This window comes from Helianthus annuus, chromosome 13 (genome assembly GCF_002127325.2).
Source record: "Helianthus annuus cultivar XRQ/B chromosome 13, HanXRQr2.0-SUNRISE, whole genome shotgun sequence".
Lineage (NCBI taxonomy): Eukaryota > Viridiplantae > Streptophyta > Magnoliopsida > Asterales > Asteraceae > Helianthus > Helianthus annuus.
In genome coordinates this window covers 49,289,368-49,361,456 of record NC_035445.2, presented here as the reverse complement: position 1 = coordinate 49,361,456, position 72,089 = coordinate 49,289,368, and the positions used below count along the sequence as shown (strand labels likewise).

The following is a 72,089-nucleotide window of genomic DNA, read 5'->3' as shown; positions in this document are numbered from 1 at the left end:
TTGTGGTACTGGGAGCCGGATAAACAAGGGTTGTTCTCTGTTTCTGTAGTAAAGAAGTGGATGAATTCGAGCAGAAGTAGACAAGCTGGTATGGCTCTGAAATGGGAAACTTGGGTCCCTATTAAAGTTAACGTTTTTATTTGGAGAATGGAGATTGATCGCCTTCCGACCCGTGAAGCTTTGATTAAGAGAAACGTTTTTATTTTGAATCGAGCGTGCCCGTTGTGTGATGTAGGGATCGAGACGGAACAACACTTATTCATTGATTGTGGTGTTTCATTCGGTGTTTGGTGCAGCGTTCGGAAGTGGTGCAAGCTTCCTGGGTTTTCGGTGAGCTCGATCAAGGATGTGCTTGAGATGGACGGGGCTGTTGTGGATTCCAAGTGGAAGAGGAAGACCTTAAGAGGTATTTTGATGATTGCTTGTTGGGTTATCTGGAAGGAGCGCAACAAGAAAGTTTTTCAAAGTTTGCAGCCTCGGGTCCTGGATATGGTGGCTTCGGTGAAGGTTACTTCTTTCTTTTGGTTTAAATATCGTACTAGGTTCAAAGATGTGGTTTGAAATGATTGGGTAAAAGACCCGTTGTATTGTTTGTAAGTCTTTGTGGGCGTCCTTGTTTTGAGAACGCGCCCTTGTGTTAATGAAAGTTTATGTTCAAAAAAAAAAAACCTCCAAAAGGAGCATGCTTGATATGTAGTTGAACCTCCCATTACCACTATGTTCAAATATTCACTCATTTCTTTATTTGAGTAATCATTCCGCAAGCACTTAAGTCACCTCATGCACCTATTTCATATTTCTAAGTCATAATTGATATTGTGTTTTAAACAAATTTCTTATATAAATCAGATTTTTTTATTGAAAATATTGTTCGTGTTATGAATTTACATCGAGATAGATAGTAAACGGGCAACAAGTTGCGTCGCTACTCATTTATGAATTTACATCGAGATATATTGAGTTCAAATTTAACACATTTCTTATATTGAGTTCAAGATCAATGAGAGCAAGAGAAGAAGTGAGTGTAGGCATGATTGTAATATTTTGACATCCATTACTAATCGGTGATATCAATAGTATTAGAGTAAAGCTAGTGATGATCTTAACCGCATCAAACAAAATTTGGTGTTGATCGCTACAAAAATTAGACAAAAGTTAGTGATGATCTATATTAGTTTAGAGAGAATACTAAACAATGTAAAAATTAAAGAAAAAATAACGAAGACAACTCTTAGTTAAACAAAAGAATGAATTAAGCTTAATTTATTAGAAATATGGTTGCAAATGAGTCGAGCGGCTCGCGAGCTACTCTAGATCAAATCGATAAACGTTTGTATGTGTAGCTCGTTTAGGCTCGTCAATCCTTATCGAACTTAGTATACTTTTAGGGTTCAAACTATATTTTACATTTCGAATGGTATGTTTTTCTTATTTGAGTTCACAAACTGTCGAGCCGAGTTCGAGTCGAGCCTTGGCTTATTAACAGCCAAAAACTAGTTCGAGCCGAGCTCGAGTTTTAAATTTTACTAGCGAGTCGAGCTCGAGCTTCAAAAAGTCTTAATGAGCCGAGCTCGATTAAGGTAAGACTCATGCTCGACTCGTTTGCACCCCTATTTAGAACATTCTAATCAACTATATATGTTATGGTATCATTTCTTCCCTTCCATTTAAATTTGGATCACCATCGTTGTTTAATTACTTTCCTTCGTAAAATTGGTTATATTTGTTTAAAATCACGTATTCATCTCTTCTATATTCCTACATTTGAATGGCTAACTCATACATTTTATAAACATATTTTTAAATCTACATGAATATCCATTATAGGACTTGAACCGTCAACTAAAAAATAAAATATTTCTGATTTCTGAATTCTAACAATTGGGCAAACCAGTTTGCTCCCACTTTTTTAAACTTTGTTTTACAGAACTTTTTAAAATCATTATAAAAAAGCGACTTTGGATCTATAGATATAAAGAAGGGTACTTTAAAGTTTAAACCGGAAAATTCTTGTTGGAAACTCAAAGGTCAAAACAAATGTGCAATAACAAAATGTTGACTTGTGGAATATCAGCATGGATGGTGACATTATTCCACAAAGGAACAGTGGAAGTGAACAAAATAAAAAGTTTCACTTCTCTAAATCGTTTAAAATTAAAGAAAAGGGGTGTTAAAAAAATTGAATTTATTAACTGAAAATGAAAAAAAGTTAAATTCAGTATTTGAAACATAGAATTTAATTTATTTATTTTTCTTTTTAGATTCAATTTACAATATATTTTATTTTCTCTGTAATACTATCCAACACTTAAAAAAATCAAATACAAAGCTTTTTTTATTTTTAATTTTATTTTTTTCTACATTCTGAATGAGTTTTACTAAAAGCTGAGTTGTATTGAATTGAAATTAAAGTATATTTTGATATTACAAGAGAGAGAAAAACACTTTATCTGAAATACGACTTACTTTAAAATAAAATTTAGGGAAAATTGCATATTTTCTTTAAAAAACTTTTTAATTGTGTATTTACTTAACTTAAAATTAAAATTGCATATATCCTCTTACAATCTTACTTAACTAATAAAATTGCAAATTTACCCATTTTGATTTCTTTTATTCAAGACAAATTATATAATGACTATTTTAGCCTTATTTTTACTAAAACTTTTAAAACTTAGGTATTTATCCATTTTTACTAGTTTTTGTACCTTTTCCACAATTTTTTTTTTTACATTACGCTAGTCAGATTTTTTTTTTTCCAGTTTTTTTTTTTACAATTTTACTAAGTTATTTATTTTACTTTTTCTTTTAATCATTAAATGTATTTTAATGTGTGTATATATATATATATACATTAACCGAAAATCACAAATACCCCTAGATCTATACCTTAAGCTACTTTTAATGATTAAAAGAAAAACGTAATTGTCGTTTTTTTAAGAAAATCACAAACACCCTCTTGTATAGGTTTTTAAGAAAAAACCCTTTTAAGAAAACCACAAATGTAAAAAATGAAATGGATGAACATATACATTTTTAAAGTTTTAGTAAAAATAAAAAGAATTCTGAAAGAAAAAAAAAGTATCGTTTAAAAACGAAATAAAAAACATTAACACTCATCAAGTAAATCCACAAGTGATGATAAAAACTTAAAACTTATATAAACATTTTAATGTACTTGAAGAGAAATTTAAAAAACAAGGAAAATCCCAAAGCCTTCATAGGTGCATGGAGCGATAGTGGTAGACAAAAAAATGAAGAGTTAAATAGAAGAAACATGTCTCATAGTGTTTGATGACTTAACTTCCAATAAGATAACTAGATAAGTTAGTGTTCCAAGTTGGTTAAAGAGAATGATATTTTGATATAAAGCGTTAAAAACGAGCAAGTGAAAACAATAAAGGCGGATGTGAGGTTAGCTCACTTGGTATATGTTCTTGTCTTTTAGTGGGAGATCTAAGGTTCAATCTTATGCAATGAGTAGATTAAGATTTATTTAATGTAATTCATGTAAATATTCCCATTAAAATAAATTATAAAAAACAACAAAGAGTAGTAAATGCATTGTTCGACCATAATTTAATAGTGTGCTCATAGTCCTACACAAATTTTGAAAAATGCCGATTCAGCATAGAAAATATACTAGGTTATTGCCCGTGTAACACACGATAGACGTTAAAGCTACAAGTAATTGACACTATATATTAATATAAACAACCAAGATATATAAAAGTTATTAGAATTTACAAAAATATAAAAATAATTCATAAATTTGTAAACTTCTCCTTAGTAATTTAACAGTTGCTCTTCTTTTTATCTTTGATAATGCGACGTACAATTGGTCATGAGTGAAAACTGGATATTTCAAATACAAACCAACATTACGAAACATACAAATAATAGAAATTGTCTTTGTTAAAACTTGAACGGAATCTTCTTGGAATAAAAGTTATACGTAGATATGATACGGAAAGTGGATTCCTCGTATTTATGTATTTATGTGCTATTAGGGTGAAGGGAGTGGTTACCTATTTGAGATAGGTAAACTCCCCATTCACCCAATCAGACAGTGTCATGTCAATTCACCTAAATTGTTTACCTAATGCTAAAAAACGTTGGTGGTGGTTTACCTAATGGGGTTTAGTGAACTATTTAAAAGAAAAGGGAAAATGTGTGATTGGTTGAGAAGTAATGGATCCCACCCCACACCTTTCTCTCTCCCCCTTCCCTCATCGGTAAACCTTCACCGATCAAACAATGAAGCCGATCGGTAAACATCATTGGCGGCGGTGTTACCGCTCGGTAAGCACGTTTACCGCGTGAGTTTACCGCCCACTCCGTTCACCCTTTTGGCTGATTTATCTTTTCTAATATCTTCACAAACTTTTTACTACCAACAGTCGAACTCAAATAACTACAAAATCAAAAAAGCAAAATGCTTAAATAATATCCCAAACAAAAGGGATAAAGTGTAAACATAAAAAGAAACGGGTTAAGTTATTCTACAAAGGTTCTCAATTGTAAAAAGTGTAATTAAGATTTATAGAGTGACAAGTGTCCAATAACCTAAAATTAAACTCACTACATCACCACCCAAAACCTAAACACCCACCCCCACCCCACCTCACCTCACCCCACCACCACCCAAACACCTAACCCCCCCCCCCAACCCACCACCACCCAACCCCTTTTTTTCGTTTCACCCCCGTCCAAAAACCTAAACCCCCACACCCACCCCCTCGGCAAAAAAAAAAAAAAAAATTTTTTTTTTTTGGGTGGTGGTGGATGTTAATTTTTTTTTATAGTGGGTTTTTTTAGGAGCTTTTGTACCCTTCTTACAATTAGGATTCTTTGTATTTATCCTAATCCATTCAGAAACTTCTAGCTTGAATTACAAAAGACACAATGGTTGTATTCTAGATTAAACCGAAGTGTGTCACTATGTGTCATTTACCTTGCAACATTTTATAACAATAAGTAATAATTATAACATGAATGTTATGATGAAGAATTATAATGAGTGTTGTGGGTGAACGCCATAAGAATATGAAATAAAATAAATAAATTAACTAAATAAAGGTATACCTTTTTGGTAGCACTGCTTCTAAAGCATTTAATAATTCCTCTTTCTCATAAGATCTCTGATGGCTTTGCTTTGAGTGTATCAACCTTATCTTCAAGTTTGCCTAATCTTTTCAAAATGAAGTTGATAATTTCTACTAGGCATCTCTGATGGCTTTGGTTTGAATGTATCAACCTTCTCTTCAAGTTCGCCTAATCTTTTCAAAATGAAGTTGATAACTTGTGCCTCTTTAAACAAACGAATTGGTGATGGAGGTCAGAATTCCTCCTTAGTTGTTGATGCATTAAAAGAAAAAATTTGTGTTTTGGTAAAGGTGTGAACCATGGAAGTTTTGGTTTTCCAAACTTTTTCCACCACCTCACTTGATGTTTTACTATGTTATTCCAAAGAGTTTTCTAGACCTAAAGTAACACAACCCCGCCGCATCTCCAACATTTTCCATGATGGGTATGAAATACCCGGGTTGATCTTACTTGGCTACTTGATGAACTAGATAGTTAGTTGTACTTTATTTTCATTCATGACCAACTGGGTTATCAATTAAGTTGATAACCTTGTGCTTTGGTGAATCATATAATGAGGTATACATACCTCCATGCTTGACTTCTATTATACTCATGATGGACTTATTACATATATATATATACACACACACACACACACTTAGCCGAATTCTTGATACTAACCGGTTTATGGTTAAATGTTATGAACTTAGGTCATACTATCTTCGTTCTAAAATTCATCGTTTATGATTCTAATGGGCAAATTAAGACCCATAAAATCTTAATGTCAAAACGAGTGTTTAAGACAAGATATATTTTACGTATACATATTTTTTATATCCAAATCCTTCACCAAATCCGAATACTCATACACCTTTGTTTCCCCCATGTAGGGTAACTTCGGTGTTCCCATCCCAACAACTCATCAATTCTCAGTTTAACCAGAAAGCTTCACAAAACCGTGAATATACATGACCCTCTTTTCATTTTAACACTTTTGGGTGCAATATATATATATATATATATATATATATATATATATATATACATTATACAAAAACTCTCACAAACACTTATACGCAAACACTTTATTCATGCAATCGAATCCAACATACATGTTTTATATGTTTATACTTAGAAATACATACATGCTAGAAGCTTTACTTGCACAATACTTAGTCATTAACTTTGTACAAGCCTCCCTTAACATGTATAGCACTACAGGAGTAACGCACCGCCTGTATTCTTGAGGTCATGTTAAGTTAAACAAAACGGTCTTGTCATTGCTACGACAAGATTATGCTAGCGAGAATCTTTGGGTTGACAAGTATGTGATGCATGCTTGTTTATGTTATGTTATGCCTTAGTATACGTTATTGCCATGTGGATTTCGTTAAACTCTTTTATACTTATGCTAGTACACACAAACTTATATACTCGCCAATACTTTATGTGTTGACATGTTATTTTACTATATATTGCAGGATAGTGATCATGACGCATTGAAAAGAATCTAGTAGGAAGGACTAGAAACGCACCAAACTTTAATTTATGTTTATTAGATTAGTCATATGTTACTTGTTGTATTTTTGTTTCCAAATCATGTACTTCAACCGTTAGCAATGAAATGAAAATCTACTTTTTAAATACTTGTCACGTTTAGTCGTTATGAAGTCTCTTGCAATCTCGTTCTCGTCTCACTCTAATGTTTCCGCCATCGGTTGGGGTATGGCAGATACCTTGAGGAGTACGAGATCGCCCACGTTGAATTCCAAAGGCCTGCGTCGTTTGTCAACGTAGATCTTTTGTCGGCTTCTTGCTTTGAGTAGATTGTGACATATTTGTAAGATCTTATCCGTCGTCTCTTGTATGAGCTCAGGACCGGTGATTTGTACGTCACCGATCTCATGCTAACAAATAGGTGAACGACATTTTCGACCATACAATGCTTCGAACAGAGCCATTTGAATACTAGCGTGATAACTGTTATTGTATGAGAATTCTGCCAAAGGCAAATGTGTATCCCAATTGCCACCAAAATCGATTACGCAATATCGAAGCATATCTTCGAGAGTTTAGAGAGTACGTTCGGTTTGACCATCCGATTGAGGATGGAAAGTCGTACTAAGATTTAGTTGAGTACCCATTGCGCTTTTGGAATGTTTACCAAAGGCGAGAAGTGAAATGACCATCGTGGTCCGAAATGATGTCGATTGGAATACCGTGTCGGCAGATGATTTCTTCGGTATAGATACGAGCCAATTTCTCGACTCAATAATCTTCCCGAATGGGGAGAAAGTGTGCGGATTTGGTTAAACGATCGATGATCACCCAAACGCTATCATGACCGGAAGAGGTTCGAGGGAGTTTGGTTATGAAGTCCATAGCTATACTCTCTCATTTCCACATGGGAATTTCAGGTTGTTTGAGTAGACCAGAAGGACATTGATGTTCGGCTTTTACCTTAGAACATGTGAGACATTTGGATATGAAAGTGGCGATGTCTTTCTTCATGCTCGGCCACCAATAGGATACACGAAGGTCTTGGTACATTTTGTCGGAACCAGGGTGAATGAAGTATCGGGATTTGTGGGCCTCCTTCATCAGGAGGTCACGGATGTTGTCACGATTCGGTACCCAAATGCGATAGAGGTAATAGATAATTCTGTTGGATTTGGACACGAGTTGGTTTTCGGCACCACACCTCATCTCGTCGTACAAGTTGTCTTCGTTGATGGATGAGTATTATGCCTCACGAATACAAGATTGGATGTCAGTTTGGATTTGGAAGCAACGGATACTCTTCACATGAGTTTTTCGACTAAGGGCATCGGTCACAACTTTCGCTTTACCGGGGTGGTAGCTAATCTTGAAATCGTAGTCGTTGAGCAACTCTACCCATCATCTTTGACGCATGTTGAGTTCCTTTTAGTTAAATATGTGTTGGAGGCTCTTGTGGTTGGTGAAGACCACGCACTTAGTACCATAAAAGTAGTGTCGCCAAATCTTTAATGCAAAAAACAACCCCACCAAGTTCAACGTCGTGGGTAGTGTAGTTCTTCTCATGTATTTTGAGTTGTCTCATCACGTAGGCAATAACCTTGTCTCGTTGCATAAGAACACAACTGGGACCTTGGTTAGAGGCATCACAATAGACAACGAAATCGTTGTTTTATCAGGAAGAGTGAGAATAGGAGTGTTGCAAAGCAAGTCCTTGAGAATTTGAAAAGACTCCTCTTGTTTGAAACCCCAAACAAAAGGTTTATCTTTTTTGGTTAACGAGGTAAGCGGGACGAATATTTTCGAGAAGTTGGGTATGAACTGATGGTAGTAACATGCCAATCTAATGAAGGAATGAATCTCTGAAGGTGATTTTGGTGCGATCCAGTTCTTGACGGATTTGATTTTTGCAGGGTCGACGTGAATACCTTTCTCATTCAAGACGTGACCGAGAAATTGAACTTCTTTTAGCCAAATTCACACTTGGAAAATTTGGCATATAGTTGTTTGGTACGAAGGAGTTCTAGGATTAGACGCAAGAGTCATTCGTGTTCAGTTTGGGTCTTGGAATAGATGAGGATGTCGTCTATGAACACGATCACAAAGCGGTCCAAGTATAGTTTACACACACTATTCATCAAATCCATGAAGACCGCGGGTGCCTTGGTCAAACCAAAAGGCATGACCACGAACTCGTAGTAACCATATCTAGTATGAAACGCGGTTTTTGGAATGTCCTCTTCAAGGAGTCGAAGTTGATGATAACCGGAATGAAGATCGATTTTGGAGAAACACGTTGCGTCCTAGAGTTGATCAAAAAGGTCGTCGATGCGAGGAAGGGGATAACGGTTTTTTACAGTGAGTTTGTTAAGTTTACGGTAATCGATACACATTCGAAAGGAACCATCCTTCTTTTTGACAAAAAGGACCGGAGCACCCACGGAGAAGTGCTAGGTCGTATGAAGTCTTTATTAAGTAGTTCTTGAAGTTGGCTTGATAGCTCTTGCATCTTTGAAGGTGCGAGACAGTATGGAGATTTTGCAACGGGTGTAGCGCTAGGTATGAGGTCAATATGAAAATCAACGGAATGAGGAGGAGGAGGACCAGGTAAGTCTTCGGGTAAATCACAAACGACCGGAACATCACTCACACTTTTTCCTTTGTCCTTCTTTTCCACGATGTGAGCCAGAAAGGCAAAGTACTTTTTGCATAAGTACTTGTTCGCTTGTGTGCACGACATAAGCTTGAGACCCTTTGAGGGTTTCTCACCGTAGACGTGCAAGCTGTCACCGGACGGTAGTGGAAACCGAATGAACTTTTCAGAGCAAACAACTTCGGCACGGAATTTTCGAAGCCAATCCATGCCTACTGTGATATCAAAGCTACCCAGTTGCATGGGTATGAGATCGATCGGGAATTTATGTTCGCTGAGGTTAAGAATGCAATCATGAAGAATAAAATCAACGGTTACAGATTTTCTGTTAGTGACTTCGATAGCGAATGATTTTGGTAACTTGGAGCATCTACACTTCAGTAATTGTTCGAATTCCACGTATACAAAACTCTTATTCGCACCAGTATCAAATAACAAAGAAGCATATCCATCTTTTACGAGAAACATACCGTTGATGACATCGTTGTTATTTTGCGCTTGAGCGGTCGTGATGACGAAAGCACATACACGAGGAGCTTGTGCTTGAGCTTGGTTGTTGCATTGTGGACATTGGTTGCTAAGATGGTTTGGGTCGCCACATTTGAAGCATGTGCGTCCATTATTTGCCGGTGCTTGGTTTTGGTTTTGGTTTTGGTTTTGGTTTTGGTTTTGGGCTTGGGTTTGGGCTTGGTTGCCTTGTGGCTTTGGGCAACTTCGACATTGGGTATTGAAATGCCCAAACCTATTGCACGTAGTGCAAAGGCGGCAAGGCACGTTGGTCGGGTGGTGGTAGGTACAAGTGTTACACTTGGGAAAAGTCCCAGTGTAGGCTCGCTTGGCCGGTTAGGGTTTTTAGGTGAGGGTGAGTTGTTGTTGTTGAGGAGGTGGGTTTTGTGGAGTTACCACGGCGAAGTTACGGTTCGAAGACTTACGCTTCTTACCGCTTGAGTTAGTTTTAGGTTTGAAGGGAGTGGGTTCAGCGACAGGCTCAGTGGGGGCTTGGTTGGCGGTTTTGATGTAGCCTTCGGGTTTGAAGTCTCCATCTTCCACATGGTCATGGTTAAACTTGGCGGCTAGACGATAAGTTTTCTCAAGAGTTTCGGGCTCGGCGGTGCCCACGGCATCGCGGACGGCCGATGGGAGACCACGAATGTACTTCTCGATGGCCTTTTGCTTGTGGGGACTTGGCTAGGACATAACACACTAGTTGTTTGAACCTAGTGGTGTCGACTACGTTGTCACCCTCGATTTGTTTGAGGTGCCAAAACTCTTCCTCGGGTTTTCAAAGCTCATGAGGGGGCAAAACTCGTCGATTATGAGTTGCTTCAACTCAACCCAAGGTAGGGCGTAGGAGACATCGTCTCCATGGGAGTTACGCTCGGTGGTCCACCAATCGAGTGCCCTTGATTGGAAAATGTTGGTGGCGTTGGTGGTTCTAAGATGCTCAGGGAACCAGATCTGACGGAAGGGGGCTTCAATGGAGTCAAACCATTGGAGCATCTTAGTACCCCCATCACTACCCGTGAAGGTCTCCGGACTACATGAGTTAAACTGTTTAAAGGTGAAGGTGGACTTAAGAGGGTCAACCTTGGAGTCAACCGAGGTATTAGGGCTAGACGTAGCTTGGATCTAATTCACTATCTTAGGTATGACCTTAGCCATTTTCTTGGCCATGAATTCCATCATTTTCTTGTTCGAGTCTTGCTTGGAACTCTTCCTAGAGTGAGAGAATCTGTTAGAAGACATCTACAAGATTGAGTAAGGATAGAGGATGAGACTTGATCATAAAGTGTTAGAAAAATAAAATTTTCTTTGCATGAATTAGCATGGTAGTAGCGTATAAGTTTCACATAGTTCACATAAGCATAACACGTATTATCATGTGCATAATCAACAACAATGAAAGATTTGTAAATTTCGTTTGTTCTCGAATATTATTATCGTTTTAGGTTGTAAGTAACATGTGATTCGGATCTTCAACTTTGAAATGAACAAGGTATCAAGTATAAAACACATGAAAATTGATATAACTTAAAAGAGATTCAATGTAAAATCTTGGAGTGTCTCGGAACGAAACTAAGACTATTCCAAAGTGGTTGAAAATCCTTTTGAGTTAACAAAACATGGTTTAGCCTAGTAGGTAGAATACTCTCGCCGAAATTTCGGTTAACAATATTCGCACTTCTGGTTACTACATATCCCTAGTCAATCAGAAATTCGAGACTCTGGAGGGATTGAAAATTGAGGAGTAAGACTAGTTGTCAAGGTGCGGGTTTCACCCCTAACTTGACAACATCGTTCCCTAAGTGTGGTTAGTACTTACCGAACAAGATAAGGAACAAATTCCGACTCGTTGGTAAGGGTCCACTAGAGTAAGAATGAGAAATTCTCTATCAAGGTGAGGAAATCACTCCTATCTTGATGGTACAATTTCGTGAAAAATCGATAACGCGGATTGAGGAACTTCACCAAAGTGAGGGTTTTTACGCCTCTTTTGGTGAGATCGTCTCGTTTGTGGTATAAGAGTGTATTCGCATCTTCGTGTGTGTATTATTGCTTGTCTTAGTAAAGACATGTATATTTTTGACAGAAGATAAGATGAGAGGCAAAGTAAGGAGAATTTAAGTATTTAAGCATGATAACAAGAATGGTCAAGCATAGGTTCCTAAACTATAGACTATGTCAAATCATGGCAATTCTTCCTAATTTCCTATAGTTATGGCTCTGATACCAATCTGTCACACCCCAACCGATGGCGGAAACATCAGAGTGAGACGAAAAAGAGATTGCTCGATACTTCATAACCACTAACTTGTGACAATAATTTAAATAACAACTTTCATTTCATTTCAAAAGATTCGAGTACATTGTTTGGAAGCAATAATGACATTTAGAACATAACAACTAAACAACAAAACATAATTTAAAATAAGGTGCATTTCCAGTCCATCATACTAGATTTCGTTTCAACGCATCATCATCATACTCCTACAATATATATTAAAGTAACGGTCAACACATAAAGCATTAGTGAGCAGACAAGTTTGGTTTATTAGCATACGTATAAAGGTTTAACAAAATCCACATGGCAAAATCGTATACTAAGGCATAACTTAACATGAACTAGCATGCATCACATACGTGTCAACCCAAAGACTCCACTAGCGTAATCTCGTCACCGAAGCGATGAGACCGTTTACGATTGAATACTTAACAATGACCCATCACAGGGCGGTGTGCTACTCCTATAGCGCTATACATGTTAAGGTTGGCTCATGAAGTGTAACACCCCAAATTTCGTATGTTATAAAATAATATTATTTTCATGATGTTAAATGACGGAAAACGGTAACCGTAAAACGGTACCGTAAGAAAATGATAGTAAGCTTAAATATAAGTGTGTAACTAAGTTAAACAAAGAAAAGAGACCAAGTTAGTGTGGAAAATTAGTAATATGAGCAAACTTTAAAAGTCAAGGGGCTAAATGTATAAATGTGGAATGGAATCTAATAAAAAAAAAAGAAGACTAGTTTGTGGGTATGTGTGTGTGCGTACGGGACAAAGAGCAGGAAGGGGGAAACCCTTCTCCATCAAGCTTTGCAAGAAATCCAAGAAATTAAGGAGGATTAAGGCTAGGTCTTTGATGCATGAGTTTAGATTCATGATTCCTTAAGTGTTCTTGACATCAAGTAAGTCAAAATTCATGATTTGGTAATGTTTGATTTAGTGGGTTTTGTGAAATTGTGAATCCGTATGGAATCAAACACGAATGCATGACGACATGAACATGTAGAAATTGAAATTATGCTTGAATTTCTCTATGATGATGAGTTAGGATAAAACCCACTTTTGTGTCAAAGATGATCAAAATTTATGAAATTCTACATGCTAAATTAGATTAATGTTGATGATATTTTGATGAATAGATGATTTAGAATAATATGTATATGCTCATGGTGGTGAAATGAGAAGTTGAGAATGCTTATGTGGGTCAATGGATGAACTAGGGAAAAACATGCTTTAATTACTTGTACATTATGCTTAGATGATAGTACGCACACCAAGTGTTTGATGAAATGTCTATGTGACAATAATATAGGAAATTGTATGCAAGTTGTGGGTCAATATGTATAAAGAGTGATAATGATGTGTTTGTAGTAAACTACTATGAAGAAGACGTGTTAGATTGACTCCATGTGGAGATTTTGTTGATTTCATTCCCGGGTAGAAGTGTGCACTAATGGCTTGCACTATGCGTTTAAATGATGCGATGCACACCATGTGGTGGTTTGATCCGCTAGTTGTGAACTTGAAGTATATGTGAAGCATATGAGAGTCCTAAAAAGAATCATTGTTAGAATAGTATAAGGTTAGCTTAATACGTGTTATAGTGTTAGTTGTGGAGTTATAGAAATACTAGTATGAATGGAATGAATTACGTGTATGTGTGTGTACATAGACAAGTAATTATATGGACATATGTTCTTGAGTTGGAAATTTGTATGCTTAATGGTTGACTTTCTGAAAAGTCAACGAATATGCGAATGGTATGGTTCGACTTATGAATGCTATTGTAAGGTTTAGGAATAAATATGTGTCATGAGTTAGGCTAATAACGTGTTAGACGTGCGTGTGTTTAATACGATGACACGACAGATTACATGAGTTTGAAATGACATGAACTTGGTTACATGTATTATGCTTATTAGAAGTGACTATAGACGTCAAGTATGAATTATGTGATCGATATGATCGTTATCATGCACGATTGTGTATGCTAATAAGAATGTGATTTCGATGACATGGAAGTATAGGGATCATGTCGAGACGGAATCAAGCACGGAAGACTACGGGTCAAGAAGTGGCGAGGAAACAAATATGAACACGGATGCATGAGGTAAGTGATTCCGAAATCACTTCTTAGTTGTTATGTGGTGTTATATGCAATCTAATTATATGTGATAATTGAGGTCAAATAGGAATGAGTTGTATGATGTCAATAAAGTATTAAACGAATCTTAGTTTGATCCAAGCTAGGCAGGTGTGATTAAGAAATTGTAGCTAAGTAGTGAGATTGGTTACTCATGCAAGAAATTCCTTTGTTATTAAGGATATAGCATAATTGACTAAAATGCCCTTGATAGGTATATCGGGCAAACGACCTTAGAAGTCGTTTGGAATCAAGATATTCGATTAGTATAACATTTTGGTCAAGCATGAAAATGTGGAGTATGTTTTTGTATGTCATAAACTACTTAATGCATAAATACTCATAACGGGTCAAGGTAAGCTTCTGACCAAAAATATGTTAAAAATAGGTAAGACATCCAAGAATCTAATCTTCTATGATAAATGACGTTGATATTAAAAGGTTCATGAGGAGTTGAGGTTTTGCTAGTCTTAGATCAATTAATGCGCAAATACCCATAACGGGTCAAATAATTAGGAAATGACAATAAGTCAATAGAGCGTAAGATAAGAATTTCCTTAATCCGGAGGTAGGATTTTAAGTTGATATGATAGAATATGAATTTACAAGCATGTAGGAAGAAACGGGAGGTTAAACGGGTAAACGGTTCAAAAGTTATGCGCGTTTTAGTGCGTACGGACGACGAAACGGAACTGCAGAAAACTGCAGTTTCTAGAGGGCGTCGCCGACGGGTATGGGGGCGTCGCCGACGGGCTCCAGAAAGTGAATTTTTGTGCTGACGGGTTAATTTCCTGTCTACGGGTTTTTGGGCTACGGGCAAATGCAAGGCCCGTCGCCGACGGCCCTAGGGGCGTCGGCGACGGCCTCCCCAAGTTCCAAAAGCTGAAATCTTGTTATTTAAGTTAATTTATGTATCGTAGGCTTCGGTTTGTAATCCGTGGTCTACGGCGGACCTTCCAAACATGATTTTGATGGTTCCTTAGATGTTTATGAGCTATAAAGCTAAGTCTAATACCCATGTAAATAATGTATGATTATGTAAGAGGTACGCGTGATCTAGCACGTGTACATAAAGGTATGCATGTATGTAATGACGTAGGAAAGGTATGAACAAATGTAGATGTGTATGTATGTATGTATAAAGATATGTACGAGCGTATGCAGGTATGTAAAGATGTAGGAAACGTACGTACGTATGTAGAAGTATATGTATGTATGTAATAAGACATGTATGAGAGTATACACGTATGTAAAAATTGTAGGGAAGATATGTACGCATGTAGATGTGTATGTATGTATGTAATTACGCATGTATGCATAATTTAGTCACGTTGAGGGTTAATGTTATTAATGGTGCACCTTGAGAATGAAAAGTAATGCAGGTACATTATTGAAGCCTCACCAGGAAATGGATACGCATATGAAATGCTTAAAGTTTGAAAGATGACGAAATGTGAAGTGTACGCGAATGAATCTTGTTTATATAATGTATACTAATGTTATGAATGTATGTGGTGAGTGCAGGTTATACGGATAACGGGCGAATTATCACAAGAATTAGAGATCGAAGACCGAGTCACGAGATAGATTGTACGGGAATAATTAAGTATGTACTATTAGTAAACATGACTTATAATTTATCTTTGTAAAAGATACATTTTAAAACGAACTTTCAAGTAAGTCAAGACGTTTGTAATGAAAGAAATTTTATGGCACGAATTTCCGCTGCGACTTTTGACAAATACGAATTAGGGCGTAACAAGTTGGTATCAGAGCCCTGGTTTGAGAAAATCAAGTAACAGGAGGTAAATACTTGAACTCAAACCGGTGTGCTCTCGTGACCAAGAACCCGTACAATCTAAGACTCGATCGAGGCCTAAATGCAAAAGCGAATGTAAGTATGTATTAGATTATGTATTTGAAGGAAACTAATAGTATGTTATGTGCAAGGTAAGCTTAAGAGTTTGAAGAGGGTGATCCGTGAATGCAGAATAGGATGAACGCCAAGGCGGGCGAAGGAGCAAATAGGCAAATTAACCCCAGGTACACAATACTAATATGTATGAGTACCGACGTCAAAAAAAAAAAAGGGGTCTCCTTGGGAGGGTAATTATTAAACGAAAGACCATGATGTGGTCTTGGGGAAGTTTTAGAAATATGCACGAAACTGAAGCCCATCTCTCGGGCATAAGGCGATGATTACACGAAGGCACGAAACTAGTGTGTGGATTGCGCACCTGGCCAGTACGTAAGAAGCATATGACGTTCGTGAGACCGTGGCAATTATTGCAGGTATGCCCGGTAGATCTGGGTAGCAGGTGGGCGCTATGTTGTAGCGAATGCGAAATAGCAAACCATTGCGGATTTGGTTATGCTAACAAAGGTTATGATAAGCTATGCGAGCCGACCGGTTCTAGCAAACAAGTCGAGCAAGAATAAGCTACCATCCGTTTTGAACGGGTGACTTTGAATACTCTAATGCATGCTAGAAGCTTAATCCGTTATACGGATAGAAAGAAGAATTTATGTTAAAAGCGAAAAACCCAATTACTTGGGTAGTCGAATGTGTATGCTTAACTCTCTTTGAGAGTGTTTATGCCAAACCCAATTACTTGGGTAGTCGAATGTGTATGCTTAACTCTCTTTGAGAGTGTTTATGCCAAACCCAATTACTTGGGTAGTCGAATGTGTATGCTTAACTCTCTTTGAGAGTGTTTATGCCAAACCCAATTACTTGGGTAGTCGAATGTGTATGCTTAACTCTCTTTGAGAGTGTTTATGCCGAACCCAATTATTTGGGTAGTCGAATGTGTAAGAAAGAAGAAAGCTCATATGTGGATGTTAAATAGAAAGTTACATATTGAATAATACTTCTATGCGAACTGGTGATACTGAATTGAGGGATCGTAACTGTAGAAACTCTGATAGAATATAAGAAACGACAAGTATCAATAAGAAATGCTAACCTTGATGCTCGGCTTGTTGGCCATGTTCATTTGAACAAGGCATTGTAGAAAAGATATGCATGACATAGATAACAATAGTAACCACGGAAATAATGCTTAGTCCTCATGTTAAGTACGGATAAGTAGGTGTAAAAAGGGTGATTTTGGTTGTAATAATAAGTCTTCGAATGATTGCAGTAGGCGTATGATAATATATCGACCCTTCCTATGAGCTTAAAGCTGATCAGAGGTAATGAGGGTAATGGAATGTGTAGGATAGCTCATAGCGAACAAAATGAAGGATAGTATATGAGGTATGAGTAGTATGAAATAATCGATTTATTTCGATTAGTAAATAAATGAATGTAATATGCGTAAATAGGAAGTTAGAAACAAGCCATAGACTTGGGTTTGCACGATTAATAATTGTATACAATTGGAATAAATTCGATGAATGAAACGCTAGTGAGGATATGCGTTAAGAGCTAGTAGTATAAAGTAAAAGACACTAATAAGAGCTCTGGAACAGATTCTGAGTTTCATGGGATTATGAAAGTAACTTGCCTAATTTAAGAAGATAAGAAAAATTCGTACGATTATATTTATTCATGGTTAAGATTTTTATGCAAAGACCCCGAATGAGCTATGTTGTAGTGTGCCCATTGAATGAGTACAATAGAAAGGTAAATGTGGGAACGAGAGAGGTTTCGGGGACGAAACCTTCTTTAAGGGGGGTAGACTTGTAACACCCCAAATTTCGTATGTTATAAAATAATATTATTTTCATGATGTTAAATGACGGAAAACGGTAACCGTAAAACGATACCGTAAGAAAATGATAGTAAGCTTAAATATAAGTGTGTAACTAAGTTAAACAAAGAAAAGAGACCAAGTTAGTGTGGAAAATTAGTAATATGAGCAAACTTTAAAAGTCAAGGGGCTAAATGTATAAATGTGGAATGGAATCTAATAAAAAAAAAGAAGACTAGTTTGTGGGTATGTGTGTGTGCGTACGGGACAAAGAGCAGGAAGGGGGAAACCCTTCTCCATCAAGCTTTGCAAGAAATCCAAGAAATTAAGGAGGATTAAGGCTAGGTCTTTGATGCATGAGTTTAGATTCATGATTCCTTAAGTGTTCTTGACATCAAGTAAGTCAAAATTCATGATTTGGTAATGTTTGATTTAGTGGGTTTTGTGAAATTGTGAATCCGTATGGAATCAAACACGAATGCATGACGACATGAACATGTAGAAATTGAAATTATGCTTGAATTTCTCTATGATGATGAGTTAGGATAAAACCCACTTTTGTGTCAAAGATGATCAAAATTTATGAAATTCTACATGCTAAATTAGATTAATGTTGATGATATTTTGATGAATAGATGATTTAGAATAATATGTATATGCTCATGGTGGTGAAATGAGAAGTTGAGAATGCTTATGTGGGTCAATGGATGAACTAGGGAAAAACATGCTTTAATTACTTGTACATTATGCTTAGATGATAGTACGCACACCAAGTGTTTGATGAAATGTCTATGTGACAATAATATAGGAAATTGTATGCAAGTTGTGGGTCAATATGTATAAAGAGTGATAATGATGTGTTTGTAGTAAACTACTATGAAGAAGACGTGTTAGATTGACTCCATGTGGAGATTTTGTTGATTTCATTCCCGGGTAGAAGTGTGCACTAATGGCTTGCACTATGCGTTTAAATGATGCGATGCACACCATGTGGTGGTTTGATCCGCTAGTTGTGAACTTGAAGTATATGTGAAGCATATGAGAGTCCTAAAAAGAATCATTGTTAGAATAGTATAAGGTTAGCTTAATACGTGTTATAGTGTTAGTTGTGGAGTTATAGAAATACTAGTATGAATGGAATGAATTACGTGTATGTGTGTGTACATAGACAAGTAATTATATGGACATATGTTCTTGAGTTGGAAATTTGTATGCTTAATGGTTGACTTTCTGAAAAGTCAACGAATATGCGAATGGTATGGTTCGACTTATGAATGCTATTGTAAGGTTTAGGAATAAATATGTGTCATGAGTTAGGCTAATAACGTGTTAGACGTGCGTGTGTTTAATACGATGACACGACAGATTACATGAGTTTGAAATGACATGAACTTGGTTACATGTATTATGCTTATTAGAAGTGACTATAGACGTCAAGTATGAATTCTGTGATCGATATGATCGTTATCATGCACGATTGTGTATGCTAATAAGAATGTGATTTCGATGACATGGAAGTATAGGGATCATGTCGAGACGGAATCAAGCACGGAAGACTACGGGTCAAGAAGTGGCGAGGAAACAAATATGAACACGGATGCATGAGGTAAGTGATTCCGAAATCACTTCTTAGTTGTTATGTGGTGTTATATGCAATCTAATTATATGTGATAATTGAGGTCAAATAGGAATGAGTTGTATGATGTCAATAAAGTATTAAACGAATCTTAGTTTGATCCAAGCTAGGCAGGTGTGATTAAGAAATTGTAGCTAAGTAGTGAGATTGGTTACTCATGCAAGAAATTCCTTTGTTATTAAGGATATAGCATAATTGACTAAAATGCCCTTGATAGGTATATCGGGCAAACGACCTTAGAAGTCGTTTGGAATCAAGATATTCGATTAGTATAACATTTTGGTCAAGCATGAAAATGTGGAGTATGTTTTTGTATGTCATAAACTACTTAATGCATAAATACTCATAACGGGTCAAGGTAAGCTTCTGACCAAAAATATGTTAAAAATAGGTAAGACATCCAAGAATCTAATCTTCTATGATAAATGACGTTGATATTAAAAGGTTCATGAGGAGTCGAGGTTAAGTAATCAGATTATGTTGATAAATGCACGAACGGGTCAAATAGTTAGAAAAGGGTAATATGTCGAATGCACGTAAGTTAAGAATTTCCTTAATCCGGAGGTAGGATTTTAAGTTGATATGATAGAATATGAATTTACAAGCATGTAGGAAGAAACGGGAGGTTAAACGGGTAAACGGTTCAAAAGTTATGCGCGTTTTAGTGCGTACGGACGACGAAACGGAACTGCAGAAAACTGCAGTTTCTAGAGGGCGTCGCCGACGGGTATGGGGGCGTCGCCGACGGGCTCCAGAAAGTGAATTTTTGTGCTGACGGGTTAATTTCCTGTCTACGGGTTTTTGGGCTACGGGCAAATGCAAGGCCCGTCGCCGACGGCCCTAGGGGCGTCGGCGACGGCCTCCCCAAGTTCCAAAAGCTGAAATCTTGTTATTTAAGTTAATTTATGTATCGTAGGCTTCGGTTTGTCATCCGTGGTCTACGGCGGACCTTCCAAACATGATTTTGATGGTTCCTTAGATGTTTATGAGCTATAAAGCTAAGTCTAATACCCATGTAAATAATGTATGATTATGTAAGAGGTACGCGTGATCTAGCACGTGTACATAAAGGTATGCATGTATGTAATGACGTAGGAAAGGTATGAACAAATGTAGATGTGTATGTATGTATGTATAAAGATATGTACGAGCGTATGCAGGTATGTAAAGATGTAGGAAAGGTACGTACGTATGTAGAAGTATATGTATGTATGTAATAAGACATGTATGAGAGTATACACGTATGTAAAAATTGTAGGGAAGATATGTACGCATGTAGATGTGTATGTATGTATGTAATTACGCATGTATGCATAATTTAGTCACGTTGAGGGTTAATGTTATTAATGGTGCACCTTGAGAATGAAAAGTAATGCAGGTACATTATTGAAGCCTCACCAGGAAATGGATACGCATATGAAATGCTTAAAGTTTGAAAGATGACGAAATGTGAAGTGTACGCGAATGAATCTTGTTTATATAATGTGTACTAATGTTATGAATGTATGTGGTGAGTGCAGGTTATACGGATAACGGGCGAATTATCACAAGAATTAGAGATCGAAGACCGAGTCACGAGATAGATTGTACGGGAATAATTAAGTATGTACTATTAGTAAACATGACTTATAATTTATCTTTGTAAAAGATACATTTTAAAACGAACTTTCAAGTAAGTCAAGACGTTTGTAATGAAAGAAATTTTATGGCACGAATTTCCGCTGCGACTTTTGACAAATACGAATTAGGGCGTAACATGAAGTTAATGACAAGTATTTGTGCAAGAATGGCTTCTAAAATGCAAGTATCCTAGTGTATAACGTATTAAGCATGTATGTACGGATTTGTTTGATTGAATCATGCGAATGTTTACGTATGTTCAAGTTTGATATGTATATATATTGCACCCCAAAAGTGTACTTAAAGTAAAAAGGGGGTCATGTATACTCACGGTTTGCAAAAGCTTCCAAAAACATGAGTGAGAAGTCTTGAGAATTTGGGAACATCGAGGTTATCCTACAAGGATGAACAAGGAGTATGAGTTATGGAGTTCTGTATCGAGTTAGATTGGAGTATAAAGTAACATGAAAGTATCCATATTGCAAGAATATACATCTTGTCTAAAAGCACTCATATGGACACTATTTTAGCCATGTTTTCATGGGTACCGATTCACCCATTAGAATCCATAGTTTAAGGAGCTTTGACTAAGATGGAAATGACCATAATACATAACATTCAACCATGAGTTTGGTTGGTGTTATGATTCGGTTCTAAGGTATACGTATATATATAGAAAAAATTGCAGAAATCAACCTCTATGTTATACCCAAACTGCATTTCGTACCTTTCACAATGAAATCGGCAAAAAACAACCTTTATGTTCATGTTTTGATACAGGTTCAACCTTTACCACTAACCTCGTCCAAAAACTTAGTTAACTTACCTCACATGCTTTGCATGTGAGGGTATTATGGTCTTTTCAACCCAATAATTTCTTTTTTTATTAAAAAAAATAAATAATATACATATGGCCATCATATAAATTCTTCTTGTTCATCTCCCAGCTCTGACTAGAAAACCAGATCTAAGAAGCTTGTTTGTATATTTTTTTTTGTTTTTTTTTTGTCACAAGTAATCAATGAATTATCATATTATAACTAACTACATGAAAATTTTGACCAATCAGATCCTCCAAAACACTTTCCATTGACCAGAAATTCAAGATCAAATTTATCCATTACTCAATTCCGGAGGCAGAGCTACAACAACCACCGGTGGAGGCGGAGTAGCTACAGACACCGGCGACGGTGGAGGTGGAGTTTGATTACCACTACTCAATTCCGAAGGCGGTGCTAGTGACGGAACCGGAGGTGGTGGAGCTAGATTCGAACTTGAACCAGATGACGGCAGCGACGGAGGAGGATAGAGATCGGAAGGATTGGATGCACCAGAATCAGGAGTGGAGGTGATCAGAAAGTCCACCGGCAGCGGCGGATTGAGATCCGATTGAGAGCATGAGTCGCCGGAGCAATTATGTGATTTAGGATGAATTTTAATACCCACTAGGTTGTTGACTATCAACGGCTTGGATTTAGAAATGGACCAAAAATCTGAACATATAATAAATACAACAGCAGAAAAAAAGATGATCTGATAATTTCCAATTAGTTTCTTGTATGGTACCTAAAGTTTGAAGCAATGGCTTCTGATAGATGATATTATTTCAAAGTTGTAACAAAATACATACCGAATCAGAAAATTAATGAATAACTAATGTCAACTAAACTCTTCTTTTTTTCTTTAATCAACTAACCAATAAAAATATCTTTGTAATTTATTAATAAAAAAAGAAAAGATTGGGTTGAAAAGACCATAATACCCTCACATGCAAAGCATGTGAGGTAAGTTAACTGAGTTTTTGGACGAGGTTAGTGGTAAAGGTTGAACCTGTATCAAAACATGAACATAAAGGTTGGTTTTTGCCGATTTCATGGTGAAAGGTACAAAGTGCAGTTTGGGTATAACATAAAAGATTGATTTCTCCAATTTTGTCATATATATACATGTATATATATATATATATATATATATAGGGGACCGCTAGAATGAGAACCACCCCGAGTTGTAAGAACCACGAGAACCGCGACCCGCGGGTGGCCGTTGACCACGAAATTTTTTTTACACCTAGATCCGTATATTTTAAGACCGGGTGTAAATTTTGGGTTCAAACGGCGCGCCCGAGGGGGTAGTTTTTTACGCCCAAAGTTTGGGTTTTTTTAATTTTTTTAATTTTTCTTTTTTTTTAACCAAACTTTGGGCGTAAAAAACTACCCCCTCGGGTGCGCCGTTTGAACCCAAAATTTACACCCGGTCTTAAAATATACGGATCTAGGTGTAAAAAAAATTTCGTGGTCAACGGCCACCCGCGGGTCGCGGTTCCCGTGGTTCTTACAACTCGTGGTGGTTCTCATTCTAGCGGTCCCCTATATATATATATATATATATATATATATATATATATATATATATATATATATATATATATAAGTATCTAGTCCAAGTCATATAATATCATGCATGGAGGTAAGATGAATTCCATCCATTTAATCTCATTGTATGGATTCACCAAAGCACAAAATCATCAACTTAGTTGATGATTTTGGTTGGTTATGAATAAAATAAAGAATGTACAAGTAACTAATCATCTAAATCATCAAGTAACCAAGTGAAACTCAAACTAGACTAGTGTTTTGATGAATTAGGTTAAAGAAAAATGGACTAACTAACTAAGTGAGGTGGTGGAATCATAGTTGGAAAGCCAAGGCTTCCATTGTTCACACCTAACCAAAACACAAGTCTTTCAACATTGAAGGTTGAAAGCTTGGATGGTTCTATCACTTTGTAGGTTGTTTGGAACCTTTAAGGCATCAACTAAGTGAGGTTTTAAACCTGTAATCTTCTGGAAATTCACCATAACACAATCCCCACAACATGAGTTTAGTTGGGACCAAGTCTGGTGCAAGAATTCCATAAGATAAGCATGAACAAAGGCAAGTTTGTAAAAGTTTTATAAAACAAAATTTTAAACTCAGTTTGGAGCCTCATATAAGTCATGTAGCACCTTGTTACACTTTGGTGAACTTGGGTAACATCCTTAGAGGTTGTCCAAGGAGTTTAATGGAAGAAAACATGAAGAAAATGGAGAAGAAGGTGCTAAAAACTCATTGTTCTGAGACTTGATACAATCTGCCCAACTTGGAGATTTTAGAGAATTATAAGGATTTGAGAGTTGTTTAGAGGTGTGTAAAGGGTGGAGGAGTTGTGGAAGGCATATATTTATAGTGGGGGATTAGGGTTTGGGTTGAAAGAAGGTTAGGAGATAATTGAAGAAGAAAGGAGGTGGGTGGGAGGTCCAATCCGCGACTTAGAAACAATTATGCCCGCCCAGAAGGGCTTACGGACCGTAAGCTACTGGTTGCGGTCCATAAGGTCCCCTGAAATTTTATTTTTTTGTTTTTCACCCTTGTTGTTTGGTCACTTGTCCAATTATGCGATTTCTTTGATATGTTAAGAATAAATTAGTGTCTCTAAGGGATGTTTAGGCATGTTATGAATATGGTATATAATTGATTGAATTCCGACATCGAATAAACGTAAATATGTGTCGCTTGTGTATAATCATATGTATCGAACTTGGCTGTATATAAGTATCAAATAACGTCATATAGTGTTGTATATAAAACACGCATTTGCAAATGAGTAAGCATCATGTATGTACGAATTCAAACAAGTAATATATTGAAATGTGTTTCCATTATGATCAAATCTCGAGATTACAAAGATTGAACGAAATACGAATACAAGTTTCTAAAAATAGAATGTGGATACACACTTTCCAACTATAGAAATACGAAAACGCGAGGCGTTACACAATTTGTGGGAATTTTCTGATGTATAAATGATGAATCACTTTGTGTCGACCTGGTGCCAATAAACTTTCCGGCATCATATAAGAATGGAAAACTATAACATTTTCTGCATCGGGGGATGAAGAATCACGAACACTATTGCTCTTATCCAAATATTCTTGTTTTCATCTCAATTTTACGGAGAATTCTTTCTAAAGAAAAGGGATTCTAAATAGAATTCTCATTTTTTTTCTTTTTTTCGAATTTTGAATTCTATTTATTAGTTTATTTAAAATAGGTCGAAATTGAAATCAATTTGTATTATCCTTTCTATTTGATTATCTTTATATAATATATTGAATTTCATTTTTTTCTGAATATGTACATTTGTCTATGAACGACAACACTCGATGGCTGAAGGTAGAATGGATTTTGTTATGGACTTATGTCTGGTGAGTCATGTGTGTGTTAGGTAGTGCCCTGTGAGGGGGTGTGATTTCCTTGTTTTGAAATATTATATTTTACTAGTAGTAAAACCCGTGTGCAAATACGGGTGGCTTTTAGAAAACCATGCATACTATATTTTAATTTTAACAGAAAGTATAGTAGGTGTATAGTTATTGTAATTTTTAGTTTAGTTTTTCTTTTGATTAATTAATATTAAATTAGTCATGAGTTTCTCACAAATCTTGCATGTTGATGTATTTGAACTCTGATTTACAACTAAACAAATAATCAGTCTAAACAAATAATCAAAAGTAGTTAATACATTTCATCATAAAAAGCGAGAACTACTTTTTTACTTTGCCGAATGTTCATATCTGTTGGAAATGTGTTTATCAAACTTCAATACAAAAGTTGTAAAACATCAAACGAATATACTAACAAACTTAAAATCTTTACTTTGAAAAAATCAATAGAATTTGAATACAGCTTAAGTTTCAACAAACATTAACTACTATCACACGATCACCTGCCTCAACAACTTTCACCAAAGCCCAATCAAGAGTCTCTTACCCAGCAACATCTCCTTTGCTACATGTTGTGTCCTGGCTACATATGTTGTTGGAGACAATGTCATAGCTGCTGATCCAACAAATCTCCCTATACAACAGATGATGCCAAAACCCTTTTTTTATTACTGATCTTTATTTATCACCAACATCTCCTTGATTTGTCCTTTGAATTGTAGTTCAAAGTCCAGGGAGAACATGTCTTCTTCATCATCCCTTTCAAGTTGAAGGTCCAACAAATCTTGGAGATCATATGCATTCAGACTATATGCACTGTGCATTTTCACCTTTTCAACACAACCATTTGACCTGATCAAAGTCAATACTTGGGTGTCTGAGGATGACTTCCACTTTACTATTTTTGGATCAGATGGTTTTCTTGGGACAAGACTTATTGAAGATGAGTTTGGTGATTGTGGTCCACTGACTAAATTTGCAACTGCTTCTCTGAGTTGAGCAGCAAGTGAGTCAGCAACAGGGTCAATGTGGTAATCAAACAGATATCTTATTGCCTCTTTTCTATGTTCTTCATACCTCTGCTCATCTTCCTCATCAGTCTGTTTTTGCCTTTTTAATTGTCTTAAGGCATTTGCAGATAAAGCAGATGATGAGAGAAGCTTTTTGGGAGTATGGGTCTATTGAGGCAAAGCAGCAGTTGTAGGATAGACTGGCTTTTGAGGAACATTTAGACCTTTAGCTCTGAGTTCTTCCAGCCTTTTGCAGGTCTCAACTATGTTGAGTTTAGACCATCTGGCAATGGATCTAGCTGAACCATAATCAGCAGCCACAAGCTCTGCTCTCATTCTTTTAAACTGCAATGCCTCATCTAGATCCACTTGTTTGACTTTCTTCCAGTTAGGTGGAGTTGGCTTTACCAGAGGATCATTGCGCATTTTTGTGATTCTTTCAATTTCTTCTCTAAGAGCATCTGATGACCAATCTTTGAATTGAGCTCTGGTTGCTTTATATGGTTTGTGCTTCATAGTGTGTTCAACATAATCATCCCTCAGTTCCTTTTGAAGCTCAGGATTTATTGTCCTCTCAGACATGGATTTACTCAGGTCCTTAGCAAAGTTTTCAAGTTTTCTGACTTTGCTAAGCTCAAATGATAAGAACCTCTGGTATTTCCTGTCATCCATCCCTATGCTATTCTCTCTTGTTATAACCTCAGCCTGTGTTGCTTTTAATTTCAGATACTCATCTAAGTTTTGACGCTGCATATAGCCATAAGAGATGGGAAGGATCTTTTGGATGGATCCTCTATTGTGAATAATGACTTAATTTGACCTTTAACAATGACTAACTCTAGAGGATATTGAGCTTGCAGGGGAATGACTGATGGTAGTGTAGCAATTGGAAGGGATGAAGTGGGTTTTCGGGGTGGAAGTGATGAAGATGGAATGTTTTGAATGGGGGCAGATGATACAGGGATTGGTGATTTAATCTCCTCATCATCTTCTAACACAACATGAGTTTTTTTCTTGCGTGTGGACTTGATTTCTGGTGAAGGAGAACGTTTTGGTGGTGAAGGTGGATGTGTGAGAAATATTTGTGATGTTGGAGGTGGTTGGATTGTTGTTGGTGTAGTGAAAATGATCATGGCAGATGTTTGAAAAACATCTGCTGAAACAACTGGTGTCTCAGTAGCTGTTTGGCTAACATCTGCTGATACTTTTGTTGTATCAGCATCTATTGGGTGAATTGGTGATGATGGTGTTGAAGCTATTTTCTGCTTCTTTTGTGGTGGTTTTTGTAGAGAAGGTTTGGGTTTAGGTTTAGCAAAGGATACAATTTTTGTAGGAGTAGCAGTGGTTTTAGGAAGGGTGGCAATTGGTTATCTGACTATTCTAGCAGACTTTCTTCTGTTTGAAGTACCAATATTTTCGTTTTTCCTCTGCTTTTCCTTTTCTTTCAACCAGTTTGAATCTTTTCTTTCCTTTGTATCTTGCTTCTTCTGCTTTTCCAAAGCTATCTTTTCAGCTTTTTTGTTTAGGGTCTCATCAATCATGTTTTCCTTTCCAGCTTCTGAAGCTTTTGCAGAAGATTTTTGCTCAGTAGACTTTGGTTGTTGTTGCACCTTTGGTTTTGGTTTAGCTTTTGAATTAGGTGACAACTTTCTCGGTGAATCTTTCTCCCCCTTTTTGGCATCATCATCAACATCTTTCTCAAAGATTGGTGTAGGGGTAGAGCCAGTAAGTTTGAGCAGATGTTCCTTAATGCCCCTAATGTCTGCTTATATATCTTTATACCTAGCATCAACCATAATTTTGATAAGTTCCATATGGGAGTTGTGGTTGCTTTCAGCCAAATTCCTCTGAGCTTAAAGGATGGGTTGCACAGAATTCCAAAGCTCATTAGCAATTTGCTGAGTGCTAGGTTGACTTTTAGAAAGCTCCATCATCTGATTCATCATTTCTTTAATTTCAGCAACAGATGTTTCAATGGTAGACATTCTATCCATCAAATCCTTGTATCTTAATTCATCACCTAGTTTAATAGGATCATCTGAATTCCCACCTGTGGTGGTTGTATTTGTTTTGATAATAGGAGAAGAGTCCATATCATCAGAAACAAATGCCCCTTTTTCTTGGTTCTGGGGACTTCCCACTGGAGCAGAGGTTACAGTTGTAGCCTTAACAACAGTTGCCTTCAAGGGAGTGTTAATGATGTAACCATTGTCCAACTAATAACCAATGGGTTCAACAGTTGTAGTGGTTGCTCCATTTGAACTATCACCAATAGTTTCATTAAACTCAAGGGGTGTAACCTCCTCAACTGTTTGTGGGATAGTAGATTGAATTGGTTCAGACACAGTTATTTGTTGGGTTATACTCTTAGTAATGATGGGTGAAAGGGACTGTTTTCACTCTGAATTTCAATTGCTTTAAACAGAGGTAATATTGTTGACGAAATTTGGGAAGAGGGTTGTGGTGTAGAAAGCGACATTGCCCTGGGAGAAGGGCTTTTAAGCATACTTTCATATGAAAGGTCTGCTTCATGGTGTGGTATCCCTGTGCTTACAACATGATCCTTTTGTGAGGATACATGAGGAGTTTGGATGGGTTGAGATCTTTCCAACAGCTGTGAAGAAGTAGCAGCAGTGGTTTCAAGTGACATTTGTGTTGTCACTGGGTTAACATCTGGGATCTCATCTTCCAGATGACCCTTTTTATTTTGTTTGGTTTTGATGGGCCTTTTGGATGTGGCAGGTTTTCTTTTTGGGTTTTGCTGGTGTGCGTTTCACAACACCGGTTGTGGTGTCATGATCACCAGGAGCAGTGGGCTCAACAATAGAGGTTTGAGCAGCAGATGTTGACGCATCTAAAACAGGCTCATCCCTATTTGTTTGTGTTTTTGAAACTTTTGACTCTTTATCCATAAGTCTGGTAAAAGTTTCACTTGTAACACTATTTATTTGAAAAGCTAAACCTTGTTCAAAATCTGTTTGTGACACTTGTTTTCGTAGGTAGTAGCTTAGAAGTCTTGGATACAACAGAAAAGCATTATTAGCACCTTTTTTCACATTTTCACATTAGTAACCAAATCAAAAAACAGTGCTTGGGATAAATTGTAATCATATTTTGTTAAAATAGCATATCACAAATATTGAATTTTTAAAGATATCTCATTAAATGCGGTGGTCTTGGCTGAGAGACAAGTTAAAAGAGTATGGAAAAAATTTTCATTGGCGGAGGGAAGTTTGGTTTGAAAATAGTAACTCCCTTTAATTGCGCATCATACCCACTTTCAATGAACTCCGTATGAAGTTCATGTTTATCAAATTTGGTCTTACCTACCAAGTCGTCCAATGCAAATGTAGCGGAAATTGTAGATGGGGAAATTCGTACCAGACTTTCTCTGAATTTAGATGTGATGCAACCGGCTTATTATCTTCAAGCTCTACTTCAGCATTAGACCAAAATTGTCGGAGTGTTTCTGTATGAACTGGAGCATCAGCAGTAAGGATTGCTTTGTATTTTGATAATGTTAAATCGTCAACTATTGAATGAAAGGTGGTATTTTTGCTGGTTTTCTCGAAGATGGGGAGGTAGTTGTAAGGGTTTTTGATGTTCAGAGCCATAGTCGAAGAATAAGCTGTTAATGGAAACTGCTTTTGAAATTTTTGAATTCGAGACGGTAGTGGTAGAAGCTCGGTTAGGAGATGAAACAGGGTTTATATAGAGTGAAAAAGTGAATGCTGACGTGGCAGCAGTTACAAAGATCTGATGGCTAACATCTGTCCACGTCACAACCTCTATTGTGATAATGGATGACAGTTGTTTGGAAACCTCTATTGGGCAACAACAGAGGTTGGAAACAATGGTAAGTCAACAGTCGTTAGGATAAACAGTGCTTATGAGAACAGATGATACCTTTCAACAGTGGATGAATTTTTAGCAAAGCAGAGGATCACTTCAAGCATCTGATTTTTAGCCAGCAGTGGACGATACCTTTCTTCATCAGCAGAGGATCACTTCAAGCAGATGTTCTCTTTTGGCAGACTTTAGCTTTGACAGACCTTTACAGTAGCAGATGTGTCACACCACGAAATTATCAGAGCTGGCGTGACTGGACTGGTATCTTCATTGCACAGCGGAAGCAGTTAAGCTAAGACTTCTAGAAAAATGAACGCCACTAAGTACTCGACTCCACATGGTTCTCCTATTCCAACCGTGCCTTGTCTTAGAAATATAACCTAAGAAAGAAACATGCGAAAAATCAACATAAAGTTGAGCGAGTTCATAGTTTGTTTGTAAAAGATTTGAAATAAATCTTTTGAATAACCGGTTTGTGAAATAATATTGAGAAAACGAATTTAGAAATCATTTTCTTGCCAAGTTATATGGAAACTTTGTATTCGTAACGCATTATGTTCGTAAAACCATGTATTTGTAAACTCTCGTATTTGTAATGTTCGTATAACCGTCAATGCCCACCCTGACCTTGACCCCATGCCCGCATAATCCTATGCTTTGAATTTGTATAAAACATGGTATGTAATTTGTAAAACCGCGGTATGATTGTAAACAAGGAAAAGATCACCAATGGTTTGCAAGGCCACTGATATGTGTGACGGTGTAGGAAGACTCAAACCTAGCAAAGTTGTACCGGGCTCCCGGCTGGAAGACATAGTCACCACTATGGGCCGCCCTGGCCTCATGGGTGTGGGCTCGCTACACTCAAATAGATCTATCACTCATGCCCCTCGGTCCTGATACGAGGATTAATGGTCCCAAGTATCTGCCTACCCTATCACATGATCTATGGTTCTTTCCTAGGCTAACCATACCAATTGTATTGTAAGTAATCCTTTTGTAACATGTATTTTACCTCAGTCTCTTAGACTGAACCTCCCCAGCCTCTAAGGCTGAACCTCCCCAGCCTCTAAGGCCAACTCCCCAATCTCTATATATTATCACAAGACGATCCATCCCTAGTCTTGAAAATCATTCACATTTCGATAATACGCATTTGTTTTGTAAAAACCGGTATATTTAGTATAATCCATTCGTAATATGATTTAGAAATATGAGTTTTCGTTCGTTCAAAAACTTTGTATGTTCTTGCCAAACGTGCATGTCTTTCCACCCCGAAAACATTTACAAGAATGTAAAATCGTAAAAAATGGGGTTATGAACTCACCTGAATTGTCTTGTGCAAAGCTAGCTAATTACGACTTTGTGATGTCGTTTCCAGGACTTGACTTGCTAGCGTGCATTCTACAATATTCATAACACAGAATATCTAATAAGTTTCTAATATAAACGTAGCTAAACTACGTGTTCGAGCTCTAACGAATCGTTAACCGAACGATTCAACGGTAAATTGATAACTTAACAGTAACGATTAAGTTATACTTGTTAAGTCTCGCTTATCGTCAGTAAAACTAGTAAGTCTTGGTAAGGCCTATTCCTCGAGAGATTTAGAAATAAGTAAATATTTATATAAAAATATAAAAATATATCGTTATCATCGCGTTAGACTTCTCGAGTAGTCGTACGTGTATAAAAATAATCTTTATATGAAAATATCATATAACAAACTCGCACCATATATTACGTCTCGTATGATATTTATCAAAGTATACGTATATGCCGTTTAGGCGTTTGAAGTGAATATAAAAAGTCATATTCATTTTATAAAAGAATCGTCGGGTTGTTCTGGTTGAAAATAAATATGACTATATTTATTTTACAAAAGAACTCGTGTCGTGCAATATTTGAAATAAATATATAAACTATATTTATTTTTATAACACGAATTTGTGTCGTTGATATTCGAAATAACATATAAACTATATTTAAGTTTATAAAAGAACCATCGTGTTTTTGGTATTCAAAACAAATACATAAACCGTATTTATTTTTATAAAATGAACGCGTGTTGTTTGGTATTTGAAATAAATATATAGTTATATTTATTTTCTATAAAACGAGATTGGTTTGTTTGTTATATGAAATCTCATTTGTGTTATCGGCATTTGAAAATAAATATAAAAGTTATATTGATTTTGTAGAAGAGTTGTCGAATTTTGACGTTTCAAATAAATATAATAACTATATTTATTATTGTAAATAATATCCGCCTTCGTAGTTTTCGTATGTTCGTAAAGCGTCGTCAAAAGAAATTGCATATTTGTATGTCTTTCTAAAAGTTTAGTTGAATCCGAGAGTTTAAAACACGTTTTATTTTACGGATTTTCTCGAAAAACGGGCAGAGTTTCCTCTGTTTTTGGACGCCCCCGACAACACAAGTTGTCGTTATTTTATCAAAATTCAACAATGTAAGCAATAACTATATAAATATTTTCATCAAATGCATCGAAATGAAAGCGATAAATTGGTTCGAGCTCGTTTCACACGTAAATAAATAAAACTATAAGAATAACGAAATGTATTGCATCGTAAAATCATTACCATCTTCTCGTGTCGAAAGCTGAGCTGACCGAGTCAACTGAGCAGCGGGTGCCTCGACGGACCACAGACCCGAACCACCGCTACGCCGCCACTGCCGCCGCCGTCCACGGCGGCGTCGTCACCTCCTTCACCGGGTCACCGTCATCTCTCTCTCTCCTCTGTTTCTGTGTAACGCCGCCGTATGCCACCACCACCGGTTCTCTCTCTCATCGCCTCTCTCTCTCTTCGATCTTCCTCTCTCTCGAAATCAGTAGGTCGCAGGTGTTTAGAGTGTTATATGGAAGAAGAAAGGGGTGTCAGAGGTGTGTGTGGTCGATAGTATCATCGGCCGGCAGCCGGTATGGCCTGCTCATCACCAGTTCTTCACGAGAGAGAGATGAAAGGGCCTGTGGGTATGTTTGTGTTTGCTGTATATAGATGTGTATTGAGGGTTTTATGTGTGTGTTTTTTCTTTGCAGAGAAAGGAATTGAGAGGGACAAAACATAAGGTCTGATAAAAAAAAATGAAGGAGGTGAAGGGGTTTTAAGTTGAAAAAAAAAGATTGAATTGTGAAGACTTAAGATTTCCTTGTAGGCTGAAGGACAGGCATTAGTTTTAAAATAATTCAAACTTTTGAGAACAAATCTTTTGTAAAGATTTTGATAGGATTTTGTAGAGATTTTATAAGATTTTATAAGATTTTGATATACAAAAATCTCTATGTGCAGGTTTAGGCTTGTGGGTTTTGGGCTTGGGCCCAGGGCCCACAAGCCCATCTCATGTGTAAGTGGCCCGTAATTCCTATGAGACACGTTTTTAAAACCGAAATCACCGTAGCCTAGTAAAAATATATTTCAGAGTTAAAAACGTGTAAAAATAATGTCGGTATCCATCGTAGTCGCGTTCGTGCGTCGATAACGGTAATAATCGCGAAACATTACATTGTTGCCGTCTTTAATCTGTTTTTCGAGCCGTTTTCAACTACGATTGCTAAAATTTAACTACGAAGCTAGAATATATCGTAAAAATTTAATATTTGTCGGCGTTGTCAGTATTTTGTTCGGTTTCAGTTTATTACCGTTAGATTTCCAGCAGTTTCTTCGCAGATCATCACACGAGCACTGTAAGGTCGACGAGGCATTCCCAGGCACTCCAAAGGCTTAAGTAAGTTAATTTGCATCGTAAACACTATTTATTATCGCTTTAATCACCTGTTAATCACGTAATTAAGAGCCGTAAATCACCGGTTGTCACAAGATGTTCAGTCTTTGTAATTTGGATTTGCAAGGATCGAATTTGATTGACTAAACTCTCATACCAATTGTTAGCATCTGATTTTTATTATTGTGACAGTTAAGATGATAATAATGGAAGAAGATAAAACATAAATGGAAATATGCACAAGAATAATAAACTTTTTCTCATAAGAATGAGAAGAATGCTTTCATCATCATGCTTTTACAAAGACTGCAATTACAATGTTCACCTAGAGATCAACATCTAATAGCCTAACAAACTACAAACATCTGCTATTAGTCTAAGCACTGTTAGTACGAAAAACTCTGTTGAGCAGCATCAACAGGTTATCATCTGTTGTTCTTTAACATCTATTGACCCATAGGAGACCTTTGCTTCTTCAGACTTTCTTCATCAGCAAAGGATCACTTCAAGCAGATGTTTTCTTTTGGCAGACTTTAGCTTTGACAGACCTTTACAGTAGCAGATGTTCAGTCTTTGTAATTTGGAGGAGCAAATTCTTCAAAAAACTGTTATTCGTGATCAGATATTCTAGAATATTTTGACTTTGCAATCATCTATTTAGCCTTAAACCAACCTGATGGATTTAAACCTCTGTTGACTTACCAAATATCTGTTCAGGGATTTAAACCTCTGTTGACTTACCAAACATATAAATCAAACTCAGACACAATTTCACATCTACATCAACCATTGAGTCTGCAACCCTTAGATGATATTCAAAACTATATAATAATATTTATGCTTGCTAAAATAAGTAAAAGTTAAATACAGTGGTAAAAGGATTAATAGGATTAAAATTTATTTATGACATTAAAAGATCAACAACTACATCCAGTACTAAACTAAGAAACTTTCAAATCTAACAATAACACCTGGAAATTTAAGAATCTAACAGCAAGAATTAAGAAAAGTTAGCTTCAACTCCATCAAGTGTTGAACCTCTCGATGTATATCCTTGAGCATCATCATGAATTCCATGTCTCTATCACCGCACTCTATATTACTGATAACACAAAGGTCACGCACGAAAGTCGAAGGCATCGCCATCAGGTTTCTGGAAACCTGGTCTCTCGTGAACAGACCAAGGTGCAGTCCATCAAGATATCACTTCAGCTCTTGAAGAGTAGCCCTATCCGCATATACTTGATCCTCAACTTGCTTGATAAAGCGCTGCTCTAAATCATCAGACTATGCAGAAGTGTATGACGCCATTTTAAGTTTTATATTACTAAACTGATGTGAAAGAAGGATATCTTAGTAGTAAAACGTGATGAAAAACAGGTGAACTGGCAATAATATTATATAGTGAAATATCTTACAGCCCAAAGGTCAGATTTAAACTCACTGTACATTTAATAATCTAGGAAGGAAAAACGTTTACATTTAATATAAACATATAGATTTATATTTCAAAACAGCAGCCTTTTAATGCAAAAACGTTTTAAAACCTCAGCTTTTATTGGAAAACTATAAAATTAAATATGAAGAAACCCAAGGGACAAATTTTAAACCTTCAAAAAAACAGGTTATCATAATTACGATTAACCTCTTCGTTTACCATAAAGACGCATTTTAAACACTATAAAAGACTGATGATTAGTTTGATTCAAAACATCAACAATTGTCCTTTAAAAAACTGTCTGTTAAAAAACAAATCAAAATCAGCAACACCAACAAAAATCTAAATGGCAAAAAGATGCTTCTACCACTGGTCAGACACCAGCGATGTTAAAATGTAACTCTCTATCTGGTCGCTCAAAGAAAAGAGATCAGATGAAAAACTAAACAGGAAAGTCGGCATCATCAGTGATAATAATTACAAGAAAACATGGAACAGCATCGGATTGTTTGATAAAGTCCTCCACTCTCCTCCATCAGACTTCAAGAACAATGCAGAAGAGTTTATGACACAACTGCTAAAACAGGATCAGAAAATCTGCGACATGCTAGCCGATCTGCAAAACAAAAGAGAGAATGAAATCGCATGGAAGAAGGCGAGAGTCTACGAAATTCTAGCAAGTGTTAATTGTAGTGTGTAATATTTTATGCATATTTCAATTTTTAATCTTTCTATGTATTTAATTTAATACTATCAATATACATATTAACATATTCTAAAATGTGACTGTTAATAAAAATTATCAACATTATCAACACTTGTTTTCTTCATAATCAAATTAAATTAGTATAACTACAGTTAAAAAAATAAGCCATAAACCTAACATACAACTCTCCCATCAAAGAAGGTAGCACATGCAACTTGCAACGATGTTGAAACGTTGATGTGTGATGGGAAGCTTCATTGGAACAACGATGTGTAAACAGAATCAACAAATGTTTGAACAAATATCTGTAATCGGAGATTAACAGGCTGAATCATGAAAGCTATGCATTTGAGAGAGAGAGAGAGAGAGAGAGAGAGAGAGAGAGAGAGAGAGAGAGAGAGATATGCCCGCAGATATGAGTAAGAGGGATGAATTGAAATTTGAATGTGAAGCTAGATTCATGTATGTTATATTTATGGTTTGAATTTTGAATTTTGAATCTGAAGCCACAATTTTGAATTTTTAATCTGGGCTAAGATTTTGATGACAAAGGTTTTGTACTTTTATATAGATGAATATAGGCAGAGATTTGATGTCAGATCTTTAAATAGATTTTAAAGTGATTTTATATATTCCGATTTATAATACAATAATGACATAAGAAAGACATTGTTGGACAGTCTCTATGGCTGTCACCTCAGCTTTTCTTATGTCAGGGGTATTTGCCCTTTTATAGAAAGTATAGATACTATAGACTACATACTAATAAGATTAATATTTATGAATACAAAATACATTAAGGTAATACAATGTATAAAAATAATACCAATAACATGTTAGAGACGTGAAAAAAAAACTAAATCATTTTTAAAAATGTGATAACTAGCCTTTCCCTTTTTATATAAATAAATCTATTATATATAATAAATGAAAAAATTTGGGCTGATGTGGCGTAATATTAGAGCATCTTAGATGTGATTTAGGCGGGAAAATGGTGGGTCATTTTTTATGGTAATATGGGTTATGCGGGATCCGGATTTTGACCCGGCTATAAATTGTTTCTAAAATTCTAAACTCTTTATTCTTTTCTCTCTATCTTCTCTCTCAAAACCCTAGCGGCCGCATACGCATTTTATTAAAAAAATCGACAATGGTGATTGCAATGGTGATTGCTGATGTCAAACACCTATTTCACATCTTCAAGTACATTTCTTCTATTAATCAGTATTCTTGGTGAAATTAGTTTGCTCAATGTAAGATTTTTTTTTTGTAGGTGTTATGGGTTTCGACTTTCGATTATTGTACTGTGCGATTAGGTTTCTCGCGATTTGGTTGCTTCAATCAAGATGGAATGCTTTTGATGTATGCTTGATTTGTTTATCACCAATTGAGGTAACTTTTTTTGGGGTTCTCGATTTGTTGTCTAGCCTCTTTAAACTCGCATGATTATGTTTAATGGAAAGTTATATTCATTGGGATTATGTTTAGAAGACTATCAATGATGAACACTTGGTTTGTTTGATGACATAGGTTTTGATTCGAACCCTAACTAACAGCGGATGACATATTGAACATTTTCATTCTTGAATTTTTTTCTTTTGCAGGTTTACTCCTCCCTTGACAGAATGAGTTGGTATATTTGTAGGATGCTTTTAGTTGTCATATTGAACATTTATGTTTTTGGAGGGTTGTGGTTTTTCAATATTTGCTTCTTCTTTTGTTGTTATTCAGATGATAGTTGCAGTCCTTCGGTCGATACAATTCCACCGCTACTGTTCCGAAGACGCTACATAGTGATGGTGTTTGGTAAGATTTTCAAGATGTATTTAATTTATTGAGTTAAAACACTCCCTACAATTATAGATTTATCATCTTAACATGACTCTGTATGTGTTTTCTTATTGACTTTTGTTTTTGTTTTTGTTTTTGTAGTTTCTTTTAATATTTGGTTTTGACGACGCTGAGTTGTGTATATGTGACAAAATGGAAAGGATCGGTGAATGGCTTTCGGTTACGGTATCACGGAATCCAAAACGGTGGTATTTAGCCTTCTAGGATGTTACTACCATGGTTGAACTTGGTTTGCCTAGTCTACGTTACGCAATGTCCCAACTTGGTTGGTCAGTTAGTCTCTTTAATCTTTATTCCTAAACTTTTCAATTATACAATAACAAGACCATTAAATTCAGTGAAATTTCATGAGGCCTGGTGTATCAGTATTAATATTGTCATGGGTCATAGTGTGAATTATCGAATTTATGCATTTGTTGTTGTAAGGATAGAATTATCGAATTAAAAACATTCATTAGCTCAAACAAATTTTAGGGAATTTAGTAATGGGTCGGATGAAAATGCACACCTAACATAGTGCATATATTAAATACTGGTTTGCAACACATGTACAAACCTATTCATACGCATATGTAATAACTTCATTAACGGTAACCAATTAAGTTAACTTAAACTGTCATGAACTACCTAACGCTATTAGGCATAGACTACATACCGTTAATCATAATTAAAAAATAATATTGTTCTTATCTTTAGTTTACTTTGTTTACTACTCTGTGTTAAAGTAAAGATAGTTTATGGGTCAAACATTAATAATTTTGTCACATTGTGTACATGACATGTTATGACAATGCATATAGACTTTTGCTTTTGTTTCTTCAATTCTGTCAGAAGGTCATTTCTGGTGTAATGGGATCTAATAACGGGTGTTGGACTGAAATAAGCATTCATAACATGATAAATAACTTAGACAATGGGGTATGGAATGGATAGTCTCTTTGGAGACCTCCCGCCACGTAGGCGCCACGTCATCACGGGAGGAGGACCATCCCCTTGGGGACTACCCAAGGGTGTGGAGGACTACCCAACCCCACAATAAAAATCAATATAATATATTATATAATAAAGGTGGAGAGAGAGAAGTCAAAGGGGAAAGAGGAGAGGGCCCCACCATTTGCATCGCCTCCGTCTTGCAGACGCCGGGAGGGACGCGACGCAGCCCAGGGGGCCGGTGTGGGACGCCGAGGACGAGCCGGGACGGGGGGAGACGACCCCCATACCGCACGGTCTTATTTTTGAAGTACATGGGGATGTTATGAGCAGAGAAACTTCTGTTATAAAGGTGAAAAACTCAACTTATTGTTTTTTCTCTTGAATTATGTGTTTTACTTTCTCATTATTACATGTTTCTAGAAGATATTTGATTTATTTTCATATATATCTTTTTGGTTTGGATGAATTTACTACAGTCAGGCTTCCTAATGTGTCTAAACTTGAATCATATCATGCTCTATGGAATGAAAATGCAGAGCAAGTTTTCTTCAACAATATTGTTCACTTACAGGCGTAGGCTGATATAGAAATACAATTTTATTTGTTTATTCTTAATAAAAGGAATTCATAGAGTTCTTCCTTTCTTTCTTTTTTTTTTTTTTTTTTTTTTTTTGCATAATCTTCTACATTATGATGATCGAGTAGATTCGGTTTATGCTTTTGTAGAATCTTTAACAACCTTTTTATCTTATTAGATAATAAAGTTGGTTTTCATGTTCCTTTGATTATCTATATGAAATTTATGAATCAAATTGTAGTGAAATTCTGATTCATACCAGGAAATTTATGAAATTTCAACAAATATAAATATTTTTTGAAACCGCCAGACTATGTTGTCTTAATTGGGCCTACGTTGGTTTCAGAGTTTGGCTTGGGCGTTTCCCTGGGAAACCATACCGTCGACTGCCACTTGACAGCCGTTGTGCCACCACAAGAGCCGAACACTCTCTGAGGTAACACACCGTGGGACGGAAACCCAAGCATAAACATTGGTTGTTTTATGTGTGTAGTATGCGAAACCCAGCACGCAAGACAACATTAATTCATTTTAGTTTTATTTTTGTAAGTTCATTATAATTTAATTACACAAGTTATCCTTATGTGTGTTACGAGTCTGAGGTGTAAGCCAAGCCACATGTTGTGACCGTTCGAAGGAAATGAAGACGCTTTGATCTTTTTCAGAGACCCATTTCTTTGTTTTTTTGTCATTTAAATCTTGTGGGTTTCACATAACAAAACCCTTACCGTCAAGTTTATGAATTAACAAAATAATAATAATAATAATATAAGTAACTTTCTCTAGCCCGGGAAGCAATCCCGGGTGATAACCTAGTTATATTATATGACACTACTTTTGAATTTACATCGAGATAGTTGGTAAACGGGCAACAAGCTGCGCCGCTACCCCTTTTTGAATCGCAAAACTAAGCCTTTTAAAAACTACGTCCATAGATCTCGGGGTCATAACATTACCATGCATGACCCTTTGAACTCGACTAACTAGGTCCACAGCCTCTGGCGCCAGAAAACCAAAAGTATCAAAAGCAAATGGGATAAACACGTGTTGGTTGTCAAGGCACGCTTTCTCATGTTTGGTCACTTTACCCGAAGCAGCCTTTAAAGCAGCCTGACCCACCGTGAAAGCACTACCCCCTAAACCCATAAGCGGGGAAACCCCTGTTAGATCCACGCAGGCATGTTTTCCTCCTACCCATCCAAAGACCAGAATGTGGGCTGGTCGAAGGGTAGATCTCCCTTCCAACGGGTCTGTTAAGAAATTAACGGGTGCCTCTTTCTTAGCAGAAATACCAACGCACCTGAATATATCAAAAAAGACATCCCTAACTAAATCATGTCGGTATTAGAACCCTGTGAGCTCTCTACAATAAACTGCATGCTCCCCAAAGGAATCCAAACACGCCTTATGACAAACAGGGCATACCTCATCAACTTGGGAAATGTAAATGTTTACAAAAAGTTTAGGAGTTAGAATGATATTGTGAAGTAATAACATGTGATAACTTAAAAATGTTTATGACAACACATTAAAAAAACTTAAGCTCGAACAAAAAACAGGAAAAAAAAAATCAAGAAATAAACCATTAATAACCCTGCTAGTAATCATGTACAAATGCAATTCTTATATATATTTTTTTTATTTTCTGTATATTACTAGGTTTCAGTTGGTTCCCAAACTTATAGTCTACAATTATGTGTGCACTCATGCTATAAGCCTTTATAAGGTTCATGTATATCGGATTATTGGAAGATATATTTATATGTAATAAAAGGGTTTCAAAATGCTCTCATCTAGTGCGAGCAATCTGGTGTTGATATCATATTGAATACGGGTCACTTGTAAGTTGCTAAGCTTTCTGACCCGTATTCATATATGAGTATACGAGTTCTTTCTTCTACATGTCTATGCCATTAATGCTCTAAGTTAATATGTTCAAATACATTGATATATACACACAAATCCAATAAAGTTGTTTCTTTTTACAAACTAACACGACCTACAAGTCGGGTTGATAGCAGATCATGCCAGTTGTTATCTAATCTGAAAACGAATTGGTGGTAAAAAAAATAGATGAATAAGTACAAGTTTTTAGTGGCAACCACGTCGTCTAACACCACAAGAATATGATTGATATAATCTACGTTTGTGAAAAAAGATGACGCATATCCATAGATGTCAAGAACCAAACAACATTAGGTTCGAGTTAACTCGTATAAATTTAACAGTATTGAAAACAAAAAAAAAACATCATCATAAGACTGAAACTCACTTCAGTTGAATAGCACCAAATATGAACCTCTGTCCAAAATTCTTCATGCAAGTCAAATTTACTTTTCAACAACAGGAGATGGTGCACTTACTTTCTCTTCACCGCAGGTTGTGGTTCTGTAACAGAAAATGATTCTTCATTTGTTACAAAGATCAAAACTTGAAATTGAACACCCAAAATCAAATGCAAATGCTCAAGTCATTTTACACTTTGACTTTCTAGGTCAAACCCATTAATACGTGTTATGCTAAGAGTACGATGCATGTAACTAACGAGATAAAGTAAGAGGGTGTTTGGGGTTGAGTTTTGAAAATAGATTATGCGTTTTGAATAATCAGAATCAGATAATTAACTATAACAAAACGTGATGTTGAAAGATAGTGTTTGGATTTGATTATGTTGCTTGATATCACAATAATCAGATAATCAACTATTTGAGTGTTTGGCAAATATATATTTAAAAAAATAAATAAGTGAAAATCCTTTTCTAAACGCAAATAATCATTTTTTGGAAAACTGCGTTTTGTTGCAGTAGAGGGGGGGGGGGGGGGGGGGAGCTGCTTTTGGAAAACTGCTTTTTGTAACTTTCTAAACGCAAATAATCAATTTTTTAATTTTTTTTTTACCCAAACACTCAAAACTGATTATTTACGATTTCAAAACTCAATAAAAATCTCCTTCAAAACTCAACCCCAAACACCCCTAAATCACAGTTTGCGCCAGGCAGGTGGCTACATTTGTAATATATAATTTATAATCACCTCATGCAGAAAGCGGGTCTATTCTTAGTTTTTTTATATGATTAACACAAAAAGTAGCTAACAATAGTGTGTGCTTCAATCATACTTGAGAAAGTTGAGCAAAACTTAACAAAGGGTTGCATCTTACCAGAAATGAGAGCCTTTGGTCGGGTCTTGAACAAAATCCGGTGACGAATAATACCGGTAACTTCCAATTCCACCCTTGATGAATTAAGGCTATCATCATTCTGATCTATTTCCATATCAGATTTTATAATCTTCTTCTTCAAAACAAGCAATGGTTTCTTCAAGGGGATCTTTGACCCACTCAGCTCATGATAACCAACAGTAAAAGTGTAACTTTCCTGGACCAATTAAGTCAGCAAGTTTAGATGTTATAGATAAAAAGAAAATCAAAACAACCACATCAGTAGAGGGTGTATATGAGCCAAGCCGCTCGTGAGCTACTCGAGACCAGCTCACTAAACGCTCGAATCAAGCCAAGCTTAAACAAGCTCGAGCCTAAAAATAAGTTTGTTTAATAAATGAGCCTGGGCCCAAAGCTTCACTTATAGAGCTCAAGTTGCCTAAATGAGCCTATTATTATTTATATAATATGTAAAAAGAGTAAAATGCCAAAATGGTCCCTGAGTTTAGGCCACTTTTGCCACTTCAGTCCAAAAATGAAACTTTTTGTATCTGGGTCTCTGAGGTTTCATTTTTGTTGCCATTTTTATCCAATTGGCAAACTGGGTTAGAATTTTCTGTTAACTTCCCCCTTTTTATCGGTTTCCTCATTTAAATTAAGGGTATACTCATCATTTTATGCCATAATATATTTTAACTAAACGAGGAAAATGACAAAAAAATAGAGAAGTTAACAAAAAAATTCTAACTCAGTCTGCCAATTGGATGAAAATGGCAACAAACATGAAACCATGGGAATCCTAATACAAAAAGTTTCATTTTTTGACTGAAGTGGCAAAAGTGGCCTAAACTCAGAGACCATTTTGGCATTTTACTCTTTATATAATTTTAGTCATCATATATAAAATTATGATAAAACTAACTAAGAAATATTTATTTTGTTAATTATAATTATATAAATTATACTGAGTAAATTGCTAAAATAGTCCCTGAGGTTTGGGCGTGTTTGCCAGTTACATCCAAAACAACTTTTTTGTACCATATTGCCACTCACTTTTGTTATTTTTTGATATTTTCATCCAAACGTTTAACTTTTCTTTGCCAAAATTGTCCCTGGGATTTGAGATTTTTTGCCATTTTCATCCACAGAAAATATAAAGCAAATTAGACATTTGGATGAAAATGGCAAAAAAATCCCAAAAACGAAGGGCAATATGGTACAAAAAGTTGTTTTTGATGAAAGTGGCAAACATGTCCAAACCTCAGGAAAGATTTTGGCAATTTACTCTATACCGAGTAAATTGCTGAAATAGTTAGTTAGTTATACTTGTGTACAAGTTAGTTAACTAATAATAAACAAGCCGACTCAAGTTTTAGAAATAGAGCAAAACACACGCCGAGCTCGAGCTCTTGTAAACTAAACAAGCTCGATCTCGGCTCAACTCGCTTACATCCCTAAATTACTAAGCCATCAATGACCAATGTTAATAAATACTTTAACCTCTACCAAAAACCCCTAATTGAGACTTTGTTCAAAAAATAGTAATTACAACTTGTTTAACATCTAACAATCTTCACATAATTAACAACCAAATTTGCAGAAACAAAGTTGGACTAAACAATATACATGACGTTTAGTGCTGGTAAATCAACCACTGAAAGTAAAATTAGCAAGCTATAATCGATCAATCATCAAGTAGTAAGTAGTTATACAATTGGAACAAGTGTAGACACAAATACCTGAGAAGAAGGGCGGCAGAGAATACCGATCTGGAGATTTTGCGTGCGATCTTGAAATGCCGGTTGAACTTCAACAACACCTTGCACTTCGATGATTGCCCATTCCAAACAACTCGATTCGCCGCAGCTACACTTCAATTTAATCTCCATATCAATTAGGCCTCGCTGAATTTGAGATCAAAGTTTTCTAGGGTTTCGAATGCCTTCTACCTATCTATTGGGAATAGATTTGGCGGGAAACTGATTTTATATTGAGCCGAGCTGAGCCTAGATTGGGCTCGAGCAAAAACCGGTTTGATTTGGCTTGTTTAATTTATTGAGCTGAAAAGTCAAGCTGAAGTTTGACTGGTAAAAAGCTTGAGCCAACTCAAGCTCGGTTGTGCTGGCTACTACAGTATTTTTATTTTCATATTTTTTACATGTACACAAGTATATTTTACACAAAAACATAAATAAAAATATTAACATAGACGGGTTCAATTAGACCATGTGTAGTGGTTAAACAAAATAATGCCCCTACCATGGGGCATTATTCGACATGTGGCAAAAGTGGCGTAGTGGGAATAATGCCTGATAATGCCCCTTCCAATCATTAAACAACAAAAAGCAAACTATTTTCTCATTGGTGGGTCAAACCCAGTCAACCATTCCACAAACCATGTTAGGCGTTTTATATATAATGCCCCACCAATTTTTTTTCAAAAATAATGCCCTATGTAATGGGGAAGGGGGCGTTTTTTTTTTTTTTTTTTTTTTTTGCCTTATAATGCCCCACTACACATGGTCTTATAATACAAAGTATTTAAAAACAAGAAGAGTAAGAAGTCACCAGAGAGTGACAAGTGTCCTAGGAGGAATTAAATGGAACGGGTAATTTTGTCTACAAGAGGAAAGAGAATATGCACATGCAAGTCACATGTTATCCCCCCCCCCAATTTTTAAACGCTCGTAACTTTTTTGTACATCATTTGTTTTTTAAAAAATTATACCATAAAATCGAGCGTTTTTTATCTTTAATATGAGTACCATATTGTTATATTTTTCAAAAAAAATTCAAAAACCCAGTTGCATATTACACAATGGACATGATGTAAAACACAATGTAAAGTAGATCAAAAACACAATCAATTACAACAGATAAAGACACAGTGGACAACATGCTAAAACACAATGACCATAACGTATAACACAATGGCGATAACATACAACACAATAAGTATCAAACTAAATACAAACACAATTGATGACAACAGATACAAGACACAATTAATGACAACAGATAAAAGACACAATGGAGAGCAGATGAAGACACAATGGAAAACAAACTAAAAACACAATACACAACAAACTAAAACACAATCAACAAAGATAATAAAAAAATTGAACAAATTATTAAAATACAATGGACAACATATTAAAACACAATGACCTGAACTAATAACACAATTTATAGAAAACCCAGGTATAACACCATCTTCATTGTGTCATTTATTGTGCTATATGTTCTTATAAAAACGCAATGGATAGAACCCAAATTAACATGGTGTTATAGGTTTTGATAATAACACAATATATAAAAACTCTACTGACCAAAACCCGGTTAAAAGACACAATGACCTGAACCTTTAACACAATGAAAAAAAAAACCCAGTAAAAATGAATTTTTTTATTTTATTTTTATATGATAATATGGTACTCATATTAAAGATAAAAAACGCTCGTTATTATGGTGAAATTTTTTTAAAAAAATGTCATATGAAAAAGTTATGGACGTTTTAAATCGATGAAGGAATTGGCATGTGTCTTGCATGTGGAGAGAGAAAATCCATAAATGTAGGATTCCCTTTATGCTCTTCTATTATCTTCTTTTCCCTACAACTAATCTCAACCCTCCAAATCTAAGATCAATGGGCTAGAATCCTTCTTACCCTTCTTATTTATTTTATCCTTTGTATTTGATCTTAACCCTAACATAGACTTATCTATTTTGGATGGGTCTTTAATTGTGAATAAAATCATGTCGTGAGTGAAAAGTACTAATGAGGTGCTTATTTTTAAAATTGACTTTAGAAGGATTATGACTCGGTCAATTGAAAATTCTTATTGTGTAACTTGAAGGCGATGAACTTTCCTTTGTTGTAGAAGAAATGGGTTGGGTCGTGCCTAAAGTCGAGTCAGGCCTCTATTTTAGTGAATGCGTCTCCTACTTCGGAATTTCAACCCTCCTGGGGACTCCGGCAAGGGGATCCTTGTAACAACTGTCACTAAAATCCCTAATTAGGATAGTAATTAGCTATTAAGGAAACTCTAATTGAGACACCCAAGTGATTCTACACAAACCCTAAAATTTTCAGAATTTTCAGAATCAGGGTCAGGGCCCCTAAAACTCAGGGGGGGATAAACCCTAGCCAACGATTATCTTCATAACTATTTATAAAAATCGAATTTTAAGAAACTGACAACACAGCAAGCCTACCTGCACGAAGGGCTACCCTATGAAAATAGGGTGGTCACTCGCGTAGCGCGACGGCTAAGGGGGTACCCCTCGCGCTACGCGACGGTGTCAAAATCTCAGTATAAATAGCAGGGGTTGGGACTTGAATTTTGGCACTGAAACGACGAAAAGCGGAGTTACATAGGTCGAGTTATAAGCAAAACAGTCCAACACACACACAATTATCGAATCGCTGCCACAGAACAGGGTAATTACTCGATCGCTATTACGATTCAGTTTCCGGAATCAATACATTCAAAGAATGTCTAAGTGCCGCCCACATTGGGCTATGCTTTATCGTTGTCGATAATTCGATAATGAGCCGAAGCATTGTACTTTGTCGTTGTCGATAATTCGATATACGAGTTGAAGTACTATACTTTATCATTTGTCATTTTGATAAATGAGCCGAAGTATTGCACTTGGACATTCATTGTCAAAATTGATCTCGGGGAATTATCGTAACTGCTGTATTGATCACTAATCCTGTTTTGTGTGCATTATTGTTAGATTAGAAATAATCAAGGCTAATCAGCAGGCTTATACACTGCTCGTTAAATCTGCAATGTGAGTCATTCTTCTTTTTATCAATTGTTTTACAATACTCCAAATTATTTTCAAAAGTGTTATAAATACAGGGACTAAGTCGTGGATATCTTGATTTATTGGTTAGTGGGGTATTGTGCACATTACTATTTCTCTCAGTTAGGTTCATTGACCTACTAGGGAGAAACGTCACTATTAGAGTTCATTAACCTAATAGTGGTATGACCATCGTCACCATTGTGACTTGTCACCATTGTGACAGAAAGCCAGAATAAAATAAGATATGAACCATTGTAATCGCTCTTATGCTGTAATTTATAACTATGAGTCATTTCCTAAAAACTGAATGAACTCACTCAGTATTTCCCCGCTGACAAAACCTTTTTCAAACATGTTTCAGGTAATCTGTTGTGAGCAAAGAAAAGTGCCAGGAAGCACTACCAGCTTAGAAAAGTGGCTCAGTGTAAATAAATAAAGGAACATGTTTTAAAAATAAAGATTTCCATGGAAATCACAGTATTGTAAATTACTGGGTTTTATCCCTAAATTATATAATGAGCAGTTTAATACTAAAGATCCTGTTTTAAAAAGACTTCCGCTGTCGCCTAAATTAAATACCGCGGGATTTCTGTCCCACGGCTCCTGAAACGGGTCAAACCGGGTCGGGGGCCGTGACAGAAATAAGGTGGTATCAGAGCCACTTCTCAAGCCACTGATTTAAGCCAATTAAGTATTTAGAAAATACTTAATTTCCATTAATTACTATTTTGTGATTAATTGTTTATTTATCTGACTAATTGTGTACAGTATGAGCAGATCTTTATATGCTAGTCAATGTAGTAAGTCATGCAAATTCTTAAATAATTTGACTCAAGTATTAGTACCTTTATTATCTACAATCTAGAAGTCTTATCAAGAAAATCATAAAATAAAACCTCGTATGATGTAAATTTCAATAATACCCAGTAGGAACTAATATTTAAAAAGTTTTCTATAAATTTTATGAATTCTGACTATGTCTATTTTTGCTAAACAGCATGAGTAACATGTCTGAGGCCCTTCAGAATTTAAATCTCTATCCAGTAAGAGTAGAAGTTTCCAGAGATTTCAATAGGTATATACCAGATATAGAAGAACCTATAGAGTTCGATGCTTTACCTCTCGAGAAACCCAAGCCCAAGGAAATAGAAATTGAGGAAAGTTCTAGGCAAATTGAAAAGTTACCATCTCAGGAAGAGTTAGATTCTATAATGGCAAGCCATAATACTATTAAGCCTGTTAATGAAAATATTTTTAATTGCTCTCTTGAAACACCACTACCAATGAACTTAGAACCATCTATTCCAAACCCTTCAATCCACTCGCAAATAGACGAATGGTTAATTAATGAAATACAGTTACAAAACTATCCCTATAAGCTTTTTCCTCAAGTTCCATCTAGAACCTTTACCAAATCCACCAATGAGTAACAAGAATAAGACTGAACTTCGCTTTGGTGAAGAACTAATGGATACTGGGAATAGGATCCAAGAGACTGGGGGACAAATCTCCTGGAACTATGATAAGAGGGAACACAGTTACTAGAATATCGTTGACAAAAAGGATAGGGGATTTATGAAACTGTTATTGTGTAAAAATAATAGTAAAATCAGTATGTGTAAGATAAATAATAAAACAGTTGTATATAGAAGCATGAAATTTTAGAAAATTTACAAATTTTGTTCGTATACATGATTATGTGCAATTAAGTGTGATATTGGATTATTTCTTGTATACTAATTATTTATCTATAACTTAGTTGTCAAATGGAAAACGCTAATAATGAACCAGTTAATGAGGTTAATGATTCTGAGCAACAACCGGGGGATCAATATATGACTAGGCAGGATATAGAAAATATCGTTGCTCAAGGGATAGCCAACACTATTCCAACAATGATAGCTCAAGGGATAGCCAACGCTATTCCAGCCATCGTTGCTGCTGTTAAAAATCCAATAGAACCACAACAACCCGTTCCTAGCAAACGTATTTCTGAAGATAACTTCAGTAATAGCGTAAACGGAGGCAATAATCATGTTAATCATGACAATGAACCACAACCAGCGCCGCTCCCTAAGAAAATGAAAGTTGCAACGCCTGGTTGCACTTACAAGGAATTTCTTGCTTGTAAACCATCTGAGTTTTCAGGCAACGAAGGAGCGACTGCGGCACTACGTTGGTTAGAGAAAACTGAGGCAGTAATTGCCATAAGTAAATGTGCTCAGGATGATCAGGTCATGTACGCATCAAACCTTTTCAAAGAAGGAGCGCTAGAATGGTGGAATACGGTGTTACAATCAAAAGGAAGAAGGATGGCGTATGCTATGAACTGGGAAGAATTTAAGAGCTTGGTAGAAAGAAAATTCTGTCCCGAATATGAAAAAGAACAAATGACAAACAAGTTTTTAACCCACCGAATGGTTGATGTAGATTGTCGAAAGTATACTACGACATTCTTCGAATATGCTCGAGTAGTACCAACCCTGGCTTCGCCAGAGCCAGTACTTATTTCTCGATATATTTGGGGATTGATTTCTGAAATCCGTAACATCGTCAAGGCTGCGAAACCTCGCACAATTGATGATGCGGTAGATTTAGCCAATACTCTGACTGACGAACTAGTACGGACAAGAGAAGAAAATAGAAGGAAGGAAGTAGCCCAAAAGATTACCCAGGTAATCCGTTCGGATAACCATAACGATTTTAAGAAAGGAGGGAATGGGCAATCTTCTACTAGTTCATTTTGCAATTTTTGCAAAAGAAAGCATTTTGGAAGATGCAAAGGATACTGCAATTTTTGCAAAATTCCGGGGCATCAGGAAGAAGACTGCAGGAGGAAGAAATTTTCAGTTTGTTACAACTGTGGAGAAACTGGACATCTTAGGCCAAATTGTCCAAAACTGAACAAACCATCTGACACTAAAGCCAAACCTGCAGAAGAAGCAAAAAGGAATGCAAGAGCCTTTCAATTGACTGCTCAGGAAACAGAGCTCATTCCAGATGTAATAGCCGGTACGTCCTAGGTTACAACGTTTACACAAAAAGTATTAACTGACTCTGATACACACTAAAGTTTTATAAATACTTCATTCTGTCAACTTAAGACAAATCTTTACAGTCAAAACATGCAAAAAGGAAAATATAACTCTCAGGTCATATAATTCTTCGCTAACCTAATTCCTATGAAATTAGCCGAGTTTGATGTTGTATTAAAAATAGATTAGTTAGTAGCCAACCCTACTCGAATTCTCTGTGATAAGAACTTTATAGAAAATCCAGGTAACCGCCGGAGAAGTATTTATGATTATAGGAAATAAACCACGTAAGGTCACATGATAAATCATGAAGATATTCACTTAGATTCTGCTAAGATAGCAATGGAAGAGTTCGCAATCTTTAAATGGAAAGTAAGTATTTTGTAAAATTTAGTCGGATACTATAGGCAGTTTATTAAGGATTCTTTTAGATAGATACATCCTTAACTAAGTTAACACAGTTAATTCTAAATAAGAACCTAAACAAAAAGAAGCCTCTAGCTAGCCTTACCAGAAGGAACAGAAGATTTTAAAGTATACGGTAATGCTTCAAAGTTAAAATTTGGATATATGGTAATGCGACACAAAAAGGTAATTGTGTATGCATCAAAGTAATTGCAAAAGCACGAAGAAAGCCTTACCACTTGTAAGCCTAAAAATTAGAAACCACAAGTTATCCTTAAGATTAGGAAATATTATCTAAGCAAGCTTACTATCCATATGGGTCATAAGATTTTAAGATATATATTTGAGCAACAAGAATTAAACATGAGGAAAAAGGGAAATCCTCGATGACTACGACTATGATATTTAGTATCACGAAGGAAAGGCTGAAGACGGTTAGAAGAACTATACAAATAATAAACAAAAGCCGTCGAAGTCCAAGTTGGAGACAAAAATGCTATTGAAAGTATTTCCTTGGAAAGGAATTTATTCGATAAGAGAAGAAGCTAAGTCTCTTATACGTAGGACCATTACCAGTAATCCAACACATAGGACCAGTAGTTTATCATTTACAACTACCAGAAGAATTAGCTGAAGTACATGATGTATTTCATGTATCCAATCTTAAGAAACGTCTATCAGACGAATCCTTGGTAGTACCTCTTCAAGATATAGAGATAAATGATAGAGAAACCCCTACAAATAGAAGATCGGAAGATTAAGTTTCTCAAAAACAAACAACTAGTGTTAGTGAAAGTCCAATGGGAATCCAGAAGAGAACAAGAGTACACTTGGGAACTGGAATCAGAGATGAAGTGAAAATACCCTCATCTATTTCAGTGAATCTCGAGGACGAGATTTTTCTTAAGGTGGGGAGGATGTAACAACTGTCACTAAAATCCCTAATTAGGATAGTAATTAGCTATTAAGGAAACTCTAATTGAGACACCCAAGTGATTCTACACAAACCCTAAAATTTTCAGAATTTTCAGAATCAGGGTCAGGGCCCCTAAAACTCAGGGGGGGATAAACCCTAGCCAACGATTATCTTCATAACTAATTATAAAAATCGAATTTTAAGAAACTGACAACACAGCAAGCCTACCTGCACGAAGGGCTACCCTATGAAAATAGGGTGGTCACTCGCGTAGCGCGACGGCTAAGGGGGTACCCCTCGCGCTACGCGACGGTGTCAAAATCTCAGTATAAATAGCAGGGGTTGGGACTTGAATTTTGGCACTGAAACGACGAAAAGCGGAGTTACATAGGTCGAGTTATAAGCAAAACAGTCCAACACACACACAATTATCGAATCGCTGCCACAGAACAGGGTAATTACTCGATCGCTATTACGATTCAGTTTCCGGAATCAATACATTCAAAGAATGTCTAAGTGCCGCCCACATTGGGCTATGCTTTATCGTTGTCGATAATTCGATAATGAGCCGAAGCATTGTACTTTGTCGTTGTCGATAATTCGATATACGAGTTGAAGTACTATACTTTATCATTTGTCATTTTGATAAATGAGCCGAAGTATTGCACTTGGACATTCATTGTCAAAATTGATCTCGGGGAATTATCGTAACTGCTGTATTGATCACTAATCCTGTTTTGTGTGCATTATTGTTAGATTAGAAATAATCAAGGCTAATCAGCAGGCTTATACACTGCTCGTTAAATCTGCAATGTGAGTCATTCTTCTTTTTATCAATTGTTTTACAATACTCCAAATTATTTTCAAAAGTGTTATAAATACAGGGACTAAGTCGTGGATATCTTGATTTATTGGTTAGTGGGGTATTGTGCACATTACTATTTCTCTCAGTTAGGTTCATTGACCTACTAGGGAGAAACGTCACTATTAGAGTTCATTAACCTAATAGTGGTATGACCATCGTCACCATTGTGACTTGTCACCATTGTGACAGAAAGCCAGAATAAAATAAGATATGAACCATTGTAATCGCTCTTATGCTGTAATTTATAACTATGAGTCATTTCCTAAAAACTGAATGAACTCACTCAGTATTTCCCCGCTGACAAAACCTTTTTCAAACATGTTTCAGGTAATCTGTTGTGAGCAAAGAAAAGTGCCAGGAAGCACTACCAGCTTAGAAAAGTGGCTCAGTGTAAATAAATAAAGGAACATGTTTTAAAAATAAAGATTTCCATGGAAATCACAGTATTGTAAATTACTGGGTTTTATCCCTAAATTATATAATGAGCAGTTTAATACTAAAGATCCTGTTTTAAAAAGACTTCCGCTGTCGCCTAAATTAAATACCGCGGGATTTCTGTCCCACGGCTCCTGAAACGGGTCAAACCGGGTCGGGGGCCGTGACAATCCTTTATCCCCATTCCTCTTTATCCTTGCTTTGGAGGCCTTGACGCGATTATGTAAAGGGCTTTAGATTGAGGCATCTTCACCGGGGTATCTATACTAAATGGGGATCCTACTATATCTCATTTGTGTTATGCGGATGACGTGGTCTTTATGGGGGAGGGGTCCGAAAGAAACATTAAGAACCTTAATCGTATCCTCCGGTGTTTTTTTCTTTCTTCGCAACACGAGGCACTTAATACTAGTTAAAACTATTTAAAAAAAATTATCCATTTGTATTATAAGTAATTTTCTAATGAAAAAAGCTGATGTCGCTATATGGGACAACTATATTGTTTGGTTTTTGCTAAACATGTTGATAAATTCAATATAACAAAATATATATAACTCTTATGGTGGGGTTTTAGAGTGAACACTAGTGTATTTGCGAATTGAGTGAACAAATCCTGGCCATTGATTTACACACGTGTATGGCCAGGATCTCATCATCAAATCGTAAAATACATTAGTGTATTTCAACATCAAATCTTGACCATTGATCTACACACGTGTATGGTCAGGATTAGTTCACTTAGTTCGCAAGCTACACTAGTGTTGATTCTTGTGTTAACGTAACACATACACAATTGGAGCCAATAGAATATTGTAATTTTATTGTAATTTATTTGTATTATATTTACCTAAAATAGATAAGCTAAATTAGTGGATGTTAGTTAGGTATGTGCTAGTATATATCTCTTTCCTTGTACCAGTTCAAATTCATTCGAAAATATTCCCCTTTATTCTAACAAATCACATGGTATCAGAGCTTTGAAGCTCCATACCTTCAATCTCTTCTTTTCTTCGTTCCCTTCGTTTCTTCTTCTTCAGACTACGGTCTGATATACCTTCAATCATTTAACCATGGGTGATAAAACTGCTCCGACAAAACCCGAAACACTTCATCCCGTCTACACCGTGACCAACATCCAAAACAAAGTCAGAATTTTGGATGGCAAGAAGGTAACCTATTCGTCGTGGGTTAAGCTATTTCAGTTGCATGCTCGCGGGTACAAGGTCTTGGACCATATCGATGGTACAAAACCTCCCGGCGAAGAAGACCCAGCGTATGGAAACTGGATGGAAATAGACGCGATCGTCCTCCAGTGGATCTACGGAACACTTGCAGACGACCTCTTGGCTCGCGTTCTATAACCCGAGTCCACAGCCCTTGAAGCTTGGAATCGCATTAAAAATATCTTTCACAGCAACAAAGGATCTCGTACGGCCGCTCTAGAGCACCAACTTGTCAATCTCAAACTTCAATCCATGCCCTCTCTAGATGCTTACTGCCAATGACTCAAGGAATTGTATGATCAGTTGAAAGATGTGGGAAGTCCGATCACCGAAAAGAGGTTAGTCATTCAACTTGTTCGTGGCTTACCATCCGAGTTTGATATTACTGCCGCTCACATCAATCAAACTCTACCTTCTTGGGACGATGCTGTTGAAATGCTCAATCTTGAGGCTGACCGTCATGCCGCGCGTGACAACTCGTCCATTCTAGGGCCGGTGCCTGAAGCTCATGCAGCCATTCATAATACTGGATCCAGTTACAATCGCCAGCTAAATAGAAACGGCCCAAACAGACCAAATAATAACAGGCCCAACAACCGATCCAACCCTCGACCCAATGCAAACCATCGCCTTCAGCCCAATCAATCATCCACCACAGCCCACAACTCGCATTCGGCCCAGTGCACAAGCAGACCCCCACAACCCAATCAGCGCCCTCCATGGGCCGGCCCATATCACCCACCACCGTCACCATACTGGGCCCCATATTAGGCTAGCCCATACCAGCCACCACCATGCCCTTACCCCACAACAGCGGGCTGGGCCGCACCTTAGACACCACCTACAAACAAATCCTACTCACCCAAGCCTAACTCCGAACCACCCCAGACCCACCTAAGCGATGTTAACCCACTGGATCCTTCTGAACTTGAAGCTGCTTTCTCTGCCATGGCTATGGAACCCGTAGAGGACCAATGGTTCATGGACACCGGTGCTACGTCTCATCTCACTAACGAATCAGGTATGATCACTAATCCAACTGTTAATTCTATTAAATCTGTTTTGGTTGGTAATGGCAATCGTGTACCAGTTCTTCGATCAGGTCATACTACCTTAAACCATACCAATACCCCTATCTACCTTAAAGATATCCTCCACACCCCACACATAGTCAAAAACCTAATATCTGTTCGTAAACTTACTGTCGATAATTATGTTTCTATCGAATTTGATCCATATGGTTTTTCTGTGAAGGATTACAAGACTGGGAAGATCCTGAGTCGACACAATAGTACCGGTCCACTCTATCCGCTCACGGCCCCGGCTACATCTACGACAACCACATTTCATGTTTCGTCTTCATTTAACTTTTGGCATAATCGACTAGGACATCCAGGATCTTATATCATGGATTTATTAAGATCGAAAAGTTTAATTCCTTGCAATAAACTTAGTACTTCGTTTGTTTGTCATTCATGTCAACTTTCAAAGAATAAAAGGTTGTCGTTTCATTTGTCAAATTCCAATACTTTAATACCATTCGACATCGTCCACTGTGATTTATGGACCTCACCTTTGCAAAGTAAACATGGTTACAAATATTACATGGTTCTTATCGACGATTTTACCAACTTTACTTGGGTTTATCCATTACGCTTTAAATCTGAAACATTTACTAAATTCACTCAATTCTATAAATTCATTCTCACACTGTAACAACTCTCACTAGAATTAATAATTAGAATGATAATTTTCTATTAAGAAAACCCTAATTGAGACACCCAAGTAATTCTGCATTAACCCTAAAATTTTCAGAACAATCGGAATCAGGATCAGGGCCCCTAAAACTCAGGGGGGTAAACCCTAGTTGGACGATTATCACTTTAAATCGTTGGCAATTTAGAAATTCATAAAACTGTCAACTCAGCATAGCTAGTCCCGAACCTAGGCGCCTATATATAGACTGCTTCCCTTACGGACCGTAAGGGAAGTGGCATACGGTCCGTAAGCAAGTCCCAAAAATCAGTATAAATAGCCGACCTTGGCACTTGAAATCTGTTGTTAGAACGACGTAAATAGCTTCTGTGTACGTCGAGTTATACTCAAAACAGTTCACAACACACACACGATCACGAAGTGCTGCCGCAATCAGGGTAATAACTCGATCGCTATTACGATTCAACGTCCGATCGATTATAACTATCCAACGATTGTCGGAGTGCTGCTCAAATTGAGCTTGTACTTTGATTTTTCGTCGTGATTTCGACTTGAATATTTGAGTGCTGTTCGAATTCGGACTATGCTCTGTTATTCGTTGTGAATCCGATTGAATTATTAAGTATTGCACCGTACTAATTGTTGTGAGGGTTTAATCTCGTGAATTGACGTAACTGCCGTATTAGTTACTAACCCGTTTGTGTGTGCATTGTTGTTAAAATAGGTTAATCCAGGCTAATCAGTAGGCTTATACTTTGCTCGTTAAAACTACAATGTGAGTCATTCTCTTTTTATCAACTGTTTTACAATACTCCAAATTATTTTCAGAGTTATAATTACAGTGATTAAGTTTATGTAATCACCAAATTACAGCCGGTATGTGGGGTATTGTGCACATTACTACTGTTGTTATCACTTTAGGTGGGCGAACCAAAATTTAGTGATATTCGTCATTCATTGGGGCAGCCAATGGTGATATGACCACAGTCACCGTAAAGATTCGAGTGACAAATACTGTGGGTAGTTGGTTTGATATCAGAAACATTGTAATCTCTCTTAATACTGTAGATTATAACAAATGAGTCGTTTTAGTAAACTGAATGATTCACTCAGTATTTCCCCGCTGACAAAATCTTTTTCAAACATGTTTCAGGTGATCTGTTGTGAGCTAAGAAAAGTGCCGTGAAGCACTACCAGCTTGAGAAGTGGCTCAATATAAATAAATAAAGAAATATGTTTTGAAAATAAAGATTTCCCGGTGAAATCGCTTTATTGTAAATTATGGGATTTTATCCCTAAACTTTATATAATTTAATAAACGAGCATTTTCCAGTATTAAAGATTCTGTATTAAAAGACTTCCGCTGTCGCCTAAATTAGATACCGCAGGTTTCCTGTCCCGCGGCTCTTGAACCGGGTCAAACCGGGGCCAAGGGCCGTGACAGGGATAAGGTGGTATCAGAGCCACTGATTTAAGCTTACTATTGATTTTAGTCTATTGATTAATTCTAATTGTTATTTTGTGATTACATGTTTTATTAACTGATTATTTGCTAGTTACAGTATGGGTAAACAAAAGCTTTATGCTATCTATCACAAATTAGATATTACACCCAAAGAGAAAGGAACCTCTTCCTCCACATATCCAGCCAATTTAGAAGAAGGGATTTTTGTCCGTAAAGCAAACTATGAAAATCCTCTTACCACAGAGAAAAGAAATTCAATTCTTAGAAAAGGTCAAGAGAAAAAGAAAACCCAAGCCAAGAAAGTTAGGTTTAACCCAGAAACCCAGGAATTTGACAATAATCCACCTTGGGAAGACCAATTAGACGAAAAATGGGCAAATCTTTATATGCTAGCTACCGTAGCCGAAAACGCAAACCTTTAAATTTCCAAATAAATCGGGTCTAGTAGAAAATCACTATCCAGTAAATAAATAAATCCTAGTGTGTATTTTTCCTGTTATCCTCTGTACAAAGTAGTATGCAATAAAACTTCAGTGTTTGTTTGTTAAACTTTGTTCCAAAGTTTTAACATTGCATTTTGTGCATTTTGCATATACGCTACACAGCATGAATGAGATATCGGAAGCATTTCAGAATCTCAACTTATATCCAGTACCAATCGAAGTCTCCCACGACTTTACTGGTTATATTGCTGACATAGAGGAACCCATGGAATTCCAAGCTCCACCGCTGGAAAAAGCAAAACCTAAAAAGAGAAGAAGATATGTAGGATGGAGGAAAGTACGCCGAAGGAAGCCGGCCACTAGGAGACTTCCTAAAATAGAAAATCCTGTGAGTAAAGGGAAAGAAATAGAAACAGGGGAGGGTTCCAAACAGCCCGAAATAGAAATAAGGCAAGACGTTAGGCAAAAGGGAATGGAAATTGGAGAGAGCTCGAAACAACCTGAGGAAATCACGTTTCAAGACGAAATAGACCGTCTACTGGCAAACTGTGATGTTATAAGCCCTATCCACAATAATCTGTACCCTTATCCGGCCACAGCCCAATTTCCCTTCAACATAGAACCAGCTATTCCAGACCCTCTGATTCACACTCGCCCTTTAGGTGAAATGGACGAGTGGTGGACAAATGACTGGCAATTCCAAAACATGATTAATAGCCCTTATACCTTCCTTCCACAGTTTGATCCAGAACCTATCCCTAATCCTCCAATGAGTAACGAAAACCTAGCCGAACTTCGTCAGTTTGGTGAAGAACTGATAGGTACGGGGAATAGGATTCGGGAGATGGGGGAACAACTATCCTGGAAGTATGACGAAAGGGAGCGTCGTTACTAAAACTGCCAGTTAACAAACCGAATAGTGAATCAGGAAGTATGTTTATAGCAGTAATACTAAAATAGAATTTTGTAAAATGGGCAATAAAACCTTGTAAGATACGGTGTGTACGGATGCCTATAGAATCTATAGAACAAAATAGAAGTCGAGAAATCGACAATTTTGATTATAAATATGTGGTGATAAGATTATGTGATTATGTGCAATTGTTTTGTTAAAATTATTTGACACTAATAAGTTTATATCTATAAAAATCATCAGATGGAGAACGCTAACAATGAACCAGTTAATGAAGAAAATCAAGCTGAGCAAAACCAGGAAAATTAGTATATGACTAGACAAGATATTGAAAATATCATTACTCAAGGGATAGCCAATGCTATTCCAGAAATCATGGCTGCTGCTAGGAAACCTGTTGAATCACAACAAATCATTCCTAGTAAACGTACTCAGGAAGACAATTTTAGTCATAGTGTAAACGGAGGCGGCAATCATGATAATCATGATAACCATCCGCAACAGGCTCCACTTCCTAAGAAAATGAAAGCTGCCACGTCTGGTTGCACTTACAAGGAATTTCTTGCTTGCAAACCCATAGAATTTGCAGGTAACGAAGGAGCAACTGCAGTACTGCGTTGGTTAGAGAAAACCGAAGCAGTAATTGCAATAAGTAAGTGTGCCGAAGAAGATCAGGTCATGTATGCTTCAAACCTGTTCAAAGAAGGAGCGCTAGAATGGTGGAACACGGTATTACAAGCAAAAGGAAGAAGAATAGCTTATGCAATGAGCTGGGAAGAATTTAAGAGTCTTGTAGAAAGAAAATTCTGTCCCGAATATGAAAAGGAACAAATGGCAAATAATTTCCTAAGTCATCGTATGACGGGAGTAGATTGTCGCGGTTATACTTCGACATTCTTTGAATACGCTAGAGTAGTACCAACACTGGCTTCGCCAGAACCGGTACTCATTTCCCGTTATATTTGGGGATTAATTAGTGAGATCCATAACATCGTTAAAGCTGCAAGACCTCGTACTATTGACGATGCTGTGGAATTAGCTAATACCCTAACTGATGAATTGGTACGTACAAAAGAAAAAGATCGAAAGAAGGAATTGGCTCAAAAGATTACCCAAGGATTTCATATGGGTAATAATAATAACAAGTTCAAGAAGAGACGAATGACACAATCTGTTGATCCGCCTTTTTTCAAAAATTGCATAAAGAATCATTTTGGAAGATGTAATATAATTTGCAACTTCTGCAAAATGACAGGACATCGTGAAGCAGATTGCAAAAAGAAAACCATAGTCTGCTATAACTGCGATGAAACAGGACATTACAAGACAGAATGTCCTAAGATAGTGAAACCAACAGACAACAAAGCCAAACCAGCTAACGGAACTACTAAGAAGAATGCACGAGCATTTCAGCTGACCACTCAAGAAGCCGAACTCATCCCAGATGTGATAGCCGGTACGTTCCTAGTTCACGACGTATTTGCAAAAGTATTATTTGACTCTGGTGCAAACTAAAGTTTTATTAATACTTCATTCTGCCAAGCTCTTAAGCTACCCTTAACCACTCTTAGGCAGATTTTTACGGTCGAAACCGCAGAAGGAAATTCTGTTAACATAGATAAAGTTTTGCAAGAAGGAAAAATAGAACTATTAGGCCATAAGTTCTCTGCAAACCTGTTACCTATGAATTTAGCCGGATTCGATGTGGTGTTAGGAATGGATTGGTTAGTAGCCAACCATGCTCGAATCCTATGTGATAAGAATTTCGTAGAAATTCGAACCCCCGCAGGAGAAGTGATTTTGATTTCGGGAGATAGACCTCGAAAGCCACTAAAATTCATCTCAGTAATGAATTTGGCTAGTTATTCGAGAAAACAAGAAACGGTGTATATGATTTCCGTAATCATTAACACTAGAGATAAGGAACTTCAAGACATCCCTATAGTCTCAGAATACCCAGATGTTTTTCCAGAAGAATTACCTGGGTTACCACTCGATAGAAAAGTAGAGTTTAGAATTCATTTAATTCCAGGTACTATACCAATAGCTAAAGCACCCTATCGATTAGCACCCACCGAAATGCTAGAATTGAAAAAGCAGTTAGATGAATTACTAAGCAAAGGATTTATACAACCTAGTTCATCCCCTTGGGGAGCACCAGTGTTGTTTGTGAAAAAGAAAGATGGATCGATGCGAATGTGTATTGATTATAGAGAATTGAATAAAGTTACAATTAAGAATCGATACCCATTACCTAGGATTGATGATCTTTTTGATCAACTTCAAGGAGCTAGATATTTTTCTAAGATAGACTTAAGATCCGGATATCATCAGTTAAAAGTACAAGAAGAAGACATACCTAAAACTGCTTTCAGAACTAGGTATGGTCATTATGAGTTTACAGTCATGCCCTTTGGATTAACGAATGCACCCGCAGCATTCATGGACATGATGAATAGGATTTGTAAACCATACTTGGATAAATTTGTGATCGTTTTCATAGACGATATACTTATTTACTCCAAAAGTCACCAGGAACATTGTGAGCATTTACACGCACTCTTAGCTTTGTTAAGAAAAGAAAAGCTTTATGCTAAATTCTCAAAATGTGAATTTTGGTTGCAAGAAGTGCAATTCTTAGGTCATGTGGTAAATCACAAAGGAATTCAGGTAGATCCTTCTAAGATAGAAGCCATCACGAAATGGAAAGTTCCGCAAACAGCTATGGAAATTAGAAGTTTTCTAGGCTTAGCTGGATACTATAGACGATTTATTAAGGATTTCTCTAAGTTAGCTGTACCTTTAACTAAGCTGACCTGTAAAGCCGTTAAGTTTGAGTGGGGATCTAGACAAGAAGAAGCTTTTAAGATTTTAAAACACCAATTGACAAATGCTCCAATTTTAGCATTACCTGGAGGAACAGAAGATTTTGAAGTATATTGTGATGCTTCAAAATTAGGATTTGGATGTGTGCTAATGCAACGCAAGAAGGTAATTGCGTATGCCTCTAGACAATTGAAAAAGCACGAAGAGAATTATACGACTCATGATTTGGAATTAGGAGCCATAATTTTTGCCCTTAAGATTTGGAGACATTATCTGTATGGAAGTAAGTTTACTGTTTATACAGATCATAAGAGTTTAAGGTCATATTTGGGCAAAAAGAGTTAAATATGAGGCAAAGAAGATGGATGGAAATCCTAAGCGATTACGACTGTGATATTCAATATCACGAAGGAAAAGCGAATGTAGTCGCAGATGCCTTAAGTCGTAAATATCATGAGAAGCAAAAGCGAGTCCGTGCTCTTAGATTAAATCTACAAGTAGATTTAATGGAGCAATTAAAGGAAATCCAAGAAACAACAATCAAGGACGATGCTGAAGGAATGAAAGGTTACATGAAAGAACTAAAACAAGGAAATGATGGAATTTGGAGATTCCACAAGAAACGAATTTGGGTACCTAAGCAGGGAGAATTAAGAAATAAGATTTTAGAAGAAGCCCATAAATCTAGGTATACTATGCACCCAGGAAACAATAAGATGTACCAAGATTTAAGAAATAATTTCTGGTGGATAGGAATGAAAAAGGATATAGCCGAATACGTATCTAAGTGCCTAACTTGTTCACAAGTAAAAGCTGAACACCAGAAACCTTCAGGACTACTACAACAGCTAGAAATGCCTGTATGGAAATGGGAACTCATAACAATGGATTTTGTTACTAAGTTACCCAAAACCCAAAAAGGTAATGATGCGATTTGGGTAATTGTGGATCGATTAACCAAATCAGCTCATTTTCTACCAATGAAAGAAACCTTTAGTATGGAAAGATTGGCCAAGTTGTACGTAGATGAAGTAGTATCTTTACATGGAGTTCCACTCTCCATTGTATCGGATAGAGATAGTCGTTTCATTTCTCATTTCTGGACAAGTTTCCAGAAAGCAATGGGAACCCGACTAAATCTGAGTACTGCATATCATCCTCAAACAGACGGACAAAGCGAAAGGACAATACAAACTCTCGAAGACATGCTTCAAGCATGTGTTATAGATTTTGGTGGTAATTGGGATAGCCATTTACCTTTAATTGAATTCTCCTATAACAATAGTTATCATTCAAGCATTGAAACTGCTCCATTCGAAGCACTGTATGGACGCAAGTGCAGAACTCCAGTTTGGTGGGCAGAGATAGGAGAAAGTCAATTATCAGGTCCAGAAATCGTACAAGAAACTACTGACAAGTACCAAATTACAGTGATTAAATTTATGTAATCACCAAATTACAGCCGGTATGTGGGGTATTGTGCACATTACTACTGTTGTTATCACTTTAGGTGGGCGAACCAAAATTTAGTGATATTCGTCCTTCATTGGGGCAGCCAATGGTGATATGACCACAGTCACCGTAAAGATTCGAGTGACAAATACTGTGGGTAGTTGGTTTGATATCAGAAACATTGTAATCTCTCTTAATACTGTAGATTATAACAAATGAGTCGTTTTAGTAAACTGAATGATTCACTCAGTATTTCCCCGCTGACAAAATCTTTTTCAAACATGTTTCAGGTGATCTGTTGTGAGCTAAGAAAAGTGCCGTGAAGCACTACCAGCTTGAGAAGTGGCTCAATATAAATAAATAAAGAAATATGTTTTGAAAATAAAGATTTCCCAGTGAAATCGCTTTATTGTAAATTATGGGATTTTATCCCTAAACTTTATGTAATTTAATAAACGAGCATTTTCCAGTATTAAAGATTCTGTATTAAAAGACTTCCGCTGTCGCCTAAATTAGATACCGCAGGTTTCCTGTCCCGCGGCTCTTGAACCGGGTCAAACCGGGGCCAAGGGCCGTGACACACACAATTTAATCGACCAATTAAATCGTTTCAATGTGACATGGGGGGAGAGTTTGACAACAACAACTTCAAATCATTTGCAACCAAACACGGCATTCAATTCCGTTTTTCATGCCCACACACATCTCAACAAAATGGCAAAGCCGAACGTATGATACGACGACTCAATGACATCATTCGATCTTTGTTAACCCATGCTTCATTACCTCCCGTTTTCTGGGTTGAAGCGTTGCACACCGCAACCTACCTACACAACATCTTGCCATCTAAAACCATACATTCCAACATTCCCACTACCATGCTCTATCTAAAAACACCTGACTACGACCATTTACGCGTCTTCGGAAGCACATGCTTTCCAAACCAATCTGCAACTCAACCACACAAACTTGCACCTTGGTCCATAGCCTGTGTATTTCTTGGTTACCCACCTAATTATCGGGGTTACCGATGTCTCGACCTTCAAACCGTCACGACATGTTACGTTTGATGAACAATATTTCCCTTATGCATCAACACCAATTCAACAAAATTCATATTCTTTTTTGGACAGTGACCCTTCTCCTACAATATTCACTACCTCACCTTCTCCTATACAACCACCATGTTCCCTACCCCACCATCACCTACTCACTCTACCCCCTCCACAGAAGCCTTAAATTCGTCCCACCACACAAACTCCCAAAATTGTGGCTCACTGTCCCCACACAACGAGATACCTTCCACACCACATTCAATCCCATCCGTCACAAATACTTCCGTCACTAACACTTTGCACCACCACTCCAACACTACAGCTTCCGCCACTCCTACCCGTACCACCCAAACCGCCCCAACTATACATGTACCACCCCCACCACCCTCATCACAGCCTATCCCAAATCATCCGATGGTTATCCGTTCCAAACGTGGCATCGTGAAAACCAAACATCCGATTAACCTGCATGTCGATGCCACCCCTACCACACATACCATCTCTCCTATCCCCAAGTCACACAAAACAGCCATGACCGATCCGAACTGGCATGAGGCTATGCAAACTGAATACAAGGCTTTAATAGAAAATGACACGTGGGATTTAGTGCCTCGACCTACGGATACTAGCATCATTAGATGCATGTGGCTATTTCGGCACAAGTTCCATGCGGACGGTAATCTTGAACGTTACAAAGCTCGTCTAGTCGTAAACGGAAAATCTCAACAAGTAGGCATTGACTTGATGTTAAGAACGCGTTTCTACACGGCGACCTAAACGAAACTGTATATATGTTTCAACCACCAGGTTTCGTTCATTCGGACAAACCCACGCATGTTTGTCGCCTAAAGAAATCTCTTTTCGGACTTAAGCAAGCTCCGCGCGCATGGTACCATCGGTTTGCTTCATACATTAAAACATGTGGTTTTTGAAGCGCGGTCTCCGACAGTTCTCTGTTTATATATCGCAATGGCACACAAATGGCATACCTACTATTATATGTCGATGATATTATCTTGACCGCGTCCAACACCACTCTGTTGCATCACTTTATAAACTTGATGTCTCAAGAATTTGCAATGAAAGATCTTGGCCGTATCCACCAGTTTCTTGGCATTCAAGTTCAATCTACAAAGGATGGCTTGTTCTTATCTCAACAGTCGTATGCAGCCGACATCCTTACACGGGCAAATATGCAACATTGTAAACCAAGTACCACCCCAACAGACACAAACAACAAGCTTAGTGCCGACACCGGTGAATTGTTAACCGACGGTTCTCTTTATCGAAGCCTCGCTGATACACTTCAATATTTAACAATTACCCGACCCGACATTGCATACACGGTGCAACAAGTTTGCTTATTTATGCACGCCCCACACGAGCCACACTTTAACTTTCTTAAACGTATATTGCGGTATCTAAAAGGCACCATTGATTAGGGCCTCTATATCACTCCCTCCAAATCGGTCACACTCACCGCCTACTCTGATGCCGATTGGGGGGGGGGGGTTGTCCAGACACTCGACGATCAACTTCGGGGTATTGTGTCTTTCTCGGCGACAACTTGATCTCTTGGTCCTCAAAACGTCAACCAACTATATCGAGATCTAGTGCCGAGGCAGAATACAAAGGCGTTGCAAACACCGCAGCTGAGCTCACATTGCTTCGTAACCTCCTCTTAGAGCTACATGTCCCAATTCGTCAAGCTTCCATCATCTATTACGACAACGTTACTACCATGTATCTATCTCACAACCCGGTCCAACACCAACGTACCAAACATGTGGAGATCGACATTCATTTCGTCCGGGAAAAAGTTCAGCTAGGTGCCATTCGGGTCCTCCATGTCCCAACGGATTACCAATACGCGGATATTTTTACTAAGGGACTTCCACGACACTTGTTCAATCGGTTTAAGTCCAGCCTTTGCCTTTGCCAAGCTACGGCAACGACTGCAGGGGAATGTTAATCTAACACATGCACAATTGGAGCCAATAGAATATTGTAATTTTATTGTAATTTATTTGTATTATATTTACCTAAAATAGATAAGCTAAATTAGTGGATGTTAGTTAGGTAGGTGCTAGTATATATCTCTTTCCTTGTACCAGTTCAAATTCATTCGAAAATATTCCCCTTTATTCTAACAAATCACATCTTGAACCTAATTCCTAACTCTTAAACCTAAAGATGATTATTTTTTTTTTTGAAACTTTATACTTAAAAAAAACACCCAACCCATAAAATGGGGCGGACAAAACCAACCCAAACCGAACTACATAATCACAAAATTACACCAGTCGGTCCATGAGATGGACCTCGCTTTAAGTCTACTACTAATCCAAAGGTATCCTACTGATTTTACTTCCTTAATAATGTCTTTAATCCGCGCTTGCTTGTTCTCGAACTTGATACCATTCCTAGCCCGCCATAAACTCCAGCATCCAATAATAATGATTCTGTAGAAGTGTGGAACACATCTTTAGCCAGCCCTTTAAGGCCGACGTAATAATGCATCTCCAGAATATCTCTAACCGTCCAGGCGAAGAACGGAGCCACCTTACACCAAATGCTAACATGTTGCCACACTATGGAGGCAACTGAACATGAAGTGAAGATATATTCCACTGTTTCCTCGTTCGAGTTGCAAAAGGGGAAATTAACATTAATATTTCGGTTTCGAAGCGCCACCCCGATAGGAATTTTCCCCATTTCTGCTCTCCAGGCTAGCATATTACATTTCAAATGAACTAGCTTGCTCCATTTCATAACATAATTGCCGTTGTTGTCAACACCTTTTCGAAGTAACCATTTAACGGCACCAACCGAAAAGCATTCCGATTCGCTTCCGATCCAGTCCCACTTGTCACAGTCGCTTGACAGGGAGACCGAATGTAAGTCCCTCAAAAGCCAGTTCTATTATGCAATTTCTATAAATGAAGCAGGCCCTCTAGTCCACTTCCAAATGTACCCTCCATAATTATTATTGGTGCAAAGCCTATTTTCCACCACACGTTTTTTTTTTTCAGCTTCCAATTTAAATAGGTTAGGGTACACTTCCTTGAGGGGTTCATTTGTGAGCCATCGATCAAGCCAAAAAGAAATCCGCTTCCCATCACCAAGAACGCCTTTAAAGAAACATCTTAACGGATTTCCTTCAATAGTAGTTCTTGCTACCGATTTCACAATATTACTACAAACTCCGCTTAAGCTTTTCTTAGCGGGAAGAAAATCCCAATTTCCTCTACTAGAGTGAAGCGCATCGACCACCTTCTTCCATAATTGATTTTCTTCCGTTTTGAACCTCCATCCCCACTTTGAGAGTAAAGCGACATTAATATTTTTAAGTTTATTTAACCCGATACCCTCTTCATCTCTAGGGATAGAAACCCGATCCCACGCAACCCAATGCATTTTGTTAGAGTCGCCCGAACCTCCCCATAAAAAACTTCTAATTATCTTCACCAAGTCATTAATAACTTTCTTCGGCACTTTGTATAAGGAGAAGTAATAATTTGGTAGGCTTTCTAAGACAAATCGTATAAGAGTAATTTGACCGCCAATAGACAGAAAGTTAGCTTTCCAACGAGAAAGTCTCGCTTCAAAGATGTCGTAGACCGGTTTCCAGTTGCTAATGTGGTTCATGTTGGCCCCCACCATCAAACCGAGATACTTGAACGGGTGGATCCCTGCCTTGCACCCAACCACCCTAGCTTTGTCTTCCACTTCCGCAAACCCAACTCCAATTCCATTGTTGATGCATGGAAAGTCTGTTGACTTCGTCTGCATTACGTCTTAGGTCAAGATAGGTCAACATAGGAGCTTAAAAGTCAAAATTATTTTTTATATAAGTAGTTTCGCTTTTATGAACATGTATTGTAGAGGTTCCGCTTTTGTGTCAATATGGTTTCGCTCTTGTGTTTTAGCAGGTAGTTTCGCTTATCCGGCATGTCGTATAAGTGAAAGCACGTGGACTATATATAAGTATTAGGAGCGAAACCTGATCATTGATTCGTGTATGTTGAAGCGGAACTGTTTCATGCTTGTGGTAGCAAAACGTTGTCAAATTGTAATCAGAAAGCATCAATAGAGAGGAAATTGAAAAGGAAAAGCTGTGTAACTTCATGTGCATTGATTCCGCCTTTGTATGTGAAGATGAACATTCTCAACTGACTGCTTAGGGTCGGAACACGGTCCAACAAGTGGTATCAGAGCTCAGGACGAGGAGTTCATACTACTACAGCTTGATTCTACAGAATTCTCTCATTTCTACTCACTTTCTCTCTATTTTTTCGATTTGAACTGGTTCCTACGGTTGAAATGGCCTAAAAATCGAGTATAACGTGTAAAACATACAATTAACAAACCCTAGAAAGTTTCAGGTTAAAGCACGGCTTAAAAATGGTTAAAATCAGTTAAAATTGGAGTTCCGCTTTTACGGACATCGCAGGTTCCGCTCGTAATACATAGCTTTCGCTTGAAAACAATCTGTAGTTTCGCTTATTTGAACATACAGGTTTCGCTTTTACGGTACTTTTGCTCGAAAGAACTTGATAGTTTCGCTCGAACAAACATTTGGGTTTCGCTTGAACCGACATTTGACTCTCGCTCATACGAACTATATGGTTTCGCTCTTACTGACAAGCATAGTCTCGCTCATTCGATCAATTTGTTACTTTCACTTATACAGAAGAGTGTGGTTTCGCTTATCTGTTACAATAGTTGATAGTTTCGCTCATTTGTCACATTTTTCAAAAATTCGAAAATTTTTCTAAGTGTTGGCTGATTTTGCAGGTACACTTAAGATGGATGATATAATCTTGAATCCGTTCAGCGACATGTACGCGTTCACGGGAAATTCCGAAAACGATGATACTTCATCAAGCAAAGAAAATGAGAATCCGCCGAAAGAAAAGAAAAAGGAAGCTTGGGAATCGGAAAGTGCTTTTGGAACCTTCAATAAACCTCCAAAGCTAATGGCTATCGAGGAATACAGTCGATGGTCAAGAAAGTTTGAAGATTGGTTGATGGCATTTGCATTTCCCAGCTGGAAAAGTTTGAAAAACGGTTATGAAAATGGAAACAAAAATGGTGAAACGTTAAGATCTGCTGAAGAAACTGATGCATTTGTAGCTGAGCAAAAATGTGTGGCATTGTTATTTCAATCCGTTCGGGAAAACATAATCTCATTGATCAATTATTCAAATGCAAAAGATCTCTGGAATAAGCTAGAAAAAAAATGTCTAGGAAGTGCTGAAATTGTAAAAAGTAAAAAGAAACTTCTTAAGAAAGAGTTTGATATGTTTGGTTGTCTAAAGAATGAGTCAGTCTGTAAAATGATAGAAAGGTTTGGTCATCTGAAGCTGGAATTAGCAAGACATGATATCAGATTTCCTGATGAAGAGCTTGTCGACAAACTGTTCGATTCATTACCAGACGAGATGGATTGGAGATATTATGCGCTTATGCTGAAAAACACTATCGAGCCTGCAAAGTTGACTGTGGATTTGGTGATTGAGAGACTTGAAAGTCACGAGTTGGAACTGAAGAAGACATACAAAATCAGTCACTCATCTTACCAGCAGAATTTGGATTTGTATTATCCGAAAAGCATGATGCCAAAAGCAACTTCTCCCAAAACTGCTTTTTCTGCTGAGAATGTGTCTACATCAAACAAAGAAAGTCAAAGTGGTCAAACCAGTGGAAATCACAGTGGTTATCATAGTGGATCTTCATCATCTGCAAGTCATTCTGATGCAAAGAATCGTTTTCAATGCAACATTGCAATATACTTGAAGAATGCTCAGAATTTTGATGAGGAGTCGGCTAAACAGGAGATGATCTTCCTAGCATCGGTGTTGGAATCGTATGAAGGGTTAGTAGCTGGGAAGATAGGCAATACCAACTTAACCAAGGAAGATTATGATCAGATAGATCCTGAAGAAATGGAGCTGATCGATATTCGTTGGGCTATGGCAAGTGCTGTTCGTCGAGCACAGCGTTTCATGGAAATTACCGGTAGGAAGACAATTGGTGGTCCATCTACCAAGCTGGGGTTCGATAAATACAAAGTGACATGTTTCAAGTGTAAGCAGAAAGGTCACTTCAAACGAGAATGCAGAAACGCATATGCTGATGAATCGGAAAATCCTTTCAGAGATGATTATTACAAGAAGGCAATTTATCATCAGAATAAATCCGAGCCGCCTATATTGAAGCAGGTTGAAGACAACAAAGAGAAATCTAGAGCTCTTGCGGTGATTTATGATGATGAAGGGTATGATTGGAGTCAAGAGGTTCTACCAGAAGAAGATGCGATTGGTTACGCATTCATGGCGAAAAACGATGAACCTATTCCTTGGAAAGATAACCGAACTGAAGAGCAGAAGTATAGATATAGAAAAATGATTGCTGAGAATAGAATCATTAGAATTTCTGGTATCTATCTGGAAGCGAGGAGAGCGAGAAGATGGGATCCGGACAGGGAGTGTTATGTTTACCCATATGGAAACATTGCGATCGATGACAAAACGCTTGATATCGAAGCCATAATCAAGGAGTTAAAAGAAGAAGATTAGTATTGGCAGAATAAATGGTGGGGAACTGGAGACGAGAAAGAGAAAGAAGAGAAAGAGAGAAAGGAGAAAGAAGAGAAAGAGAGAAAGGAGAAAGAAGAGAAAGAGTGAAAGGAGAAAGAAGAGCAAGAGAAGTCAAAGAAGATTGATACTGGGGTTATTGATACAACGTAGGAGTTGACTGCTGAGAACTTGGGAAAAATGGCTGACAAAGTGCTGGCTGCTAAGGCACTTGAGGTAGACTCTAACTCCGTGTCTAAGTCAAAAAGCCAGGTCAGTTCAAACGTGTCAACAAATGCTTCAGGTAAGAAAATTGATGGAAATGTTGATTGCAAAAATTGCAACAAAGAGTGCAAATTTTGTAATACAGTCACGTATCTCAAAGGAAAGAAAGTTGATGATCTGACAGCAAAGGTCAGAAGCGTTGAGAATCAAATTCTCAATCGTGACAAAACAGTTAAAGCTTCAACTGAACGGATAAGAAAATTAACTAGCCAAATTGAAAATGATAAAATTGATCATGAAAAAGTTAAAAAAGAAAATGAAAAGTTAATTCTTGAAAACCGTTAAATTTCTGAAAAGTTTGAAAAACTCAAAAGCACAGTGAAAGATAGTGATGATCGAAATGGTAAAACTTTTAAAGAAAACGAGCATTTAAAAGCAGTGCTGAGAGTAAAAGAAGAATCAATCAACAAACAACTGGATGAAATCGCTAAATTGAAACTTAAATTTCAAGAGGCTGAAATTGAAAATGAGCAAATCCAGTTGAAGCTTAATAGTTACAGCTCTGCAAGCTTTGTTTTGCAACACATTGTTCCCAAACCCATAGGGAAAAACAAAGCTGGCGAAGATGTTTATTCTGATGGAACCGGGGTGGGTTTTCATAGAGTTCCACCACCTGTTCTTGATAACTATACGAAAAAACAATCTGGGTTGGTTGAAATTGAGGAAGAAAGTGAAGTTAAACTTCCAGAGAACATTGATGTCACGTTCACATCTTCCAATGACGATAGTGTTCAAAATGATATTGTAAAAGGTGTTGTTGAAAATGTGCTAAAAACGGATAGTGACACTACTGAGGAAGATGGGTGTTTCTTGGACAAATACATTCCGAAACAAAAGTCCAAGAACAACTTAAATGAAGAATCAAATCTTGTCATGTACAAGATGTTGGGTTCGGATAAGTTGTTTTCGGATTTAGAGTTTCCGATAGAGAATGTTAACATGAACAAATTGACAAATGTTTTCAAGTTGGTCGAAGTTGAGTTGTCAGCAGTGAACAATCTGAGTCAAAAGAA

At 37.0% G+C, this 72,089-nt stretch overlaps 5 protein-coding genes across 9 annotated transcripts; 3 read left to right on the top strand and 2 right to left on the bottom strand.

Moving 5' to 3' along the window:
• Positions 1-22,232: 22,232 nt before the first annotated feature.
• LOC110873934 (inverted formin-2-like) lies at positions 22,233-25,991 on the bottom strand. The gene is made up of 2 exons (XM_035982190.1): positions 25,928-25,991; positions 22,233-22,612 (listed from the first exon to the last, which is right to left on the bottom strand). The coding sequence occupies exons 1-2, from the start codon at positions 25,989-25,991 to the stop codon at positions 22,233-22,235; spliced, it is 444 nt and encodes a 147-aa protein (XP_035838083.1).
• Positions 25,992-37,188: 11,197 nt separating this feature from the next.
• Positions 37,189-39,019, top strand: LOC118485433. Of its 5 annotated transcripts, none has more exons than XR_004876095.1 (5): positions 37,189-37,328; positions 37,399-37,517; positions 37,730-37,758; positions 37,857-37,931; positions 38,058-39,019. XR_004876095.1 is itself a non-coding variant. In XM_035981538.1 (5 exons), the coding sequence occupies exons 1-5, from the start codon at positions 37,301-37,303 to the stop codon at positions 38,078-38,080; spliced, it is 282 nt and encodes a 93-aa protein (XP_035837431.1). In that variant the 5' UTR covers positions 37,189-37,300; the 3' UTR covers positions 38,081-39,019. The 5 variants fall into 5 exon arrangements, 3 of the variants coding, with proteins under 3 accessions (XP_035837431.1, XP_035837429.1, XP_035837430.1); XM_035981538.1 differs by having other exon boundaries at positions 37,730-37,766; XR_004876096.1 differs by lacking the exon at positions 37,730-37,758.
• A 2,555-nt stretch (positions 39,020-41,574) lies between these two features.
• On the bottom strand, positions 41,575-44,632 carry LOC110871733 (putative uncharacterized protein DDB_G0287975). Its single transcript, XM_022120457.2, has 3 exons — positions 44,386-44,632; positions 42,647-42,863; positions 41,575-41,874 (listed from the first exon to the last, which is right to left on the bottom strand). The coding sequence occupies exons 1-3, from the start codon at positions 44,533-44,535 to the stop codon at positions 41,846-41,848; spliced, it is 396 nt and encodes a 131-aa protein (XP_021976149.1). The 5' UTR covers positions 44,536-44,632; the 3' UTR covers positions 41,575-41,845.
• Positions 44,633-54,190: 9,558 nt separating this feature from the next.
• LOC110873933 lies at positions 54,191-55,114 on the top strand. Its single transcript, XM_022122965.1, has 2 exons — positions 54,191-54,472; positions 54,647-55,114. Exons 1-2 carry the CDS (start codon positions 54,191-54,193, stop codon positions 55,112-55,114), a joined length of 750 nt encoding a protein of 249 aa, XP_021978657.1.
• Positions 55,115-65,193: 10,079 nt separating this feature from the next.
• On the top strand, positions 65,194-65,655 carry LOC110873932 (uncharacterized mitochondrial protein AtMg00810-like). Its single transcript, XM_022122964.1, has one exon. The coding sequence runs from the start codon at positions 65,194-65,196 to the stop codon at positions 65,653-65,655; it is 462 nt and encodes a 153-aa protein (XP_021978656.1).
• Positions 65,656-72,089: the final 6,434 nt, after the last annotated feature.

Excerpts from the sequence above, each read along its gene's own strand:
- LOC110873934 (XM_035982190.1), bottom strand. The coding sequence starts at position 25,991 with ATGACATTGTCTCCAACAACATATGTAGCCAGGACACAACATGTAGCA. Across the intron at positions 22,613-25,927 it reads AGCAAAGGAGATGTTGCTGG|ATTTTTGGTCCATTTCTAAA; the intron begins GTAAGAGACTCT and ends TTATATGTTCAG.
- LOC110871733 (XM_022120457.2), bottom strand. The coding sequence starts at position 44,535 with ATGGAGATTAAATTGAAGTGTAGCTGCGGCGAATCGAGTTGTTTGGAA. Across the intron at positions 42,864-44,385 it reads TCTGCCGCCCTTCTTCTCAG|GAAAGTTACACTTTTACTGT; the intron begins GTATTTGTGTCT and ends TAATTGGTCCAG. Across the intron at positions 41,875-42,646 it reads ACCAAAGGCTCTCATTTCTG|AACCACAACCTGCGGTGAAG; the intron begins GTAAGATGCAAC and ends TTTCTGTTACAG.
- LOC110873932 (XM_022122964.1), top strand. The coding sequence starts at position 65,194 with ATGGCATACCTACTATTATATGTCGATGATATTATCTTGACCGCGTCC.
- LOC110873933 (XM_022122965.1), top strand. The coding sequence starts at position 54,191 with ATGGGTGATAAAACTGCTCCGACAAAACCCGAAACACTTCATCCCGTC. Across the intron at positions 54,473-54,646 it reads CAGACGACCTCTTGGCTCGC|TTGAAAGATGTGGGAAGTCC; the intron begins GTTCTATAACCC and ends TTGTATGATCAG.
- LOC118485433 (XM_035981536.1), top strand. The coding sequence starts at position 37,301 with ATGTCAAACACCTATTTCACATCTTCAA. Across the intron at positions 37,518-37,729 it reads TTTGTTTATCACCAATTGAG|GTTTACTCCTCCCTTGACAG; the intron begins GTAACTTTTTTT and ends TTTCTTTTGCAG. Across the intron at positions 37,932-38,057 it reads CTACATAGTGATGGTGTTTG|TTTCTTTTAATATTTGGTTT; the intron begins GTAAGATTTTCA and ends TTGTTTTTGTAG.